Raw genomic sequence first — 72089 nt, 5'->3', positions numbered from 1 at the left:
TTCCCCATGTTAGGAAGGTTTCAGCCATCATTTCTTTAAATAAGTTTTCTGCTCCTTTCTCTCTCTTCTCCTCCTGGGACGCCTATAATGTGTATGTTAGCATGCTTGATGTTGTCCTACAGGTCCCTTATCTATCCTCATTTTTTAAAATTCTTGGTTCTTTTTGCTGTTCCATTTGTGCAATTTCTACTACCTTGTCTTCCCAGTCACTGATCCATTCTTCTATATCATCTAGTCTGCTATTGATTACCTCTAGTGTATTTTTCAGTTCAGCTATTGCATTCCCCAGCTCTGTGAGTTCTGACTGGTGCTTTCTTACATTTTCTCTTTGTTGAACTTCTCGCTGTGTTCATTCATTCTTCTCCTGAGTTCAGTGACTATTTTTGTGACCATTACTTTGAATTATTTATCAGGCAAATTACTTATCTCCATTTCATTAAGGTTTTTTTCTGAGGTTTTTCTTATTGCCACATTTGGAACATGTTTTTCTATTTCCTCACTTTGCTTGACTCCTTGAGTTTGTTTCTGTGTATTATGCCAAACAGCTATCTCTTCTATCCCAAAGGAGTGGTCCTATGTAAGAGATGAACCTTATCATTTGACCTTGCCGTAGTTCTTGGTTGTCTCTCAAACTGTCTCTTGGATTGTTTCCAACCTGTCCTGAAATGCAACCTCCATAGAGACCTGAGCCTAGCACTCAAGGGGCATCCACTGTATGGGCTGCACATGCCATTGGCTCTGTTAGAGCCATGCAAGTAGTGCAGTGGATTGGGAGGTTGCTCACCCTCCAAGTCCATTGGGGCCATGTACGCAATCTGGGGAGACAGGGGCCACACACTGGGTGTGTGGGGTTGTTTACTTGCCATTCTTAGTAGGTTAAAGTGGGAGTGCAAAAACGGCACTACCAGTGCCAGCAAGGTAGAGAGGGAGCCTATAAACATGGTATCTGACAGTGTTCCTTCCTTGGATTGAGTCCCAACACACTTCTGCTCTTTTGGAAGATGCTTTAAGTTTAGCAGATGTATCTGCTCCACAAATGGTCTAGTCTCTTTTAAAACTACTGTTTTTTGCACTGGGTCCTAGGGTGAGTGGGTCTATGTATGAGGCCTTTAAGAGGGGGATCTTCACTTCCTACAGCCCTATGGTTCTCCTGAATGTAACCTCTTTTGGTTTTCAAAGTCAGACATTTGGGGGCTCTTCTCTCCTATGCAGGACCCAAAGGTTGGGGTGCCTGGTGTGGGGAACAAACCCCTTATTCCTCAGGGAAAAGCTTCACTGATTAATTGATTGATTGATTGAGATTTCTCCCAATTGTGGGTTGCTGCATTGGGGTGGGGTTTTTGGTGAGAGAGTGTTTCTATCTCTCCTACCCATCCTGATGTGGCCCTTTTATCCTTTGTCGTGGAGCAGATGTTCAGCTAGTTCTCAGGTGGTTTTAGAGGGAATTGTTCCATACATAGCTACATATTTCTTGTGTCCACGAGAGGAGGTGAGTTTAAGATCTTCCTATGTCACTGTCTTGAACCACTTCCTAGCCCTAAACTTTTTCTGAAGATGGAGGTTTTTAAGAGGAGTCCTTTATTATTTGGTTGAAATAGAAGTAAATATTCCTCAGGCAATTACAAAGAAAGCTGAGTTGTTACTGCGCCACAAAAACAATTTCCCTGAGATGTTATAATTACAAGGCCCATTCTGTATCTTTTGATAAGATAAGCAAAAGTTTAAGTAATTACTGATAGGTAAGGACTTACTATTTCCATTTGTTAACTGTTTTCTAGGTCTATTGTTCCTTGTTTCTTATCCTACTGTCTTTTTGTGTGTTTTAATGACTTTTGATATCAGTATGCTTTGAACCTATTTGTCATGTTCTTTTGTGTGACTCCTACGGGTTTTTCCCTTGTCGTTACTATGAGGCTTACACAAAATATCTTAGAATTGTAGCACACTAGTTTAAACTAATAACAACTTAACTTCAATAGAATTCCTAAACTTTATACTTTTACTTCTCCCCCTCACCCCACATTTTAGGTTATTAGTGTTACAATTTACATGTTTGTAAATATTTTTAAATAATAACAGACTATTTCAGTTATGGTTATTTTCACTATGGTTATTTTTATGGTTAACTTTTAAACTAGAATTCTAAGTAATTATGCACCACCATTACTGTATTACAGAATCTAACTTTGGCTCTACAGTCATGCACCACATAATGTTTCAGTCTGTGATGAACCACATATACAATGGTGGTCTGATAAGATTAGTACCATGTAGCCTAGGTGTTCAGTAGGGTTTACCATTTAGCTTTGTGTAAGTACTGTAGAGAAGGAAGAAATTTTTCTCTACTCTTATAAGTTCTTCTGGCTGGCCTAAGAATTAAATTGACATGATGCAGATTAACAGGAGAGAAACAAACAAAAGTTTAATAACATGTATACACAGGAAAAACTCAGGAAAACTGAGTAACTCACAAAAATGGCCACAGCCCTCACCTTAAATACCATCCTCAGCTAAAGGCAAAATAAAATACTGGGGGTGGGGAGAGCCAGGGACTTCAATGGGAAGGAAGGCAATTCACAGGTTGGTGAAAAGGAGCAAACATTTAAAAAACAAGTCTTTGGCCACACATAAACCGAAGAACATATCTGGCAGCCCAACAAACAGGCTTTTCTAGGTTTCTCTCTGTCTACCACCTAATTTACGTTATGTTAAGGTAATAGCTTGCTTCATGAGACAAATTTTTTTATCTGAATTCTTTTAGGCAGTTAAGGGGTGGGTAACAAGAAAAGAATTGAGTCTTTTGTTTCTTAAAAATAAACAGGCTAAAATAATCCTCCTGTTGAAGAAATATGTCTTTGGGTGACAAATTCTGTTCCCCTTCAGTACACTCTATGATGTTCACACAAGGACGAAATTGCCTAGCAACATATTTCTCAGAATGTGCCCCTATTGTGAAGTGGCATCTACAACTAGCAGTGAGTTTTATGCTACCATTTAATGTTTTTATGATGTTAATTAGTGTCCTTTTAATTCCACTCAAAGAACTTCCTCTGGCATTTCTTGTAAGGTAGGTCTAGTGGAAATGAACTCCCTCAGCTTTTGTTTGTTTGGGAAAGTCTTTATCCTTCCTTCATTTCTTAAGTCTGCTTTGCCAGGTACAGAATTCTTGATTGAAAATTTTTTTTCTTTGAATATGTCACCCCATTCTCACCTGGCCTGAAAAGTTTCTGTTGAAAAATATACGAATTGTCTTATTGGGTTCTCTTGTATGTAACTTCTCTTTTTTCTCTTGCTGCTTTAAAAATTCTTTGTCTTTGACTTTTGACAATTTAATTTTGATGTGTCTTGGTGTACTCCTATTCAGGTTCAAAGCACTTGGGGTCCTTTGGACCTCAGGGATGTAGATGTCCATTTCTTTTCCCAGGTTCAAGAAGTTTTCAGCCATTGTTGCTTTAAATCTACTTCCTGTCCCTTTTTCTTTTCTTCCGGAATTCCCATAATGCAAATATTGTTTCTTTCCTTTGTGTTCCATAAGTCTCTTAGGCTTCTTTCACTCTTTTTCATTCTCTTTTCTTTTTGCTCCTCTGACTGGATAATTTCAAATGCCTTATCCTCCAGGTTGCTGATTCTTTCTTCTGCATGGTCAAGTCTGATTTTGAAACTCTCTATTGAATTCTTCAGCTCAGTTCTTGTATTTTCCAACTCTAGTATTTCTTTGTTTAGATTTTTTTGATGGTTTCCATTTATTATTGGAATTTCTTATTTTGTTCATGCATTGTCTTCTTAATTTTATTTGGTTGTCCGTCTGTGTGTTCTTGTAGTTCCCAAAACTTCCTTAAGAGGATTATTCTGAATATATTGTCTGACAGTTCATAGATCTCCATTTCTTTAGGGTCAGTTAATGGAGCTCTATTAGTTTCCTTTGGTGGTGTCATATTTACCTGATTTTTCATGATCTTTGATTCCTTATATTGGTATCTATGTATTTCTGTAAGTGATCACCTCTTTCAGACTTTGCAGGTTCGCTTTGACTGACAGTTCTTCACTCATCAGCTCAGTTTTGGTTTCTGGGTGTGTGTGCTGGTAGTGTGCTTGGATAGGTGGGGCTTGCCATTATGGTCTCTTTTTGGGTGAGGCAACTGTTTGGGCTCTGAGGTTGGGGATGTGGGTGTGTGCCATTCGCTGAGGACAGTTGTATAAGACCACTGGATTGGTTCCCTACCCAATTAAGACTGTGGGATGAGCTCCACCATTGCCTGGATTCTCTGGGCAGGCATACTAGGTGGTCAGGACTGAGTCTCTATTCAGTAGTAGATGTGGGTATGAATTAGCTTCCTTGCGCTGGCAGTGCAGTGGGACAGGACCCAGGGCCTGTAAGGTTTTTCGTGTGGGGACCCAAATTAGGCAAGATTGTGCTGAATGTCCTGGTCAGATGATTCCAGTGGTTTTGCTGTGCATACAGGAAAAGCCATAAGCTGTGCTCTCTGTTTAAGTGCCACTGTAAGCAGGGCCATTGGATGCGCTATGCAGCTTACCATGTGTTCAGTTAGGTTCCCCAGTTGGGCAGGCTGAAGGCTGTATTTAGCAATGAGCAGGGATAGGAGTTAATTTCCCTGCCTGCGTGCAGGGGGAGAAGCAACTCTTAAGCCAGTAAAGCACTTTGTTGTCTTAACTCAAGCTGAACCATGCACCAAGTTCCCTGGCCAAACAAGGCTACTGGCTTGGCTCTGCCTGCTTATTCTTTGGGTCTAGTGTTGCTGGCTTATGCAGCTTCCAGGTATTCTCACCAGACCTTCCAATCAGATGGGGTGGGGAGGCAATTGCCACAGTGGGTGGGGCTATGTCACAGTTTCTTTGCCTAGGTAGGATGGGGAGGGGCCGCTTCAGGCCTCCCCCAACTTCTTCCCAAGCAGGCTTCAGTGGGGAAGGTTCAGAGCTACCTTCAGCCTTAGCTATTAATTAATCCCCCTGCCTGGTTTTATCAGGGGAACCCTCCCTGACTGATACTGACTTTGCTCTGGAGGTGATTAGCTCCACCTGCCTGCCTCTTGGCTCAGGCTTTGCTTATTACACAGTTTTCAGGTGTTCTCACCAGCCCTTCTGGTCAGAAGGGGCCTGGGAGTCATAGTGAATGGGCTATATTTCAGCTTTCTTGGCTGGGTAGGATAGGGAGGGGCCACACCAGGCAATTTCCAATTTTTTTCAAGCAGGTTTTCTGATTGGAAGGGGCCAGGAGCTACCCTCAGCCTTAGCTATAAATTAATCCTCCTGCCTGGATATAGTAGGGGGACCCTCCAGGGTTTTGTCTGGGAGCAATCAGCTCTGCCTACCTACCTCTCAGCTCAAGCATTGCTGGTTACACATCTACCTGGTGCTCTCACCAGTGCCTCTGGCCAAGATAGAGCTGGGAGACAATCTCCCCAGTGGGTGCTGCTATGAATGAGCTCCTTGCCGGGGTATGGGAAACAGGCAAAACTCCTCATTTTAGGATCCCAATCAGACAGATCTCTACCCCAATGAGTTCTCTGGTCAGTGCGCACCAACCAACTTTGTTCCACAGATGAGCAAGCCACTAGTTGGGATTACTACTGGGCACTGCAGGTATGAACTTGGTCTGCCAAGATCCATGTACTGGTTGTTGCAAGCCTCTTCCACCTTTTCCATCACAGATTCCCAGCAGTTGAGCCCTTCAGATTCCTCTGCAATCCCTATGGGTTGAGATCGGAGCAAGGGCTCCCACAAAGTGACCCACAATGCTGGGGGGCTGATTGCTTCCCCCACCCCCATGTTCTCTTTTTCCACTGGAGGAACTGGAGGCTCATGGGAGGCCTCTCTGCATGGTGCTGTATTAGCCTAAGGGAGGGGCAATGTCGTCAGTGTGGCCGCTTCTCTTACCCTTCTAATACAGTCTGTCTTGGTCTCTGGAGTGCAGGTGGTGCTTCAGCTCACCTCCATGTTCTAGGATTCTCTCAGTGGTATCTTGTTTACGAATAGTTGTTAGATGTTCTTGTGAGGGAGAGAGGTCAGGAACAACTTATGTGGCCATTTGGGTGATGTCACTCCTACATAATATTTTTATTTAGAAGCTAGATCACTGGTTTATTATAATGAGGTATAACTTAGGAATAGCCAGATGGAAGAGATGCATATGGCAAAGAGCACAGAGCTTCCATGCTCTCTCCAATTGGGCCACTCTCCCGAAATTTCTGTGTGCCCACCAACCTGGAAGCTTTTATTGGGTAATTTTGATAAAGACAGCATATGGGGAATTCTGGAGTATATCCTTGCAAGGGACGAAAAAGCCTTCTAACTCTTTGAGTTGAGGTACAATCTGTGTCTGTGTTTGATTGCAGAATGATGCTCATCCTTCTACAAGAAAGGCTCCTGTCCCCCACAAATCATTTGTAGAGCTAGGAACTAGAGATGGGGTCTGTAATTTGTGGTTCCACATACATGGAAGGGCACATCATAATCAGAGGGCAAGAGGATACTTCCTTAGAGGACTACCTACCATTTAGCAAGATAAGACTTTCGCTATAGCTGGAGCTTCTCTGCTTGAAAAGCACCGTTGTATTCAATCCAGTGTTAAGATTGCATCTTGAGTGACTTCTCTGGACTCAGCCGTTAACCCTCATCGGAGCTCACCAACTCTAACCTTCTAATCCAAGGAGTTCACATTGTAGATAGCCATGATTATAATTAATGATGGAAAATCCATGCAATTTCAGGTATCAAGAGTGGCTGAACAAAGGAGGATTGACACTCCCATGTTGAGAAATCAATGCCTGTTCAGGAGAAACTAGAGTCTTCTGCCTCTGCACTGCTTCAAGCATAGGCAGCAGCCAGCTCTCAATTTCTGGCAGAAAGCATAGGAGGCCCAGGATTCTCAATCTTCTGAAGAGGTGACTATTTTTCCATAGTACCCTTGCTAGGTATAAGATATTAAAGGTAAAAGAGGCAAGAAAAGCAGTTAGGAGAGTATGGCCAACAAGATATATTTGGTTGTTTCTGACAACAAGCAATCTTGAACAAGTATGGGATAAGCCTGACATGATGATGTCATTGTGGTTTAGAAAGATGATTCATCTAATATCAATTGTTTACATAGGTTGAAGCCACGAGAGAAGACTAGAGACAAGAAAATGAGTTTCTAAAAATGGAAAGAAAACAAAGACATATAGAAGTCACTAAGGCAAAAAGAGAGAAAGAACATCCAACGTCATCTAGGCTCAAAATATCTACCGTCAAGAGACTTCACTCCTCTTCTGCAGTTAGCCCCAAAACAATATAAACTTTGGATAAGATGTATAACTTCTTTAACATTCCTTATGTTCATCCTTTTAAAAAATTTTCCACTGTTACCACTGTAATTCAGAAGTGAACTGTATTTTGCAGGAGGCGCCTAATTTTTCTAGTTTGCCTAGCCCAGTGATTCTCAAAGTGTGTTCTACTGTATGAAAGGATCAATGTCGCCCGAGAACTTAGTAGAATTGCAACATTTCTTCTAACTAAAGTTTTCTTTTTGGCTTTCTCTCTTTCAGAACGATTAATTTCTATTGTCTATAGTCAAATAAATAAGTTTAAATTATTGTTTAGATATTCCATACTTTTCACAATCTAGTTCCTTCCTACTTTTCTATTTATTGCACTTAAACACAAATTTGCAGTATTAGCTTCGATCATCTGTTCACTATCGCCTTCCTTTTGCTACCCCATAAACACTGCCCATGAAATGTCCCCTCTCATTTCATAGTGTCTTCCTTTTTTACTTTCTCTCTATCCACATATTTGTCTTCCAGAACAGAAGTAGCAACTCTCAGCATAAATGTCACCATTAGAGAGACTCCTGCTCTAGGAATGACCCCCGGGTATCCATAAAACATGTCTACACTGTTTGACTTTGCTCCCTTAGTCATTGCAAGTGGACCCAGAGACAGACATGTGGCCATCTCAAATTTTTTGGCAAATATATAACTATATCTTGTCAATAACACTGAAAAGGCTTCTAGTGATTGTATACTTGGCATCTATTCCATACAACATTCTTTTCATGAGATGTCATTATGATCAACAAGTTTCTTAATAATATGGTAATACATATGGGGGTGGGCGGGAGGGTGGTGTCAGTGTGCGAGGTTAAATGCTGGGAGGGGTACAACTAGAACTGGTTCTGGTTCTACATTACACTGTTACTTAGTATTTTGTCTGGAAAAATTACGGAAGTTTTGGATTTTAGTTTTATTTCTGTGTAAAGAAAGGAGATTAATCCTAGAGTTCATGATCACTGGTTCTACCTCTTGAATGGGGATTATTAAGCAACCTATACTTAACCAAATTGTATATACAAACATACCTTGTTTTATTGCGCTTTGCTTTATTGTGCTTCACAGATACTGCATTTGTTATAAGACTCTCCATCAGCAGAAAGATTAAAACTGGCTGAAGGCTCAGATGATGGTTAGCATTTTTTAGCAATAAAATATTTTTTAATTAAGGTATGGACATTGTTTGTTTAGACATACTGCTATTGCGTACTTAATAGACTACAATATAGTGTAAATGTAACTTTTATACACAGTGGGGAATCAGAAGATTCCTGTGGCTCACTTTATTGAGATATTCACTTTATTGTGGTGGTCTGGAACTGAACCGATAACATCTCTGAGGTATGCCTGTATATATGCATAAATTATACTGAGGTTTCAGCTTAATATAGTGCCTGTAATAAGGAGCACCATACGTTCTATTTCCTTTTCAGTTCATCGATTTCACAAAAGGAAAGGTGTATTATGATCCTAGCATCCACTCCTGTTAGAGACTTAGGAAGCTTCCCAGAATATGATCTGCTAGTTCTCCAGTTAGGAGAGAAAAAAACACTTCATCACCTCCTTGTGTTTAAGACCAAGCTGTTTCAAAATCACTTCTCTAGTTCCCATCATAGAAACAATTCCTTTAATTAGGGTTTGCCATGTCACAGCTTCTGCTTGTTAGTCCTTTATTTCCAGCCTAAGTTTCAGAGAGAGACTAATCCACTAGGTCTTTTAATGAGTTTCCAGAATTATCTCAGACAGAGGTAATTCTCTGAGGTTAAGTAACTGAAATAGTGATTGACCTTCGTCTTCTCCTCAAATTCCGGTATAATTAATTCCTCAGCTGCTTCCACCCAGGTTGTACTATGGAGATTCATACATTTCTGACCTTGGTCCAGACTTTCTCTCTTCTTCATTAATGGACTACGAAAGTTGTTCACTTAGGAAACACCAACACCCCAAGGGAGGTTAATAAGTATATGCTTACATTCAAACTTTCTAAAAGATAGATTGGAATAAATTCAAGGTTAGATGCATGAATGAAATTACCTTTGCTATCTGTGTACTCGATCATACAGTATATATTTCATTAACTTTTTGAATGCATAATTGTTTGAAACACTCCGCCAGTTTTTTGTTTATATTTTATCTACAGATACAATTTTAACGTGGTTTTTTTGGTGATTCTTTTGAAGTGGCTTGATTATGGCTCTGTGTACTAAAGAGTAAACATAAATCAGAGAAGTTTTTTACTGAAAATGAGATAATTATTTTACCATAATTTTCACAAATATAGAACTTAATTAAAATGGCTGGACATTAAACAGAAACTGTTAAAGAAAAATGTGTTGGAAGAAAATTGCATATGTTTACATTTAAATTATGATTTTAAAAAGAAAAAAATGAATATAATCACTGTACAAAAAATTTCGAAAGTAGTGACAAAGTAAAAATTATCCAAGCTCATCTGAATGTCTTGCCACCACTAACATTATCAGTTTAAAATTATTTTCCCCAGGTTTTTGTCATGTGTTTTATATGAATGGCAATAAGACCATAGTAAACATTTACCTCTTTTTTTAATTTCTAATGTAAAAATTGGATATTCTTGAATTATGTATCTTAATAGTTATAGTTTTAATTTCTATATTATGTCCCAATAGATGATGGTACCATAATTAATTATTCCCCCGTAATTAAACATTTATAGTTTTGAATTTTTCATTATTACAACACGGAAATCAAGTTTTCCAAAATGATATTTCTCTATATTTTGAATTATCTACTTAGAAGAGGGTCCAGAAGTTTTACCACAGGATTGGAAGATAAAAACATTTTTATACCAATTGCTATACATTGTCAAATTGCTTAAGAATAAAAGCTGTAGGCCGTTAAATTATAAATAAAAAGTCATTCCAATTTTCAATGATACCATAATTCCTATTTCATCACACACAGGCTAAGATTAACAATATTATCATTGTTATTTAATCTTTATTTAACAGAAAATATCTAATCGTTTTGATCTGTTCCTTTATCATTAGATTTTCTAATTTTTATTCAATGTTTTCCTAGTGACTAGTACTTACTTTTTAACACAGATATCTTTCACTAATTGAAAGCTTCATGTTTTTCTTATTAATATTACAAATATTTTACATAATATTTTTTGTTTGTCATATTTATAGTAATTATGTTTCAGTTAGATTTTGCCTGTTTATTGCCTTTGTGTGGGAAATTAAGGGAATTAGAAATACTTTCAACTTCTAAGAAGTCAAATGTGTCTATATATTTTTTAAATTTGTATATGGTTATTATAAATAGTCACCCCCATTTTCCCTTATATACCTGCTTCCTAAATTGTATATTTTTCAATGATGAAGTTCCTACTTTGGACTGATCTTTTTATATATATTTGAATTTCCATCTGTATTAGTCAGAGTTCTCCAGAGAAACAGAATCAACAGGATGTATATATCTATGTTTATATTTATATATATTTATATATGTGTAAACAAACACACATATAAAGAGGGAGAGAGACATTCTAAGCAATTGGCTCATGCACTTGTGGGTGATGGCAAGTTCAAAATCCTCAGGGCATCTGACCAGCAGGCTGGAAATTTTGGCAAGATTTGATATTGAAGGAGAGCAGAATATACCATACCTAAATATGCTTCTTTGGCATGAGGATTATTTTGAGCTGTTATTTTCAAGGAAGAGTAGACATAGGAAAAGCTCTGGAAACCAACTAGAAGGGACCATGTTGTAAGAGATATTTACGTTTATAAAGGAAATCTCCATTTTTAAGGGTGTCACCCTCTCTTCACCAGGAAGAGGAGGAAGACCAAATCTATAGGAACTCTTATCAATGGAGAAGGCAGTGACTTAAATCTGCATAACATTCATACCATCATTTACTGTGCTTTGTGCCTGATAACCTCCTATAACTGACTCCCCCACCAACATCTTCTTTTGTTTTTAGCTGAAGATAGTATTTAAGGTGGTAGCTTGGGCCATTTTGAGGAGTTACTCAGTTTTCCTGGGTATCTACCGTGTATATGGGAGGTATACAGGTTATTAAACTTTTGTTTGTTTTTCTCCTGTTAATCTTCTGTTTATTACAGAGAGGTCTCAGCCAAGAACATAGAAGGGTAGAGGGAAAATTATTTTTCCTCCCCTACAGTTTGGTGACCCATGATGGCACCTGCTGAGACCACAAACTCACTCTCTAACCTGCAGGTGGAATCATGGAAAACTGGCAGAAGCCAGTAAAGGGTAAGAAATCTTACCAAAATCAGCTCTTCAAATGTCTCACCCTGTAGTGTCCAGTCAAGAGAGGAAGGTAAAGTTTTAATTTTCCTCCTTTCTTTCCAAATTTAGATTAGCAGGAGAAAATATTTATGTGAAATCATTTCTTGGGTATAGCTACTCTGCTGAAGTCTGGTTCTGAGTACTTTTTCTGTTGATCTTTTTTTCTCCCAGAGATGTCCATTGTTTTCTTTTGTCTCTGTCTTTTGTGTCATTTGTCATAAGGAGAAGAATCATAGGAATGATGAGGTTTTCCTTTCATCTTGTTCTGTGTATTGAAAGCTTGGCTTTGTGACCATTGAGAACATTCTCTCTGGTCTCTGCCAGCTGGAACATGCATGTGTCAGCATGCACCTGGCAGACAGCCAAACAGGCTGTGGATCCAGGAAGCAGCATTCTCTTTGTCCCATCATGCCAGCTCTCAGGGAAGTTCATCATATGGAGTCACAGTTCATAAGGGTCCTCTGTGGTCTCTACCTTCATTGTCTTGTTAGTGCTGGAAAAGTCCCATTCCAGTAGTGCCTGCCCAGTGTCACAGATTAGTGGGTATGTGACTGGAGGCGTCTAATATTCTTGTGGGAAACTGGAGACACTGTTTTCACTATACCATTCCGACTGCCTGTGATGATGAAGGTCTTTACTTTTTTGTATTAACTCTGCGAGTGAACTTTCTGGATTTTGTGACGGCTGCATCTTTTGCACCCTCTTTTGGGGTGCCTCTTGTGTCCATGGTTAAGTCATAAAAAGGCTTATTTTATTGGTTTGAGTCACTACTGAGATTAATATAAGATCCTACTCATCAATGGCAAGATGGTAGATCCTTTGAGTTGGAAATACTTCTATATTTGAAAAAAATTTTTAGAGAGCTGTCATCCTAAACAACTTCTTTATGGGTACCTATAGAAAATATAATTTGAAAAATAGACACAGAGGAGTATGGAGGCTAGCCTTAGGGACTCCCTTAACAAGATGAAATTAGAAAGCCCTTTTTGCTGCTACTTAGAGAAAATCCTATCAAATTTAGAGAAGAGTTGGAAGATCAGTGGCTATTCACAACCCCACTCACAGGGACCTGGATTGGCTGCTAAGGAGTGTTCTTCGCACCCATGATCATACTGTAGTTATCACACAAGCCAGATGGCTCCCTGGGGAGAACTCCCTCACAAAGGAAACAGATGACTAGAATTTCTCCCAGGCCATCCTACAAATGACCAGGAAATGGAATGACTGGAGGCTAGTGTTCATTCAGGGGATGATAGAAGCAATAGTAGAGACTTTTTCTCCATAAGGTGAATGGGTCTTAGGTTGAATTGTGCACTCAAAAAAAGGAGAGCATTCAAAAGCCTCCTTTCAATTCAAAATACTCCATGGAACCATGCTGCATTAAATCTTGAAGCTCTAGAACACAGAAATCTTTTGACTTTCATTTTAGCTGGAAGTCTTCTCCTTGATACGAAGAAGCAAATTGAGGATAATGTAGTTGGATGGGCAAGTCAGTCCCTTGATATCATTCAGGCTACAATTCAATTATTTGAGGAATTCAAAGCAACTGTCTTTGTCTTACAAATCTTTACAAAATCAGAAATGTGACCCTAGAAGTAATTCAAAGCCCACCCATAATTTTACCGATCCTAAACCCTCCCTATTCCTCTCAATGCTTGTAGACATTGTAAAGGATCAGGACATTGGAAATAGAATTGTGCTGCACTTAAGAAAAAATTTAACTAGTAATTACTCTAGACCTCTAATAATAGGCAAATATACCCTGAAAACTCCTTGGAGAAAACTTGGATACTTTCTCTGTTCCTTTGTGGTATAAATTTTCTACCCTATCTTTCTAAGATCTAGGAGACATTTCTTTCAAATGCAAATTTTAGGGAAATGATTCTTATCAGAAAAAAAGAGCTATTTGGAAATTGAGCTAATGAAAAATCTTAAGTATCTTCACAAATATTAGAAAAAAGCTTTAGCCTTCTGAGTGGGGAAACTACCAGAGACACAATTTGGATTCAACTGTTACTTATAAACTAGTGAGTTTTATATTATTGTACCTGATTCATGGCTAAAATTTTAGAATGATCACGATAATGTCTCCATGTCTGTCTATATGTTTGTGTATTTCCATATATGTACGTTATGTATATGAGATAGTTTTCTACCTCCACATGGTATTGTCGAAACTAATTTGTAAAAGAGGTCTTTAATTGACTTAAAAATAAGCACTTATCAAATTAAGTATTTCTATGCTCAGAAATATAGAAACTGACCCAAATGTTTTTCCAGTTAACATGATCAGAGATAATCTTTGGTGAATAAACTTTGTTTAAGTTGGTTGGTTTAATTAAAACAGGCATATCTTCAGAGTTATTAGCAGTAAATATAATGTAGACATACAACTTTTATTCTATCTTTGTTTACTAGTCAAATAAGTTCATGCTATCTCTGTTAAAAAATTTGTCAGCAAGAAAAATAGCTCAGGGTGATGGCTGACTTTGTCTAATGTCTCATGAAGTTTTCATGAGTAGTCTAAACGTAATTGTCAGATATAAGTGATTTAGATAGATGAAAGTGGGATAAGAGTTTTTATGTAAACTTTTCTGCACTGCCTATGTTTTATGGTATATCTACTTAAAAATACTTTTCCAAATCTCCTTCGAAACGCGAAACTTTATTAAGTTAAATAATGGAAATTCATTGGCTATCTAGATAATATCAAAATAAAATAGTGAAAATTACTGAACATAGCTTTATCTACTTTTGGCTTTTTATTACAGAGGAACTAAAGATACTAGTGTCTATCAGTAATGTCCTGTGCAACACTGAAAGATTGTGCTATGAAGAAGCATATGTTTCTAGAAATTATGAAATGTATTCATAAATTTGCAAAGATAAAGAATGCTGGTGTAACAGCTCACAATTACTTACTTCTTAGTTTTCACTAGCAACTAAAAGTTTTTCAGGATTAATAATTCTAATTAATATATGTAATTAAAACTACTATAAATAATAAGGGAAACAATCCTGTATGCAAAGGAAGTGGGATGTGTTTGGAGTAAGAAAAGGTATGAAATACGGAAATGCATTTTCGTTACAGGAAATGAAATTAACTGGATATACAAAGTTGGGGAGAGGGGAGAGAAAGAATCTTAGCTTGTGTGATCAAGTTTGCTAAAATCAAATGCATTTATTATGAGCATCTTAAAAATAAACTTTAATATCAATAGTGAACTTACATAAAACCAAAGCTTAATTTTCTTTCATCTGCTAAAAGGATAAAATTTTCTTGGACTATTGGTCTGTTCTCTTAAAAGATTATGAAAGGTTTTTACCTTTTAAGTAATCTACCTAGAATGCCAATATTTTATTTTATCAAAATTATTTCCTGTGCCTTGTGTTGTCTTTACTATCAAGTCTTTGATTACTTAGGAAAACTGAGTCTCGGTATCAAGAGCTAAGTTTTGTTCACAACCATGTAACCTTTTGTATTTGCCTTTGAAATCTTTTATTGTCACTTTGGTTAAATGGGTAGTTAAGTATTGTTTAATAATGATCCATGATACTTTTTAGTCATGTCCAAAACTTTTGATATTTTTGACAAAATTCCCAAAATCAAATTCTAAATTGTCTTTTTGACCTCAAATTAACTTTGTGATTTTCCAGAGAGCCCCTAGAACATCTCAGAAGATTTGTTCTCTCTCCTTACAAAAAGAGAGATAGTAAACTAACTAGGCTTATTTGATATGTTAAATTACATGGGAAGTACTGTCAAATCAGAAGTAATACTAAGCCTTCTTTATATAGTATCTTTATAGGTATTTTATTATAAATGTTCCAGAAACTGTTTGAAATTCCTAAAATTCTGATATGACCTAGTATAATTTTATCAGTAATAATTCTAGTTACTATCTTGAAATGTTGTATGCCACAGAAATAACTAAATTTCCTTGTCAACTGAATTGTAATGAACTCTAATCAGATCTTTAACCATTGCCATTTTTAAGTGATTTTGTCATTTACAGACCATTATTATTTTATTCTAATGCTTTTGCAAAAATGTTTCATCTTCAGAGAGATTCATGGAAAAGATTCTGATACTCTAGAATACAGGTTTCTGATGACTTTAAGATCATAAATTGAACTGGGTAAGAACTTATAGAATTTTAATGGGAAAACTGGATTCATAAACCTGCTAACAAAAGATCAAGATCAACAAGAATTTATTACATGAGATTGAATAAACTGATAAGGGCGATTATAATTTTTATGACTTTTTGTTTAAAACATTGCTGGTTCTCTAATATTTTGTTCTTCAAGAAAACTTTCTCTTAAGCTATGACTTACAGCAATTGGTAAAGCATATCTTTGTGAACTAAGATGAAACAATTACTTTTTCCACAAGACCTCTCCAGAATTCAGAACCTTTTAGTGAGTATTCTTATTTTTATAGCAATATAGTTATTTGTGTAAGTTCAATAATGATCTGTTCTTCTTGTAACAAGGCACAATTGGAAACATTGGTTATATTATGATAGCTTTGACTGGGATGTCATATTTGAGAATGATGTGCCTGACTCAGATATGACCAGAGAGCTTTAAGTAACTAAGGTTGACTTTATGGAGCCAATAAAGTCCCTAGGAAAAACAACCTGGTGTCTTCTTACAGGGTTCTTGGCAACCTTACTAGGTAAGGCAGTTTGGGGGACCTCAAGAAGAGAGGAATTAGGAATTAACCCAAATCCGTAGGTATTGCAGGTAAAGTCTGATGGTGAGTCCTTGGCTTGGCTTCCTAGCCTTGAGAGGCTTTTAAATCTCAATCAGAGATCCCTTATGAAAAGTTCCAGCAAAGCAGATTTAAAAGAGCCTATATGGTCGATAGCTATTCTTGCTGCACTTGCAAATAATCAGGCCAAGGTTACTGAAACTAGACTGAATTTGCAAATAAGTTAGTTTTACTGTGATTATCTTTGGTGGAAACAGGGTTGATGGTAGAGAAAAATTATGTTTGTACCTTTGTAAATATTAGATTCTAGTGCTGTCAATTCTCTTTGTGGTTTTGTTTTCTATCTGCAAACTGGACTGGATCCTGAATTCTTTTAGTTTCCTCAAATATCTGGTTATGAATCTCCAAACTGACTTTTCCAATTTTCTCCCACCCTTTTGACTAGGAATCACTAAAAATAAAACCTGCCCTTTTTCCCCTAAAGCCTTCAAACTGAATGGGAATGACTTGATATAAACTTCAGAGAAATTGCCACAACAGCTCATGTTTAAACAATTCTCATGCCTGTTGCTGCTTGGGCCACTCAGAAAGCTTATCTGAATACCTGCTGATATCATCAGAGACATTCATACTGCAGAAGAGGTTTTGAGCCTGACATCTCAAAATCTGCTGGACTGGTTGCCCTTAGGACTCAAACTAGGTTTATAGTCTTCTCTGCTCTAACACTTAACCTTTGTTTCTCTTTTGTTTCCATAGAAATGCCTCTTATTAACTACCTGGTTGCTCACTCTGTACGGGCCTAAATTTGAAAGCCCACCTGCAACACTGCCTCCTGAAATGAGAGACACACCTGTTTAAATGGACTGAACTATTCTCAGGACCAAGAGACTGGTTCAATGAGATATGGAGCAATCTATCAATTCAGGTTCTGGATTATGAAACTTATTTAAAGTTTCAAAGGTGGAACTGAAGAGGAACAGAATATACCACCCCCAAAAATGCCTCTTTGGCATAAGGATTATTTTGAGTGGGTAATTTTTAAGAAACAGCAGACATAAGGAAAGCTCTGAAAACTGAGTATAAGTTACCCTTTTGTAAGACATTTACAAAGGAAGTCTCTATTTGTAAGGCTGTCTCCCTCTCTGTACCAGGAAGAGGAAGATGACCAAATCTCCAGAAATTCTTAACAATGGAGAAGACAGCAACTTAAATCTACATAGAATCATACTATCACTTACTGTGCTTTGTGCCTGATAACCTCCTATAACTGGCTCCCCCACCAACATCTTCTTTTGTTTTTAGCTGAAGATGGTATTTAAAGTGGTAGCTTGGGCCATTTTGGGGAGTTACCTGGCTATCTCCCATGTATACAGGAGGTATACATGTTATTAAACTTCTGATTATTTTTCTCCTGTTAATGTCTTTTATTACAGGAGGGGATCTCAGCCAAGAACTTACAAAGGTAGAGGCAAAATTATCTTTCCTCCCCTGCAATATTGCTGTCTTAAATCTGAAAGCTGGAAACTCAGGCAGAATTTCTAGGTTACAGTCTGAAGGCAGAATTCCTTCCTCTCTCAGGACCTCAAGCTTTGGTTTCAGGGCCTTTAACTCATTGTATGATGCCCACAGACATTATGGTAGATAATCTACTTTATTTAGTCTATTAATTTAAATGTTAATCACAAGAGTGACAACACCAAGATGGAAACAGAGGTCATTCCTGGCTTCACTGTCCCTCACAAGAACAACTAACAGCTATTCATGGACAAGATACCACTGATGGAATCCTGGGACATGGGGGTAAGGCTGAAGCACGCCCCTCCACCACACAGACCAAGACACACTAAATTAGAAGGGAAAGAGAAGCAGCTACAAGCTGACCCAATTGCCCCTTCCCCAGGCCAGCACAGCTCCATGTGGAAAGGTCTCCCTTGAGCCTCTGGTCCTTAGAGAGGAGAAAGAGAGCCAAAGGGGGACTACTAGCCCTACTCTGGTTTTGACCCAAAGGTGATCACTGGGGAATCTGAAGGGCTCAGCTGCTGGGAATCTGACTGTGATGGAGAAGTGAGGAGGGGCTTGCAAGAACCGGCATAGGGATCTTGGCAGACAAAGTTCATACCTGTAGGCCCATGTAGTAATCCCAACCACTAGCTTTGCTCATCTGTAGAGCCAAGTTGGTGGTACACTCTGACCAGGGAACTTATTGGGGTATAGATCTTCCTGACTCAGGTCCTTAAATGAGGAGTTTGCCAGACCTAGAGCTTGGTTTGCCCACACCCAGGCAGGAAGCTGAGTTATAGCCGCACCCACTGGGGAAACTATCTCCTGGCTCCACGAGGCTAGAGTACCTGAGAGCTGTGTAGCCCATTAATACTCAAGCTGATTGCATTCAGAGTAAAGCCAGTACTGGGTGTAGAGAGCTCCCCTGCTATGCTGAGGTATGTCAACTATTCTCATGAAACTGGAAAAGAAGAAAGAAAAGATGTTAATCACATGTTTAAAAAATACCTTTACAGCAATATCTAGACTGTTGTTTGACTAAACAACTGGGTGCCTAGCCTAGCCAAGCTGACACATAAAATTGACCATCAACTACCATAATATATTTTGATTTTAAGTGAGAGGTAAGGTTCAACATTTTTTTAAATTAAGTATTGCCCAACTATTTAGATAAAAGTCCTTTACTTCATAAAATTTAACAGCCTTCTAAAATATATTAATTTTTCCTATATATTAGATGATTTTTAAGCTATTTATTCAAAATCCTTGTTCTATTACTCTGCTAGTATCAAATAATTATTGTTGAATATGTGACAGAAAAGAGAACTAACACAGATTAAGGGTTATCTATGGCTAGATGACTAAAAACAATATTAATCCTCCTAAGAACACACTGAAGAAAACATTATCAGTATTATTGTACAAATGAAGAGCTGAGAATGTTGTAGTAATTTGTTGCTGATAAATCAACTAGTAAGTAGATGGGGGCTCTCAAAATGCCCAAAACCCTTGTTCTTTGCTCTAGTTTCTCACTTTATGCTCTTTCAGAACTATCTTTGTGAGTCTTCCCTATTTTATTTTGCAGAAACGTGGTTGTTGCTTACTTATATGAGTTTTTTTCAAAATTATTTTCGTAAGACTAAAATTTCTATTATAAACATGTTTATGGCAATAAACATCATACCTAAACTAAATATGTGCAAAAAGGGAATGAAAGTAAAATCTCCATAAACTTTACTTCAGTGAAACTAGGAGCAGATGTAAGATATGTGAGGGCTAAGAAAGGCAGCGTAGAAAGCAGTCAATTATACAGGAACAATAGATGAAGAGATTAAGCACAGTAGTGGCAAAAGGACCAAGCAACAATAGACCTCAGAAAGTACCAGAAAAAAAAATACATTTCCTTTTGAAGAGGGATTGCTTTGAAATACAAATGCCATACTTTTTATTTGCCAACGTGGATTCAGTGAATCACAGAGAAACCATATTTATAGGAAGCAGTCTGAATCCATGGCAGCAAAGTAAAAAAAAGGCTTTCAGTGGTGGTGTCAGCACAGCTATTCTGGCAGCCTCCCTGCCATCTCCTCACACTCCAGGAAACTCCAGTAAATAACTACTACCTGAAAATCAACCTAGTTTAGTAATTAGTAATTAAAAGAGAATTGGCACTGCATCAGCACAAAGATGCTTTTTAAAAATGTAGAGGGGCTGGCCACGTGACACAGTGGTCAAGTTTGCGCACCCTGCTTCAGCATCCCACATTCTGTGGGTTCAGATCCTGGGTGCAAACCTACGCAACACTTGTGAAGCCAAGCTGTGGTGGCGTCCCACATACAAAATAGAGGAGGATTGGCACAGATGTTAGCTCAGGGACAATCTACCTCAAGCAAAAGAAGAGGAAGATTGACAACAGGTGTTAGCTCAGGGCCAATCTTCTTCACCAAATAAAAAAAAATGCAGAAAAGACCATCACACTAACATAAATGAAGAATATTAACCAGAAAAAGACCACTATGGATCAATTAAAATTGAGACCAAACACCATAGGAAAGTCTAAAATAGTTTGGAAAAATCCAATTAATGCAAAGATTGGTAATGAAAAGGGTGCTGCCATAGTATCACACAAAATTCTTCAGAAAAGAGCAGTAACGCCTACACAAAATGAACATCCACCAGTACAATGTCACCATAGGCCAATTTTTTTAAAGAGGCCATTATGTCTTTGAAAAGGTAAAGTCTGTAACTCATGCTGTAGAAAGTGACATATTTCCCTAATATATAGAAAACTCCTAAAAATCTAAAAGAAAAAGAGCAATGAAACTATGGAGAATTAAGATTGGCTAAATACATATTAGACATTTGATACAACATAGAATAAAATGTGCAGCTAAATATGTGAAAAAAATGTTCAAATATTTCAAACCCATTAAAGGAATGCAAATTAAAACAATATTGAATTTGGTGCACTTACCACAATGGCCCTCTCAATGAATCACAACTCCAGGTGGTAATGCTCTTGTGAAGTTCCCTCCCTTTTGACTCTGAGCTGGGTCATGTGACTTACCTTGCAATTAGGACATCAGAAAATGTGATACATGTTTGGGATTACCTCCTGGAAGGGGGTTGCCACCCTTGAGAATGCCCAGTATGGCCTCCTTGAGGATGAAAGACCACATGGAGAGACATGACCAGCTTTCAGAGCTGTTCCAGTAGGCTCAGCCCCAGGTGAATGCAGCCGAATGAATACACCTGGGAAAAACCAGCAGGCCTGCCCAACCAACCAACAGAATGGTGAGAAATAATACATCACAGTTATTTTAAGTCAATATGTCAGTATTCTTTGGGGAGGGGTAATTACACAGCAATAAATAATTGATACACTGAGACACCATTTTCATTTACTGAATTGTGAGAAATCCAAAAGTTTCATAATTCACTTCGGTAGTGAGCTATGGGGAAAAAATACACTTACATGCTGCTGGTGGAAGCATAAATTGATAAATCCCCTACATAAATATGGGCAATATCTACTAACATTTCAAAAGCTTATTCTCTTCTACCTAACAATCACATTTCTCGAGAATTATTCTGCAGACATATTTACACAGGTGCAAAATTATGTATGTACAAGTTTATTTGTACAGCACTTTATGTAATGGCAAAAGATAAAAAATAAGCCAAATGTTTATTAATAAGAATCTGGTTAAATATACAATGGAATTATGATCTATGAAAAATAAAAAATAAAAAGTGAGAAATCTTTTCATGTGTTTATATGGAAACAACTTAAAGGTATATCATTAAGTAATAAAAGCACCATGTAAGATGATACAAACAGTAGGCCACATATTGTGTATAAAAAGGCAAAAAACAGAAGTCTATCCTTGTATGATTGAGTGGGCACTTTAAAAACTCTAGAACATAAACAAGTATATCTGTAGAGTTGACTGGGTGGGGCATTTGGGATTTGGGCTAATAGAGGATGGGATAAGTGGGAGACTTCACTGAATTATATTTTTACATTTGGGGGACTACATAAATATTAATATTCTGTAAATTAAAAATAAAAATAACTCTCTCAAAAAACTTAATGCTTGTGTAATAGGGTGAGACATTTATCTGAAGAAGTCCATACAGTAGCAAGTTAGGTTATTACCACTTTGTTGCTATTATAAACAATAATACGGTAAACATCTTTGTAGGGGGAAAAATACAAATTTTTTCTGTACTCTTCTTGTCTGGGAGAGCTGAATTTGATAAGAAGTCTTACCCTTCACTGGCTTCTGCCAATTTTCCAGGATTCCACCTTCAGGCTCTGGAGTGAGCATGGTGTCTCAGCAGGTCCCATCATGGGTCATCAAGCTGTAGGGATGGAAAAATAATTTCCCGTCTGCCCTTCTAGGTTCTTGGCCGAGATCAGCCCCTGTAATAAAAGGCAAATTAACAGAAGAAAAATAAATAGAAGTTTAATAACATGTATACCTCCCATATACATGGGAGATACTCAAGAAAACTGAGTAACTTCCCCAAATGGCCCAAGTCACCAGGTTAAATGCCATCCTTAGCTAAAGAAAAGAGAGGATGTTGAGTGGTGGGCAGGGGGGTGTGGGGGGGCAGTTATGAGAGGTTATCAGACAAAGCACAGTAAATGAGGGTATGGTTATTATGCAGATTTATTTATGTTTCCTCCTCTTCCTGGTACAGAGAGGGAGACAGCCTTACAAATGGAGATTTCCCTTACAAATGTAAATGTCTCTTACAAAAGGGTAATTTCTATCGGTTTTTAGAGCGTTTTCTATATCTGCTGTTTCTTAAAAATAGCTCAAAATAATCCTTATGCCAAAGAAGCGTATTTTGGGGTGGTATATTCTGCTCCCCTGCATCTTTATGCAGAAACTTTTCACTATATCTTTGATAACCTCCTTAAAACAAATTTCTAAACGTGGAATCACTGTGTCAGAGGATGCGAACATCTTAAGTATCTTTGTACAGATAAAAGCTTTTTTTGTAGAAGTAACATTAAACCTTCTTTGATTCAGACTATTTGAATATTTTTTATTTATCTGTTTAAAATTGGGTTGTTTTCCATTATGTTGATTTTCAACCCCTTTTAAAATAATATAGCAACCTTTTGTCAAATTTATGGCATAACATTTTCTAAATTTTATATTTGTAAATAACAGGAAAAATGCTATATTATAAAGTAACATTACATAACACAAGTACGCTGTAGAAAATTAGAGCATGTAGACAATCAAAAAATAAATAGAAACAATATATTTTCACAACCTGGGCTAACCATTGTTAAAATTGTGGTTTATATATTTCTGGATTTTTTTTCCATTTTATATGTGTGTTTAAATCTGCCTTTGTCAGCCAATCATCTCTACTCCTCCATTTCAGAAAATTTTAATCTCATTGAATAAAAAAACCTATTTTCCCTAAATATCCCCAATTATCCCCAAAATGCCCTTTACAGGTTGTTTGTCAAAACAAATATCTATGCAGGCCCACATATTACATCTGGCTTTTATACACTCTAATTCAATGCAATAAAAAATGATTAAATGTGTTAGATTCAAGGCAAATCTTTCATTTTCCCATCATTTTAAACCATTGTTAATTTGGTCTTCATTTTTTATCCGATCTTATATAAGAAAGAATCTAGACTTTGATATTTAGAACTGCGGTGCTGCTATAAGAGAGCTTAAAATAAATGGCTTTGGCTTGGGAACTGGTGGATAGACAGGGAGGATGCAAACATTGCAGACTGGAAAACTGCAACCTTGTGAATTCAGGACAAACCTTTTGGTTCAATTGTCATCTGTGATATCTTGGAACTCAGATGCATTTTGTAACCGTGGTGAAACAGGTTGGAAAACTAAAAATGTTGGTATCGGTTGCCTAATTCTTGTAGTTTTTTTTTTTAATCAATTTACTGCAAGAGACAAGAGTTTAACTCATCCTACTTATAAGAGGTGCCTCCGCAGAGGCAGTCCAAGTGGTATATGAGACCCATTTCCTCCCACTGAGTTAATTATCAGATTAAGGATTCTGCCTCCCCATCCCAAGCAGACACTGTCAGTACTCTACCAGTGTTAACTGTGATCCCTTTACCGTTTTAGTGCACACCAGCTCCTGGACCACTGCTTCTCCTACAGCCAACACCAGCATCTCTTTTTTGGCAGGCTGCCCTTCGCCTGCTGAAACTGCTTTGCCTCAAACTGGGAGAGCAAGCAGTGCCTGCAAATGTAAATTCCTCCATTTAACCTGGAAGGGCCCCAAAACCATGACAATGTTTTACAATGAGGTAAAAAAGTATAAATACTCCAGCTCCCTTATTACTTGATTAGAATAACATTAAAGGTATGACTTCCACTGTTATACCATATCCAGAGCTCCCCTGGGCAACTGAGGCCCTGTTACCCTCCCCTGGCATTGCTTGCCATCCTTAACATCCGGTCCCACTTTCCTACACCTTTACAGTAGCCCTCCTTTATCTGAGGAGATACGTTCCAAGACCCCCAGTGGATAACTAAGGGCACGGATAGTACCATATCCTACAAATACTATGTTTTACCCTATACTTACATATGATAAAGTTTAATTTATTAAATAGGTACAGTAAGAGATTAATAATAAAATAGAACAATTATAACAATATACTCTCATAAAAGTTACCATAGATCTTAGCAACCTCAGCATATGATTTTTTTCTTTCCTTATTAAGTCAAGAATTTTTGCATTTTCAATTAAAGAAACCACATTACAGCTTCTCTTTGGCACATCTGAAGTGCCAACATCATTATTCTTGTGCTTTGGGGCATTATTAAGTAAAATAAGGGTTACTTGAACACAGGCACTGTGATATTGTGACAATCGATCTGATAACTGAGATGGCTACTAAGAGACTAGTGGGTCAGCAGTGTATACATGTGGATATGCTGGACAAAAGGATGATTCACATCCCAGGAGGGACAAAGTGGGATGGCGTAAGATTTCATCACATTACTCAGAACTGCACAATTTTAAAACTTATGAATTGTTTATTTCTGGAATTTTCCATGGAATATTTTCAGACCACAGTTGAATGCTGGTAATGAAACCGCAGACAGTGAAACTGCAGATAAGGGGGGAAATACTGTATTGGCTTTCCTTGATCACACTTACTAATAAATCATTTTCACATGAATACTTGTCTCAGGTTCTACTAGGAATCTAGTGGAAGGCATCATCCAAGCTCATTATTTCAATAAGATTCCGCTGACCCTCGATTAAGTTGAAAAAGAGATGGGATTGAGGCTAGGAAATAAAAGAGCAAAATTTTCAAATGTAAAAAACATATGTACTTACATTATATCTTTTGCCATGTTTCTGGCACATAGAATTGACTGAAGGCAACCAGGCTAGAAGCCCATCAGGTTCTTGAGGGTATAAGCCTGAACTTGAAAGTCTGGCTGTTTGACGCCTACAGCAAACCCAGGGCTGCAGAGGCTTCAAGAAAGAAATTCTCTCTAATGCTCATTACAGTGGTGGGAACTGAGGATAAAATACAAGGGAAAATTTCCAGGAGGGAAGCCCTGAACCATTGAAAATTGATCCCAAAACAAACTAACAGCTACTAGATATGCTAAATGAGGAACTGAGTCTGTGGGCAAGACTGAGAATGTTCACAGTTGTTCCCCAGCAAGATTTAATAATCATTATAAAGAGCAACTGCTGTGTGTTCTCCATTCCAAACCTCCTCCGAACAGTAGTTTTTATTATAGATATTCTGTGCCCACTCCATCCTCCATCATTTTATGTCGGGCATGGTGGGGATAGAGATAGAAGTAAAATACTTATATTTTAGTTTTTAGGTGCAAGGCAATGAAGGAACACACTTAAAACTAAAGGACAGTACTTCATATAACCCAAAGACCTTGGACCTTGAACTGAAGGCAACAACTAGTAAAGGGGCTTTCGAGACAAGGGAGTGATTCTATCCACAAAGAAGCTGCAGTAGGCATAAGAAGGGTGGACTGTGGAAGATAGTACTAGTTGTCCAAACAAATCCATTCTTCTTCCATTCTTCTACCTTTAGTAAAAGAACCCCTAAATTTTACATGGGATGTGGTTTTAACATGGCCTCCTAGCTAAAGACATTTCCCAACTTCCTTTGCAGATAGGCCACGTAACTAAATTCTGACCAAAGGTATATGAACAGAAATGATGAGTTTGACTTTCAGTTTATGCCCTCAAGGACAATGGGTGTGTCTTCCCATGTCCTTTTCTCTTCTTCAGTTAGAATGTGCTTGTGATAATGAGAGCGAATAGCATGACCATGTCAGACCTGGAATTCTTATGATTGGAATGGTATAGGAGAGAGAAATGAATCTCTCTCTTTTTAAATCACTTTTATCTGGGCCTTTGATTTGGCTGTTTAGCTGGTGTCGTAAGGAAAGAGAAGAAGAAAAGATCTGCATATACTCCTGAGTTTGAACTTCTAGGAATATATACATTACCTGATTCACCTTTTTGTCTTTAACCAGGGAAATATTACTTGTAAACGGACTTCCAGTTCTCTAGGCTTCCCAGGTCCACCACTAATAGGGATCTGCTTCCTCCTAGCCTCTTTGATACTAGGAGGACAAAAACAATTGGCATCAATTACTTTAGGCTACTGTACCAGGCTGTGAAGAATAGACTTCTCACTTATCATAACAAACTCTCATAATAAATTTTACAATGATAAAATATCTAATGTTTCTAAGCTCTTTAGATTTTCTTTCTCAATCCTTGCAACATCCTATAAGGTGTGTACTATCATTGTTCCTGTTTTACAGATGAGGTAACTAAAGCAGAGCAGTGAATAACGGCTGGGATTAGAATCCAAGCAGTCTGAATCAATATTCTGGGCTTTTAACCACCACTCTCTACCCCTTTGCTATATCAAGTGTATTCCAAGGAGTTGCAAGAGATGCTTTATTTTCAGGAAATGAAAAGATTGATGTGCCAAGACTAAATAATTGATGTTAAGGAGGGTTATAAAGAGACATCTCATAATATCTCAGGCCCCATGCTTGGGGCCCATGGATGTAAATATCTACATTTATTTGGAAAACAACATGATTATAGGTGAATTAAAGGGGGGTGAGTATGGAAATGCATCAGTTTTTGTTTTTGTTAGGTTGAATTTGTGTCATTTTATCCTGGATTCTATTCCAACGAGGTGATAAACAGAATCAGACCTCAATAAAAAAAACCCAGTGTTTTGTTCTACCATTCCTTAGAAAGTAAATTATCCCTGTAATATGATTTTCTCTTAAAATTCTGATCTCCAGCTTCCTAGAGGGAATGACTCCCACCCCATGGCACGGCTGACCATTCCTAGTGTAGAGTGCCAGCTTAAGCTAGTCAGGGGAAAGTAAAAAGATGGATAAAATTGAGTGAGCCAGGGAGCCTCAGAAGCAAGTGATAATCTGGTTTAGAATCAATGAGAGCGTTGGGAAAGGAGACAAACAATTGTGAAAAAAGGTAAGTGAAGTACACGGAATTTGATTCAGCCTGGGAGAGGAAACATGATGATTATTCCAAAAAGCTGAAAAAAAATCCCAAGCAACACTGAGGATAGGAGTGTACATTAAAAGCAAATGTCTTTCAGTGCATAAACTCACTGAAATGTCAAATGTACATTAATTATCTAGGAATCACTCTGATGATGTCCTATTGTTAATTCATTTGTCAGACAGCAAAAGTTAGCAGCCCCCAGAAGGAAGCCTTCAAATGTGTAACAGACAGGGAGACTTGGCAGGCTAGCAGAGAGATTTGGGCCAAGCCAGTACTAAAGCACTTAAGGAAATGTAAAACTTAAGACTGTCCTGAGGAAGTCCCGGAACTCAAGACTTGGCAGATTCAGGCCCCAAGGACAAAAGTATATTTTCACTTACATATGCATGAATATGACTCTTTGGAAACTGACCTAATTTAATGCAGGTTTATATGCTTAACAGTTTTGCTCTTCCTCACATACAACCTTTCATTTAATAATAGGAAATGCTCTCTCTGGTTCTGGCTTGCAATATATATCACAAAGAATTCTACAAACGTGTATTTTTTCCTTCTTACTCAATACGTTATTTTAGCTACGAAGACCCTTACCTAAACAAAATGCACGTGCAAAAGATGACAATTTCCCAAGTGGCTTGGGAAAGTCGATGGAGACATGCAAATTTCAGGGGATGACATTTAGACAGTTCAGGGTCAGTCTTAGTTATATGATGCCAGGGGCTGACTTCCTTTTTCCGGGCCTCCGGAAAAACCCAGATACATCCAGCTTTAGCGTTGACATGTGAAATGGCAGTTGCACAATTGCCCATTTCGTAGGAGGCAGGGAAGGCTGAGTTCAGGCACACTCTGATTTGACAATTTTTAGTTAAGATAATGCTCTAGAAATGATTCTTAGGTAGATGTCTTGAATATACTTGAATATACAACAGAGAATAGCTGTTTAGAGGGGGACTTCAGGATACATGTGTTCTTCTGATGTTGTTTCTGTGGGTAATTGAGCTGTGTGACCCAGAAAGTGACATCAGCCCTCTGGACAACCCTCTTAGCTCAAAAATGAGTTAGAATCACTAGGGTCACTCAAGTTACTTTGGACAGTAATTGGTTGTTAGCACTGTAGAGTCGATTCTGCCTCCTAGGGTCTCTATGGACAGCAGAGCGGAACCCAGCCCAGACTTTCTGCTCCATCCTCTCACCTTCCGGCGCTATTATCAGACAATGCTCTGCTGCTCTTCATAGGGTTTTCATGGCTAGTATTTTCAGAATTGGGTGGCGAGGTCCTTCTTCCTCGTCTGTCTTAACATGTTAGTCTGGAAGCCCTGTTGATACCTGTCCACCTTGGGTGACGCTGCTGGTATTTGAAATATTGGTGGCATAGCTTTCAGCATCACAGCAACACACAGCTGCCACAGTATGACAACCAGCAGACCTGGTGTGGTTCCCCGACTGTGAAACAACCCCAGGGCACAGCGGTGAGAACGCTGAATCTTAACCACTAGACCACCAGGGCTGGTTTAGGAAACTAGTAATCTATAATTTCATACCTCAGTGTCCTAAAAGGAGGAGGACTTTGGAAAAGGACCTCCTAATTCCCAAAGGAAAATTTAAGGTACTGAATGCCTGTTAATCTCCATATGCACTCTTTCTCAAAGCGTTAAAACTATCCCCCACATCATTTTTTTCTCTTAGTTTGTTTTATTCTTGTGCAAGACATATTTAATCTCCATTTTTCAAATGGAAATTTTTTTCCCACTGCAGACTTTATTTCGTGTTTACTCAATAATCTTCAATAGGAAGTATCTTTAATAAATTTTCTGAATAAGTCTTCTGGAAAGTCCTCAGACCAGTGCTTTCCAGTAAACAGAGATGATGGAAATGTTTTATTTCCATGGGTGACTGTTTATCTCACATTTAGATTGAAAGAACCTATCCAAAATGGTGAAATAGATATTAGAACTAGAGATGTGTTCAAATGAGAAAGATTTGTGGGGATTAGAAGTAGAATTTCTGACCTAGCCCAGTCAAGGTGTTTGGCAGAAACTGACTCTGTATAAATCAAAGAGGGGGAATTTATGTGAAAGCTATAGGGAATCTTGAGAATCAAAGGAAAAGCTGAGTAACAAGACCTAAGAAAGAACAACATCCAGTGATGGTCCAGAGAAATGGGCAGTGGGAGTATACGGATAGTCTCTTCTGGGATGCCCCATTGGGATGAGACCCCTCCAACTATTTGCTTCCTGGAGCTTTCTTCATCAAATTCAGACTCCAGCTGTAGGTGGTCAAATTGCGCTGGCTTGGATCACAAAGCTCTCCTTGTTCGGGGAAAGTCAAGCACTTGGATTAAGAGTTCTACCATTGACTTTCTTGATAGAAAAACCCAGGGGCTGCTACCAGAAGAGAGTAGGACAACCAAGGATAGATGTCAGTTTTTGTGAACTAAGTATAATAAACGCCATGTTCTATAGTTACAGATTTGCCCCACCACAAAGATATCGTCATTCTCTTGGCCTTCATACTTAGTATATTCTAATTCTAAATTAAAAATATATATATTGAACATTTATCATGTTAGGTACTTTGATATACACTATCTCCTTTGAGTGAGAGGAAATTTTTCAGGGAGGTATTAAATGTTTCCATTTTCCATGCAAAAACTACGTCTCATCATGTTTAACACATTTGAATTTAGAAGAATGAAGCATCTAGCCCATGCTTGAAGTTATTGCATATAAGGCCATTTTATGCAAAAAAGCAGCACTACAGAATTATTCTTAGGCATGGATGAGATGGCATATTCAGCTCCTTTATTTTACAAATGAGGATGCTGAGAGTTATAAACTGTATTGTCCAGTGGCCATGAGCCACAAGTGGCTATTGAGCACTTGCAATGTGCTTAGTATGAATGCTATTGCATAAGTATAAAACACATACTAAATTTTGCAGATTTAGAATGAAAAAAGAATGTAAAATATTAGTAATTTTTAAATTGATTACATGTCAACATGATAACGTTTTGTATATATGGTTAAGTAAAATATAGGTTTAAAATTAACTTCACATATTCCTTTAAAAATTTTTTAATGTGGCCACTAGAACATCCAAAAGTACTTATGTGGCTTGCATTTGTTGCTTGAATTTTAACTGGACAGCGCTAATCTAGTAGGTTAAAGGACTTGCTCAAGTGCTCACAGCTAGGCAGTGGTAAGGTAGGAATCAAGCCTAGTTTCTTGTAATCTTCCCCAATTCCAGAGCAGTGTTTCAGCTGTGGCTGAACTGACTTGATTATTCCTTATTTTTTTCTATTGGTATTCTATATAACGTCTTTCTGTCCCTTTTTAAAATATTGTACCTCACGATTATGTAAATTCGCTTACCTGTCAATTACTATATTTAAGAAACCACAGTCCAATAAAAAGCACTGGGCGAAGAGATGTTATGTCAATCCATTCTTTTTTCAAATCTGAAGAGATAACCATGAAGGACATGTGACCCTGCAATATATGCAGACTGGTTTTAAGTGTCATCCCCCAGAACATCAGTGTTGCACCATTCCATTGCTTACCTTGAAGACTGCTTGAGTGTATCAGGGTCACAGCAGCTGTTTACATCTATTAATATTAATTTGTAAAGAAACCGCCTTCTTTTTCCCCCTTCTATTCCTCTGCATTGCCATTCAGGAATCTTTAGAAGTAATTTCCTTTTCTTGCACATGGCGGCAGATGGAGCCCTACTTCCGCCTGTGACCAGCTTTCCAGGTGGCCTCTCATAAGTAGTCAAGAGGTAGATCAATCTAAGAGCTGGTCATCCAGCTTCTATGAGAAGAAAAAGACAGCCAGCCTCATGGAGGTGATTATGGAGGATATGTATAACAAAACCACCTATCTCAGAATAATAATTTTAAACATGTAATATACATCTTTGGGTGAATATTTAACCTTATATACTTATGTTGTCAAGAAGACAGGAAACTCTTCTGAAACAAAGACAATTCTGCTGCAAAGACAAAATCTCTAGACATGAATGTCTAGCCTTAATCTCTGCCCAGAATCATCACAGGGAGTCAGTTATAGCCTCAGGCCACAGCAAAAGATAGGTCCTGGGGTAGAGGGTGTTCATCAATAGTGTCCATTTCCACCTGAATCCAGTCAGCCAGGTCTTGTAGATCTTTGGGTACTCACTCTATATATTTCTTAAGCTAATCCTAAGAGGGAAAAAAAACCCCAATCAGTTTCATTATTCTCATTATCAAAAATAAATAAATAAATAGGAAGTATACCAGATCTTGAAGGGAAGCAAAGCTTTTCTTAAAACTTTGTCTTGGAGCTTCTGTTTCTTCATTTATAAAGGAGCAATCACACACACTCTTGGAATTGGTATGGAAAGTAAATGAAATGATACATAGAAATTTTGAAAATATTGCTTGAAATAATGACATAGTAGCACTAGATTAAATGTCAATTTTTTTTAAAAAAAGTAACCACCTCCTTAATCCAAACTCTTTTTAAACTCGTCTCACCTGTGCATTATTCACGCCAGGATCAAACTGGAGGTCCCAGGGAAAGAAGGCTAATTGATAAAATTTATCACGTAAACTAATACTTTAAAAGATAGCTCATCATTTCAAGGCATTTTTCAGAAAATGTTTCAGAATATATTTATGAAGTTTTAAGTAATGTTCATTTGATAATTATGTGCCAGGCACTGTTCATGTTACTCTCATAAAATGCTTCCAACAACTCTGGACCAGGTTATTTTGATCTCTGTTTTGGATATAAAGACATTGAAACTCAGAGGAGAAAAGTATCTTCCGAGGCTGTGAAGCTGCTTAGCATTAGAACTGAGATTTTTAACTTTTGTTGTCTGACTCAAAGGTCTATCCAATTTCTTTCCACTCTACAAAAATGTTTCTCCAACTCCATGTACACATTGCTATATGTTATGTAGTGATGCATTTAACTCCTAAAGTATATCTAATTTGTTGATATCCTCACTATTTTATCTGTAATAGATGTGAAGTAATATTATTCATGTTGCCTATTTACTAACAACATCTTCCCTGTTCTGGATTCATTATTTCTAACATCAATAGAAGTTGAAAGAAACATAAGAGAGAAAGAAAGAGAGAGAGAATCTCTGAGGTTATTTATTCCATTTGGCTCTCACTTTCTCAAACAAGAAACCTATGCTCATAGTGTACAACATTGTGAGAATAAAGAAATCTGTTTTATAGTTAACTTGACTCTTTGAAAAGTCAAGTTGCTGAGTCAAGCTGAGTCTTTGACTTGGAGAAAGTGAACAGGCAGCAATGAGACACATCAGGGACAGACATAATAATCACCCACTTACACTATGAAAGGCAGAATAACCTCAAAGATATAGTTGTCTCAGGATGTATAGAGACTTTTTAGCTGGAGGCACATAAGCTAAGTGACCTTGCATAAGACAACACTCTAACCAAGTACATGTGCGAGAGCAAGTGTGATGTTTCTTCTAGCAATTTACTAGCAAAAGAATTTTAATATGGCCATTAAAGCTGAGGTTGGCAATTTAAGATCCAAGAATAAACTGGTAACTGGGACCAGTGCTTTGAAAAAGAATTTATTTGCAATTAGAGTAGGTTTTACTGAACTAATGGATGCATCACTTTTACGAATTATATTTGGAATTTTTAAATTTTTTGTTGCTCTTTTTGCTCTTTGTTCTGTTTGGATTTTGTAATAAAGATTTTTTTAAAGTTAAATTTCACAAATTTTTTTTCATCATTTGAAATATGAATATATTTAAAAAGCTGAAGACTAATTTCAAAGTGTATTTATTTTCCTTAATTTGCTTTCTTTAAGCTATCAGTGCATAAACTCCTCTGTTATACCAATTCGGGGCATCATCTAGTTAATGCTGATAATAAGTAATAAAAAAATTAGGAAGAGCTTCACAATCTACTCAAAACATCAATGGTAAAGATACATTGAGAAAATCAGTTGGTCATAATGTCCACCTCTCACATAAAACTCTAAGCTGAGGGACAGCAGAAGCAAGAGAGAGAAGGAGAGTGAAAAAGGAACGAAGCTCAATTCTACGCTGTTGGAAATAAGTACCCCCCACCCCAAACGCTGCACCCCCTGCATTCCAGGGCAATGTCCGCTCAAAGCAAGGAGGAATGTCCACTCATTCACAGGGAATGCCTGGCAGAGGGAGAGGTGCTCCCATCGGCATTTATTCACTATGGACACTTTGAGGCTCCAGTCACTCCTACTAGGACCTGCATAAGCATCATGACATGAGTAATAATGTAAAATGGTCCTGACAGAAAGCTCAGGTTAGGGTTCTATGGGGATCCATTCTTCTCTGACAAGCGGTTGCTGAAGGGGAGGCATGGGCATTTCAATAAGTAATTTACATTAATTCATGAGCATTACTCATTTGGCACAAATTTAAGTCAGTTGGGAGATATCAATATTCATTGCCAAGACTGCATCTTTGCTGCAGTTCCGTTATTTAAAACTTTTTCTCTCGTCTTGATTTTTTTAAAATGATAATATGTTGAAACCTGTTTTCAGAGAACAGCCCCTGCAATCATCTAAGCCGCTTTCTAAAATAAAGTTTGGTCTTTATATTTATTGTCACCCCTCAAAACCCATTGATAAAATCCAGCAGGTCAAAATTGACACTTCTTGATACCTTATTTTCTTCTTCTTTGATTAGCTGACATTCTACTAGCAATTGAATCTCACAGTTTTGAGTTGGGGTCTTAATTAAATCATCTCTAGACAAAGTAAAGCCACTTACCTGTTCCTTGGTGTCCATTAAAAACCTTGTTCAGATCTGTCCCTTTTATCTCAATAAGACAGCCAAGGCTGATCATTTCACATGATAGGAAATGAAACCCAAACATAAGCTTTGGCACTCAGCTTAATGGACCACTTTCAAATTCTACCCTTGCCAAACCTTGTTCCAGATCTGATGTCATGCAGCCTAAGGAGAGATCTGTTTGCTTTCTCCTTCCTTTGCATTTCTTATAAGAATGTAATTAGCAAACAGTGTAATTGAGGCCAAGGCAGGAAGGAGAAGGGGCTTGAGGCAGCTAGCGGAAGTCCTAAGTGGAAGGGTTGCTCTCTAAAAATCTGAAATTGTCAAAGCAAGAATACCAATAGCGTTGCACACATCCACAGACATCCTCAGTGTTTGAAGAGTCATAAGAATCAATGTAGTAGGAAGGCTTATTAGTGTATTTGGGCCATCTGAGCCTACTGCAGATTTAAAAAATTCTGTTGTTAATCTGTTTCTCAAAAATGGAAGTACTTACAATAGGTTAAAAAACAAAATAAGAGCAGGAATGTGATCCCAATTCAGATTTCACAAACCTTCTCTCAGCAGCATGAACAACTCTTCCATACTCTAAAAGTGACAACCTCAATCCCTTCTAAGCAGACAGCCATGCAGGTACTTTCTCACAATATCAGATACACCCAACTTACTGGGGCTAAGAAATGAGCAAAATATTTACCTTTGTGAAAAATCTGCAGTTTTAAGAAAGTTTTCAAAATTTCTAAGACGAAACACTGTATTGACTGAAATCTACAGGTTCATCACGTTTGCTCCCTCAAACAATCTTGAACATATTGCAATTTAATTTCTAACACTACTCACTTTTTAATTTCAATGGTTTTTTGAGGTGTCATAATTATGCATTAATGAATTTCCTAGTTCTCTTATTTATGACCTTAAGACCAGATAATCCAAACCCCAGTGACCTTCAGCTCCAACCTTCAATAAGGTCGGCAGACTTTGGAAATTCAAGCTGCAGTTTCAACCCTTCCTATCTCTTCAACAAAACAACACTTACGCTTCTCCCACTCTGCTTGTCTGATTAAATCTTAGGAATTTCCACCCTGGATGTCTTGACTTTTCTATATTCCTGCCAGGCTCTTTACCAACAGAGAAGGGCAAAGACCATTTCAATGATCTAGTAGATTCAGAGACTACGTCATTTAGTTCTCAAGTTGGACTTAATAGGCCTGTGATGATATATGCTATCTGGTCTCTGGTGTGCTCCTCTTGACTGTATCATTGTGTCTAATCAGAGCCCAGGTGAACTCTAAATGATTCAGCTCTCTCTCACTGGGAATAATGTATGGACTCGTCCTCTTTGAGATTCAGAGGGAGATTGTTGTCTGTGCACAAATGAGGAGTATCCTAGAGCGACACTCAATGCAGAAGATTATTTTTATTGATCCTTCTCAGAAAAAGAAAGGATGTGTTCTCAAGGTGTCAGAAGGAACGCTGGTTCCATTTAATCACGGAAGAGAAAATGCTTAAATATCTATCCTCAGAACAAATCCACTGCCTTGGAAACTCTAACCATCCCAAATTGATCCCAATGACTACATTGTTGATGGAGGGATGGGGGCAGGGAGGGAAGGAGAGGAGAACCAACAACAATTTTAAAAAGATACTAAACTTTAGTACACTGAGTTCCAGAATTCATGTATGGAGAAAGAGCTTTTACATTGAGCATCAGTGATTTTACTTCCAGATTTGTCTTTAATTCTCAGACCCAAGGTAAGGTAGCTGAAAAGAAGCACTGGTCTTTTTTTCCTTTCTTATGGAAGTAGCTTAGAAAGGTCAAATTGCAACAGGTCATGGTATCACTGCCTCCAAGTATCTCCAAGCCCTGTGGAAAATGTTTTCTGATCCTCCCTTGCTCTGACTTTCCAAATCCCTACAGCCTGGTAAGGCAGCAAGAGATGCTCAGGTGCAGAAACTGAGTCAAATTCTAATAATACCTAAATTCATAACCCCTCTTGTCCAGGCTGCCCAGCTGGCAATTGGTCGCGTACTGGTATGAACCTTTACACATTCTTCTGTTGATCTTTAAACTTTAAAGCTAGTTTACTATCTTTTTCATTTTTCACTTATCTTTCATATATTATGCATGCATGTAATTGTTCATTACATATTCAATCTCTTTTTATTATTTCTCTCCAATTCTTACAAAAACAAAGTTTTCCTTCCACACTGACTTTTACTTATCTCCCCTTTACTATATAGTCAGACTGTTTTGAAATGATAATGACAAAAAGTATTTGATTCTCACTGCCTTCTAATCTTCACTTTTCATCTCTCTTCAGCATCCAGAAATCTCAATTCTTTCTTCACCACATCATTCAAACTGCTTTTACAAAGGTAACCACTGACCTCCTAACTCCTTAGCCATCGGACTTACCACGGAAGGGTGGATATTATTTTGATGTTTCCACCTTATAAATTGTTTCTCCTCCTTTTTGAATCTATGATGACTTCCATCTGGTTTTCCTCTGGAACTTTTATTCAAACTTCGTACATTTTGTTCTCTGCTGATTTCTGTTTCTTATCTAGATTCGTCTCTTTGCTTTCAGATTTCTCATATTTTTACACTGTGAGCAAATCACATGTATGCCATTGGCCCCTCACTTGAGTTCTGGACATTTGCTGGAAATTGCTGTATACTTCACACTTACTTCACACTTAACATCTCCAAAATTTCACTCTCCTACTTCTCCTTAAACTTGCCACTCCTCGTGCATTTCCTTTTCCAGTTAAAGGCAAAGCTCTTCAGCCAGCTGTCTCAGATATAATTCTGAGTTCAGGTATAAATCCTTCTTCTCTTCCTTAATCTTTACACGCAATACCTCATCCAGCTTCTATGTTTCTAACATCCATCACCTCCACTTCTCAGTGCTTCATCATCTCTTGCCTGGACCCTGGATTATTAAAAAAGTTTCCTACTTACCTCAATGTTATTCTTTTACTCACAACTATTAACTTTATACTGCTTCTGGAGACATGGCTGCCATATAGATAATTCGCACAAAGAAGTGCCACACCTCAAAGCACCCTTTGCATGGCAGACATTATAGATTTTTACAGTTTATTATGGCAGATTTCCAGCAGACGATAAGGCGCTTTATTCTAACATCAGTATATTAAAACAACTTTTCCAGTGTATGGAAGGAAAGTGATTTAAGAGAGGAATGTCTTTCACTAATTTGCACAGAGGTGCCATATGGAATATTCGGCACTGAATAAAGTTAGCTTTCTAGAACGTAGGTTGAATTCTGGCATTTCTCTGGTTAAGTCTTCAATTCCTGTTGCTTGTGAGATAGAGTCTAAATTCCTTAACAAGTTGTACAAGGTCCTGGATACTCTGGCCCCACTTTACCTAAGTACATCTTTTATATTCCCCTTGTGCTTCAGCCCCACTGTGAAAATTTGGTGTCATAACTCTCTCTGTCTTATCTACTTGGATTCTCTCCATCTCCTTCCCTCTCTTCTCTATCTGCTCATCAAAATGTAAATCAAAATTCATCTTTCTGCTGAGATACTCCCAGGTAGCATGGATTAATTTCTTCACCTATGCATTTATATTTAACATTACAGTAAGTATACAATTGTTCAGAGTTTAATTATGTAGTAGGTTGGACTCAACACATAGGTTGGATCATAGGAAATTGCCATCACAGAATGGTCAACTCCTGGCAATTTCAGATGGCCTAAACAATTGTTTTTCCACTTGTGAAGCCACTTTTTATATATTATTTACTTATCCATTAAACCAAGGATCTGCTTTTGCATGATCCACGATCCTAGAATGTTTTTACACTTTAAATGGTTGTGAAACAATAAGAAAGAAGAACACGTGGCAGAGAATGTATGTGGCCAAAAAGGCCTAAAATATTTATATCTGGACTATATATAGAAAAGTTTGCAGACTCTTGATCTAAACCATTACCTATTTGGGGTAGATCTTTGAGTTACCAACATATAGCACAGTGCTTGGGACTCTCTGCATGCTCAATAAATACTTTTCAAACTGAACTAAATGACTGATGAATTTCCTGGAAAAGAAAAATAGGATGAAAAGGGTCCTAATTTTAATATGTTTTCTCAATGAAGCCTGTTTGAAAAATGGGAAACACAATTATTACAATTTTGAGTACACTTTGCAGCTCATCCAAACCCAAGAATCTATGATCAAGAACATTATGTCAAATGATCTAAAGCAAGCGTTTTCCTATGCTGCCAGCAACAAGACCACTGGGTCAGAGTTAAAGTCAGTAACCCAAATAAATCCTGGGAGAAGCCAGGGGTTGGTGGTGGGACAGAGTGTGTGTGACATAGGGCTGCTATTAGCTTTAAAATTGGTTGACACTGGAAGTCTTAAAAAAAAAAATCTCTTCCCGAACTGCATCATTGCAAAGTACTTAAGAACCTGGTCCAAGAGCCCAGGCACTTCATCACTGGCCACATTCCCGCTGAAGAAATGATCTAGAGAAGATTGTTCTTAAATCAAAAAATGTGAAATTGTACTTGGCAGCCATAATGCGGGGAAGAAAAATTCTGTTTGGAACAACAGGCTTTTCCTCTATTTTGTACACACTTTTTTCTTCTTTTCTCTTGCTTTTTACTTTTATGTTTGGGGTATCCTGACAGCTTAGAGAAAAGGAATTATTTTCAGCATCTTTTTGAAAATGGGGTCTTCTGAAATAGTTTGGTGAGTTAAACCCATTCCTTCACAGTTAATCTCAAAAGGTATTGTTGTTGGTATTTTCACCACGACATTTAAGAAGTGCTTTGGAAATGTAGAATTATCGAAACACTCATTTCCTGTTTTAGGTCTGTGCCATATCACAGCTGGGCTCAATTAAAGGCTTTTTGAAAAGCAGCAGACAGGAAGAAAACAATGCCTTTTTCCCTCTATTCTTTGTAATAAATAAATAAATAAACCCAACATTTGCAGTATGACCCCTCCTCTAGTGCTTTTAGAATTATAGACATATTAAAGGATCATTTCTAAGCAATAGAAAAACAATAGCACATTTCTAGCTAAACAACATAGTGTAAGGGAGCCTTTTATTTGCAACGATGTCTCAGACTTGCTAGTTTCTTATTGAACATCATTACTGCCAAACCAAGTCATTTCAAACTCATCATGAAAAAGTTTTTCATGCTGCAAATACAACAGTGTTTCAGGGACTATGTAAACAAGGTAGAATCTTCCTGAAGAAAGTAAAAACATGAGAAATTCAAAGCGTAGCTACAACTGTCAGTCCCAGTTCAGGAGCTCATCCAAAATATTGGACAATTTAGATCTCTTAGCTATTGTTTGTCCTCTATTCCTCCCCCATGCTGGTGCACAACCATCCAGAAATCTTTCTAAAACACGGATGTAACAACGTCACTGCCCTCACATGATCAGGGACTTCCCAGTGACTAAGAGCGATGACTGATTATGAACTTTGGATGGACATCAAAATCTCCTGCAGAGCTTTAGAAGTGTGTGTATGTTCCTCTCCACCCCAAGAGTTTCTAGGTCATTGGGTCTAGGTTGGGGATACTGGCATCTGCATATCTAAAAAGCATCCAGGGGATTCTGATGCACAAAACCCAGGCAATCAGCAGGCCATAGAACAAGAGCCAAGCCCTTCAGCATGACTTTTAAGACTTTCACAGTTGGGCACATTATGTTTCAAGCCCAATGAACACATTTTAGGACTGATTTTCACTGAATTCTGAGCAGAGTTTGATAGCATTGACTACTTCTTATGACTTAGAGTATGCTTTTCCCTTTGCATTATGATAATACAGACAATATTTTTCTCCCTTGAGCCCCTTATATTTTTTTAATTTTTTTTCTTTCAGTCTCTGAAATTTTAGTTCTATTGGAGAGCCCCAGGTCCTCTCTGAGGCCTCCTCTACTGTCACTCTACATATTTTCCTTGGCACATATATTAATCCTTTTATGGATTCAGTTACTTTGGTGGTTAAGATCATGGACTCTGGGGCCAGGTTGTCTGGAGTCAGTCCTTGCTCTGTCACTTACAACCTCTCCATGTCTTTGTTTTCTAATCTATAAAACGGAATAACAATAGTATCTACATCAAAGGGTTATTGTGAGGATTTAAGGAATTATATAAGTAACACACTTAAAACAGTAATTAGGACACAGTAGGTTCTAAATAAGCATTTAGTGTCCTTATCATTATTGCGTTTATGTTGATGACTCACTACTTTATTCCTTCAGCTCAAACCTCTTTCCTGAGTCCTACAACTACCACATCCAACTGCTTACTTGACATTTCTACTCAGAGGTCACACAAACTCTAAAGACTTAACCCATCTGAAACTGATTCCTATTCTCTTCTGCTGGTCCTCGTTTGCTCCTTTTTCTAGGATCCATATCACCCCTAAGTACCACCAATCCAGGTGCTTAAGATGGGAAATTGGGCATCAAACCTGAAAATTTTCTATTTCCCTCCACATCAAATCCATCAACCAAGTCCTGTTGATTCTACATCCTTTTATGACTCAAATTCTTTCACTTCTCTTGAAAGTCACTTGTCACAACCATACACTGAACCACTTCAATTAGTGATATTCCTTCCTTTCTAAATGTGTTGCCTCTGACTCTTTCAAGTCTTATTCCATTTCCATTCTATACTCTACACTTCAGCCACAGTAAACATTCTAAATGTCAATGTCCATCTAAAGAGGTCCGGTGGATTCTTATTGCCTTCAGAATGAAATTAGATGTCCTTATCATGGCTAACCATATGCTTCAGGGTCTTCCTTGTCAACATCTCCATCCTAAGTCTACATCACTCCCCACACTGTGCTCTATACTCAGCTTAGGCTGAAATCTATCCAGTTTCCCAGTATCATCTCTCTGGTCTCTGGACTTTTGTATGTTCTCCCCTTTGTCTGGAACACTTTGCTAACCATCAACTGCCTCAGCTAGGGCATAGCTTCTCCAGGCAGCTGTCTTAACATACCAGGTCCCAATTGGTTGTTCTCTCTCTGGGTACCCCACAATACCTGTTATACTTATCACATTATTTTATAATTGCTATATCTTCTCCTAAAATGTTATTATTGTGAAGGCAGAAACTTAATTATCTTTCCATTCATAGCAATTAGCACATTGCCTAGCTCACATAGTAAGCATTCAAAAAATTTGTGATGAGTAATGGAATGAACGTATATGTGAATACATAAGTCCCTTATCACACACCTAGTGTTTCATCTATATCAAAACTTGGTTCTACTTGCACGTATCTTGAGACCTCTTATGATTGTTCTCTAATATATGTAAATATAAATAAGATAAATTTTAAAATTCTAAAACAAGTAGTACTATACGTGTAGTACTAAAACAAGTAAAGTACTATATGTGATACAAATGCAGAGCGTTACCACTCTTTAATATAACAGATTTATTATGGAAAATTTATTTGGAATAATAGCAGGGATTCCAAATCCTGTAAATATTGGCCCCCTGTGTGTTCATCCAAAACTTTCCCTGATTGTGGGTAACCACAGGATCGTAGACATTAATCTGAGCATCTTAAGAGATTTTCAGCTCTTCCTGATTTCTGGCCCAATTAGCCTATAAAATCTGGATTTTGTTGATTCTGATACCAACAAGACAAGTACCTTATTTTAGAAGGAAAATGAATCAAAATACATGAAACGAACATATGGGAAAGATATTTCTTAAATTCCCAAGGAGTGTCAATGCTTATAAAAGATATAAGAGCTGGAAGAGATTTTAAATATCATGAAGTCCAACTCATTCATTCTGTAGATGAAGAGAGCTACCCCTTAGCCAGAGGTTAGGTAATTGACCACAAATCACCAAGATACTTATTAGCAGAGCTGAGTTTGAATCTGTTCAATCTTGAGCACTTTCTGCTCATTCATAGGACTTAGGAGAACTTTTACATCAAGCTTTAGAGGACCATAAATTTCTTTTCACCTAGGCTAGTGATTGATTACTAAGGAAGATTCACGGATAACACTGGCTGTGAAAGTGTTGAAGAAAATACCAGTATGATCATTCTTCATACATCCTGTCTACTTTTAAAGAATTTCTCAGACTTGAGGTCAATACATATTCTCTTGGCTCAGGTGGGAATGAAGAGGACAACTTAGTAGGTTAGACTATAGAAAGGAACAAAAATGTGACAAAGGTAAAGCAAAGTAACAAACAGTCAAATAGCAAACAAAGCCAATAATGTTTTGGAGAAATATTAAGTTTCCTTATGTAAATTGTATTGCTCAATTTTATCCAGTTCTTTTTGCAATTCTGATTCGCTATACTTCTAAGGCACAGAACCACCTCAACTAGTTATATCCCTTCCTTTCTAAATGTGTTGCCTCTGACTCTAAGTCTTATCCCATTTCCATTCTATACTCTACACTTCAGCCACAGTAAACATTCTAAATGTCAAAGTCCATCTAAAGAGGTCCAATGTATTCTCATTGCCTTCAGAATGAAATTAGACATCCTTATCATGGATAAACATATCCTTCAGGGTCTTCCTTGTCAACATCTCCATCCTAAGTCTACATCACTCCCCACACTGTACTCTATACGCAGTTTAGGCTGAAATCTGTCCAGTTTCCTAGCATCATCTCCCTGGTCTTTGGACTTGGTTACTATGGGTCAAAAGAAATATACTACTATTATTGCTTTCCTCATCTCATAAGATTCTCTGAGGACTGTAGTTGTCAGGGCAGGTTTAGAATCTTTATGCAGATTCCTGCTTATTCCATGTGTGTCTTTTCATTGATCTCCCATTCTCAGGTCTCTCTCTGATCCAGCACATTCTTCATCCTGCCACCAGTTTTCTTTCTAAACCAGTGGACTGGTCATAACAGCAGATTTTGATGGTCACAATGAATCACATTTCCCAGTGTTTATGATTGCTGTTTAAAGTTGATACATTTTATTGCTGTTGTTACCTAGCAATAGATAACTGAAACGTTGGTCATATAATTCCTCAGCATAAACTATCCTGGAAAAGCTCCATAGCCCGTTGCCTCACAGGCAAGTTCATTTGTTCTCTGGCCCCAGCCTATCTTTCCAGCCTCATTTTCTCTCAATATTTCACTCTCCCACTCCTCCTTCTCTACCCCACCTCAGTACAATTAAATTTTCACACTTATTTCCTCAATCATACCAACACCTTCTGAACATGTCTCACACTCTTCATCAACTCCTTCTGTCTGAAAATTATTGCCTCCTGGTCCAGCTCATCAAGAAAATCATCCAAGAGACCTCAAAGAATAGTTTTACTTTAATAAATTTTCATAAATTTTCCTAGTCTTTGAGAGCTTAAAATTCTCATTTATTGGCATTCCAAAATCGTTTCTACCTCTTAAGAACAGATTCATATTAAACAAATGTATGATACTAATGAATAAACTTTGAATGCCAAATCTTTATTTTTTTTCTTTGAAGGAAACTTTAAATTTAGTTTTCTAATCCAGCACCGATTATCCATATAGGCAGAATCCCTGGAAAGCCAGCTTACAATCAGAAGGTGGTCTAGGTAGTGTGAGAATAGAACATTTGTGAGTTTAATGTCTCATCACCTCAGCCAGATTCATCCTTCTCCACAATAGGAAGTCAGAGGGGAAATCCCAGTGTTCAACACTTCTTAAGCAGAGTTTTCAGGGGCTCAGCCAATGTCCTCTCTGAATTCTCATGTCTTTTACTTCCATAGCTGACCAACACATTCTCTCTTCAACTATGTTTATACCTTCATTCATATTGCAGTTTAGCATCACTGACCTGGGAGTCAATCTCTCTAAGGTGATTTTACAGACCTACGCATTAACACATAATATGTTTATTTTCCAGTTTGAAGAGGACAGTTTTGTTTTCCTGTCTTTCAATCTCTCTATGAAAATTTCTCTGCCCCATACACTGACCTCATTGCTTTAGTATATATTTATCCAACTGTATTATGGTTACTTCTCTATGTTTTCAGAGCAATAATACAACTTTATTTTGAGTACAAATATCATATTTTTATATAAAAGATACTCATATCTATTTGAGTGAATTAGTCAATGAGTGATGAGAGAGGAAATATCTTAAAAATAACTCCTCTACAAAGAATCTAAAATTTCCATCATTACACTTCTGTTTGATTAAATTTAAGCAGAGTAAAATGCTTTAAAATAGAGGGAAAAAATGAAAATTTATTGAAATTCTACTATGTATTGAATATATTATATTAGTTTTGTCTTTAGAATTCAAAACTAGCAATAGACAAAGAGAGAAGTTGAAAAGAGAATTAGCATTCCCTAGGAAACTTAAGATCAGAAAGAGTATAATAGCCCCATCACATAGCTAGTAAGGGTTATGACAGATTTTAAAATCAGGTTTTTGTACCAAGTTAAGGAGCATGCTGAAATATGAATAGGCCTACAAGATGCTGTAAAAAGGTTTGGGACTTTGCAAGGGAGAATAAAGAAGCTAAAAGGAGCCTTCTTCATGGGGCTACCAGAAAAGTGAAGCTCAAACTTGCCTATAACAGCTGTGATCGAGATCTGATTTTAACAGAAACTGGAGGAGCTGTCAGCCAGTCAGCACATCATTTTATAAAGAGCTTTATGAAGAAAGATGGTATTGAATTAGATTTTAAGAGAGATATATATTTTTGGAACTCTTTTCTTTTTCTTCTTATAAGAATGGAGTGACTTTCCATTAATGTTGTTCTGAGAAACTTCCTATTGTTGTTTATGCTCAGGAGTGACACCTTACCCATCATTTTAAAAAAACAAAAATTCACAAAGCACCTCAAGAAGAACTTCCTCAACTTGATAAAGAACATCTACAAAAAACCTAGAGCTAACTTTATATTTGATGATAAGAACTGGATCTTTTTCTCTTAAGATTGAGAATAAGGTAGTCACAACACCACTATTCAGCATTGTGCTAGAAGTCTTAGCTAGTGTGATAGAATAAGTAAAGGAAATAGAAGGTATATAGGTTGGGAAGGAAGAAATAAAACTATCTTTGTTCATAGAGGACATGATTATCTATGTGGAAAAGCCCAGAGGATCAAGAAACATATTCCCTGAACTAAAAAGCAATTAGTACAAGTTTGCAGGACACAAGATTAATAATCAGAAGTCAATTGCTTTCCTATAGGCCAGCAATTAACAACTGGAATTTGAAATTAAAAACACAGTACCATTTACAACGGCACCAAAAATAAAATAAGTGTGAACCTAACAAAGCATGCACCAAATCATCATGCAGAAACTGAAAAGATCTAATGAGAGAAATCAAAGAATATCTAAATAAAAAAGAGATATTCTGTGTTAATGGCTTGGAGGCTTAACATTTTTAACAGGTTTTTCTCAGCTCGATCTGTAGATTCAATGCAATCTCAATTATAACCCCAGCAAGCTATTTTGTAGATAACAACAAACTGATTCTAAAGTTTACGTGGAAAGTAAAAAGACTTAGAACGATCAATACGATACTGAAAAAAAGAATAAAGTTGGAGGACTGACACTAATTGACTTCAAGACTTGCTATAAAACTAGAGTAATCAAGGCCTTGTAGTATTGGTGAGAATATAGACATACAGATTGATGGAACAAAATAGAGAGCCTAGAAATATACCCCACAAATACAGTTAACCGGTCTTTTACAAAGGATTTAAGGTAATTCAGTGGATAAAGCATAGTCTTTTTCAACAAATGCAAAAGTATAAATCAAGATACAGACTTACATCTTTCACACAAATTAATTTACATTTGTAAACATAAATACAAAATGAAAAACTATAAAATTCTAGCAGAAAACATAGGAGAAAATCTAAGAGATCTTGTGTTCGGCAATGAGTTTTCAGACACAACACCTAAAGCACAATACATAACAGGACAGTTAATAAGTTGGACTTCATTAAAATTAAAAACTTATATCCTGCTAAAGACACTGTGAAGAGAATAAAAAGATAAGCCACAGACTTGGAGAAGATATTTGCAAAACACATATCTGCTAAAAGCCTTGTTTTCAAAATCTATGAAGAACTCTCAAAATGAAACAATAAAATAGAACGCAATTTAAAAATGGGCAAAAGATCTGAACGGAAAATCAACATATGGAAAACATGCATGTGAAAAGATGCTCACATCATTTGTCACTAGGAAATTGCAAATTAAAACAAATATGACATTCTGGGAAATGCAAAACTATGGAGATAGTATAAAGATCAGTGGTTGCCAGTAGGGGAAAGGGATGAAGAGTTAAATAGGTCAATCACGGGGAATTTTTTGAGCACTAAAACTACTCTATATGATGATGTAATGGTGGATACATGACATTATGCATTTGTCAAAACCCATAGAACTTTATAGCCTAAAATGTAAGCCTTAATGTATTCAATCTCTTAAAAAATCACTTAGGAGTTCAGGGGATCCAGGAAGGAATAAAAGACTGTGACAAGAGAATCTAACTGTATTGAAAATTATGAAGCGACCTCATGGAAGGGTATGGAGGAAATGGTGCTGACCTAAGCACTTTCGGAAATTATTGAAGTCTGTAAGACTAACGGCAAAAATTACTGGATATAAGCACTGCACTTTCATTAATACAGTTGTTTCCAACAGGTATATGGATCAACAATTCTGATGTATTCTATAATTGCACAGTAAATTGAATACATGGAGGATGATGGGGGCCACATGTCCTCTTATAGGAGTGTAAGATTACAAGTAAACAAGTGCAGGAGGCCAAAGTGATCCATGTAGTAACGGATTAGAGTTCAAGACATCAGTGTGAATTCACATTTAGCCTATATACAGATGGTTACATACAGAACTATTTGTAAATGTGTGCATATACACAGCTTACTATAGAGATATATGTTCTTGCTCTGTTAGATGGAAGGGCCTAAAAGCAACAACACCCCAGTAGCAATGAGCACATCTAACCAAGATCATGGTTTCTTCTAAAAGGAGCCAGGACTGCTCCTTGGAGAAATGACTGATTCTAGGACTGTGGCAGGAAATATATAAGATGACTATAAAGCAACTTGTAGTGCCAGAAAGTAAGGAAGTTCTAAAATAAAAACAAACAAATAACATTGAGGGAACATATCAAAGGGACACAAGAGCCAACTTTCAGTTTCATCTCTTTCTAAGCTCCTAACAGCCAAAGCCAAAACAGTTTGAGCATAATAAAGCAGCGTTGTAATATAACCCAAAATATAAAACAAATAGCCATGATTTTATAATGTTATAAATACTTGAATAAATAAATGGAGAAATGTAGACAAATCTCTCACACAGAATAATTCCAAATAGTTTTTGTAAATACTCTGCCCTCAAGAAGGAGAAATATAACTTTCCACTCCTTAAGTGTGCACTATGCATAGTGTCTTCCTTCCAAAAAGGGAAGTATGGAAAGGGAGGCAAAAAAAGTACATTTACAGTGGGGAAACCTGATAAACACTACCTCAGCCAGGTAATCAAGGTTAACGTCAACAGTGATAAATCATGTTGATGATATGTACTCTTGATACGATGTGATGAAAATGGCACTTCACTCTCCCCAAATCTCCTAACTACAGTTTAATTATGAGAAACACATCAGGCAAATTCCAGTAGAAGGGCAGCCTACAAAATATCTGATGTACTCCTTAAAAAATGCCAAGGTCATCAAACCCAAGGAAAATCTGAGAAACTACTATGGCCATGAGGAGCCTCAGATGACACAACAAATAAATGTAATATGATATCCTAAATGGGATCCTGATAAAAGGTACATTAGGTAAAAAACTAAAGAGATCTGATGTTGGTTAATGATAATGTATCAATATTGATTCATTAATTGTAACAAATGTACCATACTAATGTAGGATATTAGTAATAGGGGAATCTAGGGGTATATGAGAACTCCATGTACTGTCTTCTTAATTTTTCCATAAATCTTAGAGTATTCTATAGAATAAATTTTATTTAAAACAACAACAAAAATCAAAGTCCCTTACAGCTTTAGCTGGAAGAATTTTAGCCAGAATATAAACAATGATAGTATTGGATTATAATCCTGAGAATAAAATAAATATCCTTCAGTCCATACTGATAAAAACAAACGAACAAATAATCGTAGAAGCCAGGAGAGAAATAGAAAATTCTCACTAGAACACCGCACTAGTAGTTGCAGCAGACACAAAGCACTAACAGATGTTAAAATTAGTGGACGGACTTTAAGAGGAACAGGATATTTGCATAGTCCCAAAGCATCTACTCTAAATGAAATATTTATTAATTAAAAGGAAACAATCCTAACTTTTCAATGGAAAAACTCTGGCAGAAAACATTTTAACCAAAGATAAAGGTTAACATCACCCGTCACAAGACATTTTGACCTCACGTGAAACTGAGGATGAAGGAGTTAAAGTTTCCCTGGATTAGAATGAAACTGCGCCTGTACCCACAAGGTTAATGTGGGAAACAAAGTAACCAAGGTTTCTGAGTTTGCCTTGCGGAACAGCTGGAGGACTGCCAATAAGAGAGTAGCTTGCTGACAGCCCTCCGCCTAAATAAGCATCATGTGGGAACACTGAGAAGCTGAAATGACCAGTTGCAAGCTTTACATGGCACAGACTAAAGATCCACCACATGCAAAATGCGGAATCCGCCCGAAATTGCACAGGTGGCTCGTGAAGAAATAGGAAAGACAGTGCCACTGTGCAGAGGACTCTTAGACCTTCAGCTCCTGGGGGCCACATCTCCCCTCCCCGTCTTATTCTTACAGTACGCTTTGGAAAAATGCTCAGAACTGCATGTGGGCAAGCTAGTCTGTAACTGGTAGAAAGAATAACGTGTTAGCAGAAAATTTATGTCCTCTGCTCAAACTGTTCCTTCTGTCCCAGATAAGGAAGTAACTAAGGTTTGCTCAGAATCCTCAGGAATGTTGCATTCAGCACATCTGCCCCAGAGAGGCACCCCATGTTCTGTGGTCATCCATCACCTGACATTTCCGAGCCCACTTGCTTACACTATTTGCCTTATCTAAGTTATTTCCAAATCAGTACCCTTTAAGATGTTTTTATAGGATGATAGTCCACCATCTTCCGATTTGCTAGCTTATCACTTATTGAAGTTCTCTCTGTACCACTGCCAGCTTGGCCTTTTATCTTGCTGTGAGCAGATTGAACCCTTGCTTGGTATCACATGCATCCTTGATAGAATACACTGAGAAAAGCACATCACCTCTGTCATTCTCTTCCCAATAATTCATATCCCCAATATGGTCATGAGGAAACATAAACCTACAATGGACATGCTACAGAATAACCATTCAGCACTCTTCAAAAGCGTCAAGGTCATGAAACACAAGGCAAGACTGAGGGACTATCATGAGTGGAGGAGGGTAAGGTGACGTGAAAACTACATGCAACTTGCAGTTCTGGAACAGGATGAAATATGAAAAAGGTCTATAGTTTAATTAGTAATGGTATTGCAACAATGTTAATTTCTTAGTTTGGTTGTGGTACAGTTAATTACAATGTTAACATTAGGAGAACCAAGATAAAGGGAATAGGGGAATTCTCTGTACTATTTTTGCAACCCTTCTGCAATTCTAAAAATAAAGCAAAATAAAAAGTTAAAAAAAAACAGAGTGAAACAAAACTTCTTTATACCAAGAAGGGTTAGTCCTTTTTAGTGTGTTCCAAAATACCTTCAGTTTGGGAAGGAGATTTGGTTCAGGGTCAGTTGGATTTCAATTATTTGAGAAACCATATTTAACTATGACTCAAAGCCAGGTGCATAATAGACGCCAAGGGAAGAAATAACTCATCCAGTCAGCTCAGACTTCCAATGACTTTCTTCAGCCCAATATGCTATTATATCCAATGTGTATAACCATAGGCCCCTAATTTATCAAAAACTAAATCTCTTTATACACAATGTGACTTGGAGCATTTCATAAATTCATTTCAACAGTAATTTTATTGACAAAGTACCTTTATCTATATAATCTTATTTAGCTTTATAAACTAAATGCAAACTCTAGGGCTGTTTGTAGGTAGAAAAACCAAAGATTTTAAATTGATAATCCAGTAATATGGTGGCAGGACTAGATTTAGAACTCATGTCCTTTGATACTTTTCCCAAGGTTCTGTTCCTATTTTGAGGGTCAACTATAAGTGAACTGTCTGTGAGGCACTGAAAAGACAATGTTCTCCTTCATGGGATGTTCTCCTTCCCAACCAACCCCCAGGCCTTTTGCACCAACTCAAATATCACTTTCTCTATTCAGTTTCTTGAACTATATACCTTTATTCTTTTGTTAATTCATTTATGTGTTCAACAAATATTTATCAAGACCAACTTTGTGATAAACACTAAGGATAAAGACATGAAAAGAAATCATCATGTTCACAGATTAGTGGGGGTGATGTGCGTGTTGTGGTAGACACATCACAACTCCATTTGCAATGTGTATCCGTTGAAGCCCTGCAGGAGAACTGAGATGGCATCCATCTGAGATGGCAGTGGGGATGACGAACCATGGGGAGAGGGATGGAAGGCTTCCAGGAGGAAGTACGGAAGTTTTCTATAGTATAGTTCTCTATTGTCCTCACTAGACTGTGGTGTTCTTGAGGATTAGATTTTCCTCATGTTTCATTCCAAGTACTAAAACTTACTGATGATGAGGGAATGAATGAGCTTCACTTTGGCCTCTCCAATGGGAGTTCTAATGTAGATAATAGATGACATATTTACATTTGAACAGTACCCTTTTCTGGGCCATTGTAAAGGAGTGTTCCTACATAGGATTTTCTAATCAGTCATTTTAATTAAAGTGATTCTGAAGCTCTTACTTATGCTAATCTGTCACAAAACTCATGGGGAACTTGACCTGATAATGTACCTCACAATTAGGCTCAAATTACCCTACAACGACCAGTAAATTTTTGTTCTGTTTCAACTGTGGATAGTTAAAAAGTTCAGGGAAATAAAATTTTCATCAAGCATGTATGAAAGCATTTATAGAGTTTGGTTTTTTGCCAATATTTGCCTAACGATGTTATGTTTATTTGCCTTGAGCCGTTGTGCTATTCATTGTGATTAGTTATTGTATATATCCTCAGAATGCAAAGCTTTGAACCTGAAACTGAAGTAAATAGCAATACACAGAACTATTATGGGGATTTAGAAGAGAGAGGTATTACTTTGGTTGCAGATAGGGATCAACACATGTTTTATAGAGGAGATGGCACTTGAGATAGAACTTAACACCTTAAATTGATGAAGGAGGTATTCCCATTGGAGGATGGAGTGTTAGATTAGAAATCAGAATATATAGAGAGGAATAGGAAGCTGTTAGTCACCAGCCAAGTAGGATGAAAAAAATGAATGAGTGTGTGATTTAATTCTTTTCCTCACAGAACCCGTCGTCTAATGAGATATGCTTGGAAATTCACTATCCAGTGAGATATGCCTAGAAAGGTAAGTTAAGAATATGCTCTTGAGACCTTGCTGAGATTAGTCTTCAATTATCAAGATATAGGGAGCTACTGAAGGTTTTTAATTAGGAAAATTAGTGTACAGAACTATGCTTTATAAAATTTAAATCTGAAGCACTATTTAGGACAAATTGGAGTGTGATGGGGCAAGAGGTGGAGTGACAAGTCATATAACATGATTCTTATAAAGAGGTTATTTTATAAGATAGAGAAGTTTTTCAAATCACACTAGTTTATAAATTCCTGGGGCACAGATTTTATCTGTTTTCTTCGCTACTGTATTTTCAGTGTGTTATTTAGCGTCAGGCAAACAATAGGGCCTCAGTAAATATTTACTAGATTAATGAATGTTGTTCAAAATTACTCTTGTAAAAAAAGATTAAAAACTACTGCTTTAAAGATATTCATTCATAAATAAACAAGACACAATAAAATGTGTCTGTGTGTATACAAAAAAAGTGAGAGGAAGAGAAAAAGAGAGAGAGCTACATCATGTGTGCATACATACACATATATGAAGTGAGAAAAGGTAGAGAATATATAGCCAGAAGGAGAAGGCTATTATTCTCTGGAGCAAGTATAGAAATATTTCAATGAATAATTAAACACATCTCAAATAAAAGGTAGGATATCCTTTACTGAGGAGGAAGGAGACATACATTGGGACACAGTATGAGCAACAGACAGTACTCTGAGATACAGGTGGATGGCTAAGATAAAGCCTTATGAGCAATGATCTTGAATACACAACACAAAAGTGTTTAATTTCAGGGCCGGCTCCCTGGCCGAGTGGTTAAGTTCGCATGCTCCACTGCGGTGGCCCAGGGTTCGGATCCTGGGCGCTGACATGGTACTGCTGCTCGTCAGGCCACGTTGAGGCGGCTTCCCACATCCCACAACTAGAAGGACGTGCAACTAAGATATACAACTGTGTACAGGGGGGCGTTGGGGAGATAAAAGCAGAAAAGAGAGATTGGCAACAGTTAGCCCAGGTGCCAATCTTTGGGAAAAAAAAAAAAGGAAATTGGCAACAATTGTTAGCCCAGGTGCCAATCTTTAAAAAAAACAAAGTGTTTAATTTCATCTGATATCTGTTGTAATCCACTAAGGATGGATAGCAAATGACATAGACTTGTAGAAACATTAATTTGATCAAATGATTTAGACGGTAAGGTGAAAGCAGCCAGGGAGTACAGTTAGAAGAGTAATATACACATATAAACAAGAGATTAAAAGCCCTTGAACTGACTTCCAGTTTCTAGTCTGGCATACAAGAAGCTAGAAGTTCACATTCCATCCCAAATAACAAGTTAAAAGCTGAACAGACTGAAAAATCAATAATTCTTCTTAGGTCCATCAGAGAAGTGAGGTCACAGGACAAACTACTGCCCCCCAAATTGGAGAACAACAGACAAATACAGAGAATCATGACTTACCACAAGCACAAACTTCCTTAGTAATGAGCGCCAGGATAGGAAAATCTGAACTATACTGACCAATGGTTGGAGGCTTAGTTTGGACAAATCTGGGAGATAAAAGCTCCAGGGGGACCAAGTCATCAGGCGTCCCCAAACTTTGTGACTTTTACCTTCAGGAACTCAACCCGGTTCTCACAGGAAATATCAAGAGAAAAAATCTCCTCTGGCTTCCAGCAGAGAGAGGGGAAAAGAAACCATTTTGAAATAGATTAGAGCATTCGGTTTTTCTTAACAATGTCTGCCCTCAGGAGAAACTATGTAACCAAAGCCCAGTTTGTTGGGGTTTTATCAGAAACTAACTGACCTGGGGCAGGGAAATACCCAATTCCAGCCCATGCTAGCCATTTTATTGCACTGAAAGGGGTGGGGGAGAAGGGGCTGAGAAGCAGCTGTGAAGTTCACAGTCACCAGGCACAGGCTCACTGAAAGACTGTTGAGATGGCAGAGACCAACTCATAGAACTAGAATGCTTCTCCTCCCTACACACCTCACCACCACATTACTAAACATCTGTTTATAGCAGTTTCATTTACTGAATACATCATTTCCATATCAAGAGAAAATTTTAAGACACACTAAAAGACAAAGAAACACAGTTTAAAGAGACAGAGCAGGCAACAGAACCAGACTCAGATATGGCAGGGATGTTGGAATTATCAGACAAGGAATTTAAAACAACTATGCTGGGGCCAGCCCCATGGCTGAGTAAAGTTCACACGCTCTGCTTTGGTGGCCCAGAGTTTCGCTGGTTCGAATCCTGGGTGCGGACATGGCACCGCTCATCAAGCAATGCTGAGGTGGCATCCCACATGCCACAACTAGAAGGACCCACAACTAAAAATACACAACTGTGTACTGGGGGACTTTGGGGAGAAAAAGGAAAAAAAATAAAAATTAAAAAAAAATACTATGCCTAAGATGCTAAAGACTCTAATGGATAAAGAAGACAGCATTCAAAAGCAGATGGACAATGTAAGCAGACAGTCAGAAATTCTAAGAAAGAACCAAAAAGAAATTCTGGAGATCAAAAACACTGTAACAGAAATGCAGAATGTCTTTCTTGGGCTTATAGTAGACAGAACATGATTGAGAAAAGAATCTCTGAGCTTGGGGATATCTCATAGAAACTGCCAAAACTGCCAAGCATAAATAAAAACTGAAAATTAGAACAGAATATTTGATAACTGTGAGACAATTACAAAAGGCATAACATACATGTAATGGGAATTTCAGAAGGAGAAGAGAGAAAGGAACAGAAGAAATATTTGAAAAAATAATGACTGAGAATTTCCCTAAGTTAATGTCAGATACCAAACCACAGATCCAAGAAGCTCAGAGAGCACAAGAGCAGAATAAATGAGAAAAAGAAAAAACCAAAACTAAAAAAATAACAAACCTACACCTAAGGATATCATTTTTACACTACAGAAAATCAAAGATAAAGAAAAAATTCAGATAGAAGCCAGAGGGAAAAAATTACCTTACCTATAGAGGAGGAGAGATAAGAATTACATTCACCTTCTCTTCAAATCATGGAAGCAAGAACATAGTGTAGTAAAGTATTTAAAGTGTTGAGAGGAAAACACCCATCAACCTAGAATTCCGTGCACTGCAAAATTATCCTTCAAAAGTGAAGGAGATATAGGACTTTTTCACATAAACAAAAATTGAGGAAATCTGTTGCCAGTATACCTGCCTTGCAAGAAATGTTGAAATAAGTTTTTTAAAGAGAAGGAATGTGATAAGGGTTAGAAACTCAGATCTACATAAGGAAAGGAAAAGCATCAGAGAAGGAATAAGTGAAAATAAAAGAAAAACTTAAAGCTTTTCTTTTATTTTCACTTGATCTAACATAACAGTTTGTTCAAATGAATGATAGTAATAATACAAGGAATTGGAGTGAGGAATTAAAAATTATTTTGTTGTGGTCGGCCCTGTGGCTGAGTGGTTAAGTTTGCATGCTCCGCTTCAGTGGCCCAGTGTTACGCCACTTCAGATCCTGGACACAGACATGGCACTGCTCATCAGGCCATGCTGAGGTGATGTCCCACATAGCACAACCAGAGGCTCTCACAACTAGAATCTACAGCTATGTCCTGGGGGGCTTTGGGGGAAGGAATAAAAATATATATATATTGGCAACAGTTGTTAGCCCAGGTGCCAATCTTTAAAAAAAGAAAAATTATTTTGTTATTATATGGTACTCATACTCACTATGAAGTGATACAGTGTTATTTGAAAATGGACTTGGCTCAGTTATAAATGTATATTGCAAACTCTAGGGCAACCAGTAAAAAAAAGTAAAAAAAAAAAGTATAACTAATAAAGGAGAAAAAATGAAACACATAAAATGCTTAATTAAAACCACAAAAGGCAGGGCAAGCCCCAGTGGCCTAGTGGAAGTTTGATGTGCTCCACTTCAGCAGCCTGGGTTTAGTCCCTGGGCACGGACCTACAGCACTCATCTGCCAGTGGCCATGCTGTTGGGGCAGCTCACATACAAAAAGAGGAAGATTGGCAACAGATGTTAGCTCTGGGCAAATCTTCCTCAAGACAAAAAAAAGAAACCACAAAAGGCAAAAAAGGAGTGAAAGACAAAAATAGAAACAAAGAACAATGGCAACAAATAGAAAACAGTAGTAAATATGGTAGATATTAATCTAATTATGACAACGATCATTTTAAACATCATTTGTCTAAATGCACTAACTAAAAGACAGAGATTGCCAAAGTGAATCAAGAAATAAGACCCAACTATATGCTGACTAGAAGAAACCCAATTTAAATGGCGTATGTAGATCAAAAATAAATGGATAAAGGGGCCAACCCTGTGGGGTAGTGGTTAAGTGCACGTGCTCCACTTCAGCGGCCTGGAGTTCACAGGTTTGGATCCTGGGAGCAGATTTTTGATTAGCTAATGTTAATCAGAAGAAAACAGGAAAAACTATTCTAATTTCAGACAGAGAAGATTTCAGACCAAGGGAAGTTATGAGGGACAAACAGAGGCATTACATAATGATAAAAGGGTCAATTCTCCAAGAAGACATAGCAATCATTAATGTGCATGCACCTAACAACAGAGCACCAAAATAAATAAGACATAAACTGATAGAACTGCCAGGAGAAATAGATGAATCCACTATGAAAGTTGGAAACTTCAACACCCCTCCATCGTAAATGGACAGATCCAATAAGCAGAAAATCATTAAGGTGATAGTTGAACTTAAAAATATCATCAATCAACTGGATATTATGGGTATCTCTAGACTACTTTATTTAACGACAGCAGAATACATATTCTTCTCAAGTTCACATGGAATATTTACCAAGATAGACCACAATCTGGGTCATAAAACAGTTTCACAAATGAAAAAGAATAGAAATCATAAATTGTCTGCTCTCAGACCACAGTAGAATTCAATTAAAATCAGTAACAGAAAGAGCTGAAAAGTCCCAAAATACTTGCAGATAAAACATGACATTTCTAAATAACACATAGGTGAAAGAAGAACTCTGGAGAAGTTAAAAATATTTTGAATTAAATTAAAATGAAAACATAACATCAAAATTTGTGGGATGCAGTGATAGCAGTACTTGGAGGGAAATTTATAGCATTGAATGTACATAGTAGAAAATAAAAAAGACATGACATCAATCATCTAAGTTCCCACCTTAGAAAACTAGAGAAGGGCAAATTAAATCCAAAGTAAGCAGAAGAAAAGAAATAATAACAACTAGAGCTTAAATCAATGAAATTGAAAACAGGAAATCAATACAGAAAAATCAACAAACAAAAAGCTGGTTCTCTGAAAAGACCAATAAAGTCTATTATCCTCCAGCCAGACTAAGTAAGAGAAAAAGACAAAAGACACAAATTACTAATATTGGAAATGAAAGAGGGAACATCACTACAGATCTCATGGACATTAAAAGGATAATAAAAGAAAATTATTGATATGGACCCTAATATCAGTTTCCCTACATTAAACCCAGCATATATGGGGTTAAAACCAAAGTACTCTTTCCCTGCTTACTCCCTGGCTTCCTGGCTCCAGAATTCACTATCCTTCATGGAGACAGACACCATCAAGGACAAGCACCTGGATTCATTATCTCCTCCCCACCAAGAGATACAGGCTGGTGGGAAAGCTGCTGACCAGCAAGGTCACAGGCTCCCTCCTGTCTGCAAGTAGTCTCAAGGCCAAAGACAGGCTGGTGGGAAACCTCCAACCAGCAAGGCCATATGCTCCCCTTCCCCTACCTAAAACCCCAAATAAAAACCTTTTAGGTTTTCAGGGAGTTTGGGATTTTGGCATTAGCTGCCCTCTCTCCTTGCTCAGCGCTGTGCAATAACAAAATTCCTACTTTCTTCCACCACACCCAGTGTCAGAGATTGGCTTGCTGCGCAATGGGTGAGAGAACTCACTTCAGGTTTGACATCATTATGAACAACTCTATGCCCACAACTGGATAACCTATATGAAATGGACCAATACCTTGAAAGACACAATCTGCCAAAACTCACATTAAATGGACAATCTGAACAGGCCTATATCTACTAAAGAAATTGAATCAATAATAACCTTGCCAAACAGAAAGCACCAGGCCCAGATGAGTTCACTGGTGCTTTTTACCAAACATTTAAGAAAGAAATTATGCCAATTCTTCACAACCTCTTTCAGGAGAGAGAAGAGAGAATACTTCCTAACTCATTCTATGAGGCCCTCATTACCCTAATATCAAAACTGGACACAGACATTATAAGAAAAATAAACTACTGACCAATATCTCTTTTATTAACATAGATGCAAAAACCCTCAACAAAATATTAGCAAATTGAATCTAAAAATGTGTAAGAAGCATTAGACACCATAACCAAGTAGAATGTATTCCAGATATGCAAGGCTGGTTCAACATTCAAAAATCAATTTCTGTAATTCATCATATCAGCAGGCTAAAGAAGAAAAATCACATGATCATATCAATAGATGCAGAAAAAGCCTTTGACAAAATCCAGCCCCCCCTCATGAAAAAAACTTTCAGTAAAATAGGAATACAGGTGAACTTCCTTACTTGATCAAGCATATCTACCAAAAAACTACAGCTAACATCATACTTAATGGTGGGAAACTGGAAGCTTTCCCTCTAAGATCAGGAACCAGGCAAGGGTGTATTGTCTCTCCACTGCTTTTCAACATCATACTGGAAGTTCTAGCTAACGCAATAAGAAAAGGAAATAAAAGGTATACAGATTGGTAAGAAAGGTAAAACTGTCTTTGTTCGCAGATGACACAGCTGTCTATGTGTAAATCTGAAAGAATTGACAAAAAAAACCTCCTGCAACTAATAAGCAATAATAGTAGGGTTGCATAATACAAGGTTAATACACAAAAGTCAATAGTTCCTATATCAGGGCAATGAACAAGTAGAATTTGAAATTAAAACCACAATACCATTTACATTAGCATCCCCCTCAGGAAATACTTATGTATAAATCTAGTAAAATATGTACCAGATCTTTATGAGGAAAACTACAAGACTCTGATGAACAAAATCAAAGAACTAAATAAATAGATAGTCAATGTTGTTGGGAGGAAGACACTCAATATTGTCAGGATGTCAGTTCTTTCCAACTTGATCCATAGATTCAAAGAAATCCCAGTCAAAATCCCAGCAAGTTATTTTGTGGATATCAACAAACTGATTCTAAAGTTTATCTGAGAGGCAAAAGACTCAGAATACCCAACAGAATATTGAAGGAGAAGAACAAAGTTGGAGAACTGACACTACCAGACTTCGGGACATACCGTAAAGCTACAGTAATCAACACAGGGTGGTATTGGTGAAAGAACAGACAAACAGATCAATGGAAAAGAATAGAGAGCCTAGAAATAGATCCACATAAATATAGTCAACTCATCTTTGGCAAAGGAGCAAAAGCAATACAGTGGAGAAAAGATAATTTTTTCAACAAATGGTAGTGGAATAACTGGACATCAACATGCAAAAAAAATCAATCTAGACACACACCAAGTCCAAAAACCCCCAAACCAGGAGCACCAATGTCCAAGTACGGGAGAAGACGGATGTTCCAGCTCTAGGAGAAAGCAAACTTTCCCTTCTTCCACCTTCTGGTTCTGTTCAGGCCCTCAGTGGATTACACATTGGGGAGGGACATCTGCTTTATTCAGTCCACCAATTCAAATACTAATCTCCTGGAAATACCCTCACAGACATACTCAGAAATAGTGTTTTACCAGCTATCTTGATGTCCCTTAGCCCTGCCAAGTTAAAACATAAAATTAACCATCAAACTCACCCAGTTTATGGTACTTTGTTATAGCAGCCTGAACTAAGACGAAAGTACTTCTCAGCCTCTATAATTGTGTGAGCCAATCCCTCATAATAAATCTCTTTCTCTCTATCTTTATATATATATCCTGTTGGTTCTGTTTCTCTGGAGAACCCTTACTGATGAACTATAGAAGCCAGGTCCCCTCTCCATATCTCCTGCTCCGTAACTCCTATTAATATTCATATTGTTTATTCATCTGCTTCATATTATTTAATCATTTCCTTTAAGGAGTTCTGAGTCTTACTAATGATTTTTAAATCAATTATCAAGAACCATACATAAAAGTCACAAAAATCCAACCTAGGGACATTAAAAATATTTGAGAAAATGGAAAGGTCTTTCCTTGGCTTTTGTTAAGACTCAACATTACATATTATGGCAGTTCTTTTTAAATTAATAATGGAATTTAAGAATCCATTGCCAAAGCCAAGGTCACAAAGTTTTCCCACTATGTTTTCTGCCAAGAATTTTATAGTATTAATTCTTATATTTAGATCTTTGATTCATTTTGAGTTAATTTTTATGTATGATGTGAGGGGCAGGCACAATTTCCTTCTTTCACTCATGGCTGTGCTTTTCAACCATATGTTGAAAAGACTATTCTTTTTCCATTGAACAGTTTTGGCACCCTTGTTGAAAATCAACTGACCATAGACATATGGGTTTATTTCTGGACTCTCAATTCAATTTCATTGATCTATGTGTTTATCCTTAAGCCAGTACCACAGTCTTGATTACTGTAGCTTTGTAGTAAATTCTGAAGCCAGAAACTACGACTCTTCCAACTTTGTTCTGCCTTACCAAGATTGTTTTAGTTATTTGAGATCTGTATTAGTCAGAGTTCTCCAGAAAAGCAAAACCAATAGGATGTGTGTATGTTAGTCTGTCTGTGTGACTGTCTGTCTATCTGGAATTGGCTCACATAATTATGGAGCCTGAGAAGTCCCAAGATCTGCTGGGTAAATTGGCAAGCTGGAGACCCAGGAGAGCCAAGGAGGTAGTTTCAGTCTGAGCCTGAAGGGCTGAGTACCAGGAAAGCTGGTAGTGTTCTGTCAGTCTGAAGATTAGCTGGCTTGAGATGCAGGAAGAGATGCTTCAGTTTGACTCCAAAGACAGGAAGAAGCTGATGTGTCAGTTTAAGGCAGTCTTGCAGGAGGAATTTCCTCTTATTTGGGAAGGGTCAGCTTTTTGTTTTATTCAGGTCTGCAACTGATTAGATGAAGCCCACCCTCATTAGGGAAGGCAATCCACTTTACTCAGTCCACTAATTTAAATGTTAATCTCATGCAGAAACACCCTCACAGAAACACCCAGAAGAATGTTTGACCAAATGTCTGGGTACCTATGGCCCAGTCAAGTTGACATATAAAATAACCGTCACAGAAACCCTAATAATATTATATGAGTTTTAGGAAAATATGTTCCATTTCTGCAAAAAAGGCCAGTGGAAATTTGATACAGATTGCACAGAAGGTGTAGATCTCTTCAGGGAGTATTACCATCTTAGCAGTATTACGTCTTCCAATCCATGCCTAGATTTGTCTTTCCATTTATTTAGGTCTTTTAAAATTTCTTTCAGCAATATTTCTTACATTTTAGTATACAAGTCTTGCACCTCCATGGTTAAATTTATTCCTATGTATTTTATTCTTTTCAAAGCTATTGTAAATTGATTTTTCTTTTAGTTTTCTTTTCAGTTGTTTATTTCTTCCGTATAGAAATACAACTGGTTTTTGTGTGTTCATTTGTATCTTGCAACTTTGCTGAATTTATTTATCAGCTCTAATAGTTTCTGGGTTTTCTTTTTGTGGATTCTTTAGCATTTTCTATATACAAAGTTTTCAGCTGTGAATAGAGATAGTATTAATTCTTCATTTCCAATTTGGATGCCTTTTCTTTCTTTTGTTTCTACTTCCTCTCGCTAGGACTTCCAGTACAATCCTGACTAGGGTGGTAAAAACAGACATTCTTGTCTTTTTCCTGATCTTATAGGGAAAATTTTCAGTCTTTCACCATTGAGTACGGTGTTCGCTGTGAGTTTTTTAAATAAATGCTCTTCACCATGTTGAGAAATTCACCTTTTATTCCTAGTTTGCTGAATAATTTTTATCATGAAAGTGTGTTGAATTTTGTCAAATGCTTTTTATGTATCACCTGAGATGGTCATGTGGTTTTTTCTTCATTATACAAATGTGCCATATTACATTGATTTTCACATGTTGAACCGCCCTTGGAGTCCTAAGATAAGTTCTATTTGGTCATGATCTATAATCCTTTTAATATGCTTCTAGATTCGGTTTGCCAGTATTTTGTTGAGGATTTTTACATCTATATTCATAAGGGTGATTGGTCTATAGTTTTCTTTTCCTGTGGGGCCTTTGTCCGGCTTTGGTAACAGGATACCGCTGGCCTCATACAATGAGTTAGAAAGTGTTTTCTCCTTTTCTATCTTTTGGAAGAGTTTGGGAAGGATTAATGTTAATTCTTCTTTAAATTTTTGGTAGAATTCACCAGAAAAGCCATCTGGGTTTGGACTTTTCCTTATTGGCACGTTTTTGATTACCAATTCAATCTCTTTACTATTTATAGGTCTACTTACGTTCCCTATTTCTTATTGTCAATATTGATAGTTTTTGTGTTTCTGGAATTTGTCCATTTAATTTAGGTTACCTAATTTGACTGACCAACAATTTTCCATAGTTTTCTCTTAAAATTTTTTTTCCTGTAAAGTCACTTGTAACGTCCCCACATTAATTTCTGATTTTAGTAATTTTACTCTTCTTTTTTTACTCAGTGTACCTAAAGGTTTGTTAATTTTATTGATCATTTCAAAGAACAAACTTTTGGTCTCATTGATTCTTCTCATTATTTTTTTCTGTTGTTCATTGCATTTATCTCCAGTGTAACCTCTATTATTTCCCTCTTTCTGCTAACTTTGGGTTTAGTTTGCTCTATCCTTTCTAGTTTCTTAAGGTGGAAAGTTAGCTTATTGATATATTCCTTCTTTGTCTATGTAGGCAACTACAGCTATAAATTTCCATCTGAGCAGTACTTTCTCCACATTCTATAAGTTTTCATATGTTGTATTTTCATTTCATTTCAAAGCATTTTCTAATTTCTCTTGTGATTTCTTCTTTGACCTATTTGTTATTTGATAGTGGGTTAATTTCCACATATTTGTGAATTTTCCAGTTTTCCTTGTTACTGATTTTTAGTTTCATTCACTATGGTCAGAGAAGACACTTTGTATGACTTCATTCTTTTTAATTTTATTGAGACTTGTTCTGTGGCCTAACATTTGTTCTATCCTAGAGAATGTTCCATGTGCACTTGAAAAGAACATGCATTTTGCTTTATTTTGGGGTTTTCATATGGCCCCCTCCCCTGCAAACAGTTTCCCCTATATTAACAACCTTCTTTAATCTAATACATTCATAACAATTGATGCGCCAATATTGATACATTATTACTAAATCCCATAGTTTACATTAGGTTTCATTCTTTGTGTTGTATAGTTCTATGGGTTTTAACAAATGAAAAATTTCATGTATCCACCATTATAGTATCATACAGAACAATTTTATTGCCTTAAAAATCCCCTGTTTTCTACCTATTCATCCCTGGGCCTCTCTCTATGAACTTCTGGCAACCACTAATCCTTTTACTCTTCCTAGCGTTTGTCTTTTCCAGGATGTCATCTTGTTGAAATCATACAGTATGCAGCCTTTTCAGACTGGCTGCTTTCAGTTAGCAACATGCATTTAAGGTTCTTCCATGTTATTTCATAGGCTTATTTATTTTTTAATCACCAATATTTAGAAAATTTTCAAGTGCCTTTCTGTTTCTGTTGATGTTTCAATGATTTTTTTAAAATTTAGTCTATTTGACATCAATCACATTGCTTGATTTTTGAAAGCACAAACCTCATTGCATTTCTAAATCAAACCTTTCTTAATCATGATGAATTATTTTCATATATTATTTTATTCAATCAGCTAATATTCACCTGGAAGTTTTAAATCCATAGACATAAACGCCCATAACTTAAATTATATTTATCTGAATTTGTTTGCATGTTTGTACTAGGTCTTTAACATTGGTTGGGCAGCTTTCCCTGTTATTCTATTCTTTTAACAAAATTTAAATAAAATGAAAGTTACATGCTATTGCAAATTTGGTAGAACGTGAAATATTGGGGTGGGGTAGGTATGGACTATGAAGAAGTTTCTGAGTAGCATTTCAATTTTGTGTTATTTTTCTATTCTAATTTCCATTCTTCAGCATAATTTTAGCATTTCATATTTTTACAGAAATATATTTAATTCAACCAGATTTTTAATATTCTGTAACTTTTTATACCATTAATTTGTAGCTGTACTTACTTCTACCTGCTCACTGTACTTTTTTTCATCTTTGATTTTTCTGAAGTAATGTTGTCAAAGGTTTCAATGATGTATTAGGCTCTTCAAAAAACCAGCTTTTAGAACCAGCCCTGATGGCCCAGTGGTTAAAGCTTGGCACTCTCCAGGCTTTAGTGGCCCAGGTTCGGTTCCTGGTCATGGAACAACACTACTTGTCTGTCAGTTGCCATGCTGTGGTGGTGGCTCACAGAGAAGAACCAGAAGGACTTACAGCTAGAATATACAGCTGTGTACTGGGGCTTTGAGGAGGGGAAAAAAAAAAGCAGAAGACAGGCAACAGATGTTAGGTCAGAGTGAATCTTCCCAGCAAAAAAAATAAAAAAATTCTACCTATTATTAAAAAAAAATCTTTTAGGTTTTTAAAGTCATTGCTGTTAGGTTTTAAATAATTGTGTGTTTTTAATATTTTCTTTTTTTCTAAAGATTTTTTGATTTTTTTATTTTTTCTCCCCAAAGCCCCCTGGTACATAGTTGTATATTCTTAGCTGTGGATCTTTAATATTTTTTTTATTTCTGTCCTTATCTTTATCGTATCTTCTGTTTTTGTTTGTATTGTAACTTTTATAAATTCTAGAGCTAAATAATCACCTTATTTATTTAAACTCTTTCATCTTTTTCTTATAAACATATTTACAGCTGAAAATGTTTATCTTATTGACAAAGTTATGAAGCTGCATCTCACCATTAACGACACTCAATGTCTTCATGATTACCCAGCTCTAGGTATTTCATAGTTTGTCTTCTGATGTGTCTTTAAACCTAGAAGTGTTTTGTTTTGTTTTAGTATTTTACTACAGGGGTTTTGCTAGAATATACTTAATATTTTTTAAATCTTATCAATTTTTTATTACTAACTTTCCTATATTGTGTGTTCAGTCTTCATAGTGTATAGCATATTATTTTTAGTACACTCATGCTGTGCTACAAACATAATGACATTTTGGTCACAACAGATCGCATATGCGACAGTGGTCCCATAAGATTAGTACCATATAGCCTAGGTGTGCAGTAGGCTGTATCGTTTAGGTTTGTGTTAGTACACTCTATGATGGTCACACAATAATGAACTCACCTAACGACACATTTCTCAGAACATATCTCCATCATTAAGTAACACATAACTGCATTAACACATTTGTACAGTTTAATTTTCCTGTTTCATAAGTACTAGAAAAACAATTTGTATTCTGGATTTGTAGAGCCTAATGTTGGATAAATAAATACAGACACATATATATAAGAAATGAAGTTTAATCATTGCCTAATTCAAATCTTCTATATATTAGCTTATTTTTGGATTACTTGATCTGTTACTTTACCAAAAATTCATGTATCCTAGAGGGGCATATTAAAAAATACAAGTTCAATAGTTATTTTTAAATTTTTTTTTTGTAGTTTATGGGTTGTTGCTTTATATATTCTCATACTATGTTACAGAGAAGTTATGTTTTTATGCCCTAAATTCTATTTTGTCTGATATTTTTAAAAATGTTGCTTCATATTTACCTGGTGAAACTTTTCTTATGTTTTGATTTCCAATATTTTAGTATCACTTTCTTTTAAATATGTCCATTATAAATATCATATTAGAGGATATTATTTTTTATTCTAATCTATAATTTTCTGTATTTTTATCATGAACATAATGCATTTATATTTATTGTAATTATTTTAGACTTGAAGTTATTTCTGCTTTTGCTTTCTATTTTTCTACTTTCAAATGGTTTGCTTTTTTTGTCCTACTATCCTGTCTTCTACTATCTAAACTAATTTTTAAAATAATTTTCTATGTAAAAATTGAAAATAATTTCACAGAGTTACGTTTAACTCTGGTGGTTACATCTTATTATTTTCAAACTCATTATCTTTATTATGAATGTCTAAATCTTATAAATGTCTTTGTTTTCCCATAACTTCAATAAGATAAGAGCCTTAGAATTATCTCACTTCCTTGTGCTTTTGCCTTCTTCCTTGTCACCTGAAACTATCACACATTAAATCCAGGTTTTGGTCATAACTTATAAAGAAAATACAGTCTTTACCAAGTTCTTTAATTTATCAATCCTCATATATCCTCAAAAATTTTTTTGTTTTTATAACAGCTTTATTTGGTTAGAGTTCATATAACATATTCACATATTTAAAGTATACAATTTAATGATTTTTATTATATTCACAGACTTGTGCAGCTATCACCACAGCCAGTTTAGGAACATTTTTATCCTCCCCCAAAGAACACCCATATCCTTTAACAATCACTCCTTATTTCTCCCCAACTCTTCCTTCCAAGCCTACGCAACCACTAATCTACTTTCTTTCTCTGTGGATTTACATATGCTGTGTATTTCATATAAGTAGAATTAAATATGTGTTCTTCTGACTGATGTTTCATTTAGCATAATGTTTTAAAGGTTCATCCATATCCTATCATGTATCAGTATTTCATTGTTTATGGCCAAATAAGATTCCATTGTGTGGATATCTCATGTTTTATTTATCTATTCATCTGATGAAGGACACTTGGACTATTTCCACTTTTTGGCTATTATAAATAATGTCACTATAAAGATTTGCATACAAGTTTTTGTGTGGAAGTATGTTTTCATTTCTCTTGGATGTGTATCTCGGAGTGGAATTGCTGGGTTATACGGTAACTTTATGTTAACCTTTTGAGGAGTAATTAAACTGTTTTCCAAGGCACCTGCACCATTTTACATTCTCATCAGCAATACATGAAGGTTTCAATTCCTCAACATCTTCACAAACCCTTGTGATTATCTGTATTTTTATTATTGCCATCTTAGCGTGTATCAAGTGGTATCTCATTGAGTTTTGATTTGTATTCCTCTAATAACTTGTGATGTTGAGCATCTTTTCAGGTATTTATTGGCCACTTATCTATGTTATTCAGAGAAATGTCTATTTAAATCCTTTGCCTATTTTTCAATTAAGTTGTCTTTTTATTACTGAATTGTAAGTGTTATTTATATATTCTAGACACAAGTCTTTTATCATATACATAATTTGCAAATATTTTCTCCCATTTTATTAATTGTATTCTTACTCTATTGATGGCATCCTTGGAAGTATAAACATTTTTAATTTTAATGAAGTCAAGTTTATATATTTTGCCCATTGTGATTTGTGCTTTTGAAATTGAATCTAAGAAACCAGTGCCTATTGCAAAGTCACGACTATTTCTCCCTGTTTTCTTTAAGAGCTTTAGAGTTTCAGCTCATACATTTACGTATTGATCTATTTTGAGTTAAATATGATGTGGGTTAGGAGTTCAATTTCATTCTTTTGCATGTGGCTCTCCAGTTACCACAGTTACAAGTTGAAAAGACTACTTTTTCCCATTGCATAATCTTGGCACACTATTTAAAATCAACTGACCGTAGATATATGGGTTTATTTCTGGACTCTCAATTCTATTCTATCGATCTATATGCCTATACTAATGCCACATAATAATACCACATAATCTTGATTGCTGTAGTTTTGTAGTAAGTTTTGAAATAAGGAAATGAGCCCTACAACTTTTTCTTTTTTTTCAAGATAGTTTTGGCTATTTTTTTTTAATTAGAATTTCTATATGAATGTCAGGACTAACCGATTTCTTCAAAGAATCCTGATGAGTTGTTGACAGAGATTGTTTTGAATCCATAGATCAACATGTGGAGTGTTGATATTTTATCAATATTAGGTTTTCCATTTCATGCACAAAGAATGTATTTTCATTTATGTAGGTCTTCTTTAAATTTTCCAATAATGCTTTGTAGCTTTCAGAGTATAAAGTTTCACCATTTTTTCCCTATTTAATCCAAGATATTTCATTTTTTTATCTATTGTAAATGCAATTGTTTTCTCAATTTCATTTTCATATTGGTTATTGAAAGTGTATTGAAATATTATTACTATTTGTATACTGATCTTATAAACTGAAAATTTGCTGTGCTCATTAGTTTTAATAATTTTTCTAGTGTATTCTTTAGGATTTCCCATTCACTAGACCATGTAATCTACAAATAGAGATAGAACTACTTCTCTCTTTCTAGTATGGATGGATTTTATTTCAATTTCTTGCCTAATTGCCCTGGCTAAAACCTCAAGTACAATGTTGAAAAGAAGTGGTAAGAGCAGACATTCTAGTCTTGTTTCTGATCATAGAGGGACAGTATTCTGTCTTTCACAAGCAAGTGTAATGTTAACTGAAGATTCTTCATAGGTGCCATTTCTGAGGTTGAGGAATTTTCCTTTTGTTTGAAATTTGAAAATTTCTTGGTTTTTGAAAGTTTTCACCATGTAAAGTTGTTGATTTGTCAAATGGGGTTTTTTTCCTGCATCTATTGAGATGATCATGTGGTTTTTGCCCTTTATTCTATTGCTCAGGTTTATGATATTAGTTAATTTTCAGATGTTAAACAAATCTTGCATGCATGGGAAAATTCCACTTGGTCATGGTATATAATCCTTTTTGTATGTTGCTGTTTGTTTAGTAGTATTTTGTTGAGGTTTTCTTTTAGTCCTATATTCATAAAGATATCAGTCTGTAATTTTGTTGTCTAGTGATGTCTTTGCCTCATTTTTGTATCAGGGAATACTGGCCTCATTAGATGAGTTGCTAAGCATCCCCTCCCATCCTACTTTTAGGAAAAGTTTTTGAAAGAATTGATATTAACTCATTAAATGCTCAGTAGAATTCACCAGTGAAGCTATCTTGGCCCGTGTTTTTCTTTATGGACAGTTTTAAAAAATTATTATTAATCAAATTTCTTACTTCTTATAATCTATTCAGGTTTATATTTCTTCTTGAGTTTCTGCAGTTTGTATCTTTCTAGGAATTTGTCCATTATGCCTAAGTTACCTAATTTATTACCATACACTTGATCATAGTATTCCTTTATAGTTATTTGATATTTGTAAGTTCGGTAGTAATGTCTCCTCTTCCTTTTCTGATTTTAGTGATTTTAATTTTCTTTCTTTTGTGCTTGGTCAGTCTATCTAAAATCTGTCAGTTGTGTTGGCCATTATGAAGAATTAGTTTTTGAGTTTATTTTCTCTATTGTTTTTCTATTTTAGATTTTGTGAATTTTTATTTCATTTTTAAATTTCATTTCTCTGAAGCTCTGCTAAATTTTCTCCATTCTTTTTTCTTTTTGTTTAGTGACTTGGCTGGATCATTTTATTGAAGTCTATTTTTCCCACAGTTGTTCCTCAGATTGTGCAGTTTTAGGCATGTGAACAGTTGCCCTAGATGGCAGTGTTTCTAGCAGGGCTCTTGTTGTCTCTTTCCCTGATCTTTGTTAAGCTATCTGCTTGATTTGATATCACACCGAGTTATGAGGTTCTACTAATCGCCAGATGATTGATCGATTGATAGATTTTTGACAATACCAGGAATCTTCCATAATCTGATCCAGTATTTAACTGGATCCAATTATAAATCCAGTATTTGCAGGGGTAATATTTCAGGCCCATCTTTAAGGTTTGTTCTGACTCTAGGAGGGTTCTTTTCAGGTATTTCTTTCCTTGATTCTCTCTGGTAAACTACTTGACATACGGTTTAGTTTGTTGCTCTCATAGAGCTATCAGTCTTTTTTTTTTTTCTAAATTGCTTACACCACAATCTCGCTTGTTTTCGAGAGTGCTCTTAGGTTTGAACTTCCCCACACTCTGTTTCAAATGTTATCAATTTCTTTTTGGAGAATTTGGAGCTCTCTGTGGTTAGAATTTCCTCTTCCCCTCCCCAAATCTCTGAGCCATTACTTCAGAGCTGGGGGTGGGAGTGATACTCCTGCTTTAAAAGCATGGTACAGGTTGTGGGTAGTAGCCTATTGTCTCCTCAGCTTGGTTCTTCTAGCATGGAACCCCTGTTCTACAAGCTAGAGTGAGGGTGGTCAGGGCCTTAGTATTTTCAGCTGTCCATGACCAAGGTAAAGCCTCCACCTCGTGAATGGTGTTTGGGTGGAGGAAGTGAACTCTCAAATTCTTGTCTGCACTCACCAGAAATATGGCTCATATAATTCAGAGCTAGCGGGAATGAGAATTGCTGGTGGCCTGCCCCTCCCAGTGAGGTACCATATTCCTTGACTGGGAGCTGATAGCAAAGGGAGTTCTGATCTTGGTTACAGGGCTCAGAGTGGAGCTCCCATCACACTGATTTGGGAAGAAAGGAAGTTTATGGTGGCTCAAGTGCCACAGATTCATTGTTCTTGCTGAGATTTAGTAGATTTTCATAAACACTTCTTCATTTGTTGTATGCCTTTAAGACAATTTCCAGAGACTTAAAATTTTTTTTAATAATTTTCAACAGTTATGATTGTTTTACTGGGGAATGTATCTGTAGAGTTCCTCTAGAGGGTGCAGGTACATAGAGTGGTATGTGGGAGTGAGGAAAGGAAATTAATCCTTCATATTGCTAGAATTGTTCAGATATTTCTACAATGTACGTGTCAATGTGTGGGTTGGTGTCTATGTGTTTAGAAAGAAAAGAAAAATCTTAAATATTACTCATTTTGATGTGTCTCTATAGAATGCTGAGATGAAATATAAAAATAAAGCTGCAATAAAGCAAATCTTCCCCAGAGAGTGATAAACAATAACTGTTTTGACTAATATATGAATGTTACCTCCCTTTTTCCAATCTCTCATGCCAGAAACTGGGAGATAATTGAGGACACATTCCTTCTCACTTTCACCCCCGTCATACACATACCGTGTCCATGTACAAGTATTAGTCATTGCAACATCCAAAAAAATCTTCAGACTTTCATTAATTTCTTTTTTTTTTTCCCATATATCACTCTAGTACAAGCCACCATTATCTCCCACCTGGATTTATACAATGCCTTTTAACTGCTCTTCATATCCCATCATTTCTAATCCTGCTCTTCAACAAACTGTTCACCATGCAGAAGACAGTGTGAGATTGCTGAATCACAAATCTGATAAGAATCACCTGATTAAATCCTTCAGTGGCATTTTATTGGGAACAAAATGTCTTATCTTCATCCTGCTCTACAAGTGTCTGTATGATTTGGCCCCTATGTTTCTCCAGCTTCATCTTCTCCCCTTCTCTCACTAAGATATTTACCACCTAGGGGTTCTTATCCATGACTGGCTGGATGCCAATAGAGCTGTTTTCTTCATTCTTTACCTAACTTCTTCTCCTCATTCAATTTAGATTACATGCTCCCTCCTCAAAAAACTTCTCTGACTCTGCTAATCTAAATGTGACACTCCTCTTTGATGATCTCACTGTATTTCTTACCTTCAGAGCACTTGTAATAACTTCTAATAGCATGTTTGTGTGATTAAAACATTATAGATATTCAATATCACAGCTCAGGAATCTCAAGCTTGTTTAACTCTTCTCTCCAACCCCAAAACTTGCAAAACACACCCACACCAATCTAAGTGCAAGTTTCCAGGGGCTCACATTTGGGTTTACAGAAGTCCTAAATTGTTAGGGAAAGATATGCACATACAATAGATGGAAAGTAACAGAGGGAAGTCTTGGGGCCCAAATGGCCATCTCCCGTGGACTGGGTAGTTAACCCCAAATGTACTGATCTAGATAGAGTCAAGCTTCCTCCCTCTCATAGAAGAAAGACTGAAGGATCACCTCATCATATCACTCAGTACAGGTGATAGGAAATAATCACTTGTAAGAAAGATGTGAGGACATTGATCCAGCAAGGATCTATGGTCCAATCTCCTGGCACTTCCTTGGTGCTTTTCTCATCTTGGACATCTGTTCCTAAGATCAGATACCTAGGGTGACGTCACCAGGATGGTGGCAAAAGTCATGCCTGATTTCACTCTCCCTCACAAGAAGAATAACTAACTATTCAGGAACAAGACACCACTCACGGAATCCTAGAACATGTGGGTGAGGCTGAAGCACCTCCTGCACAACACAGACCAGACAGACTGCATTAGAAAAGTAAGAGAAGTGGCCACACTGACCAAATTGTCCCTCCCCCAGGCAAGCACAGCACCATGTGAAGAGGTCTCCCCTGAGCCTCAGGTTCCTCTGGTGGGAAAAGAGAACTCAGAGGGGACAACCAGATCCCCTCGGCATTGTGGGTAGCTTTGTGGGAGCCCCTACTCTGCTTTCGTTCCA

Source organism: Equus quagga, chromosome 1, assembly GCF_021613505.1.
Source record: "Equus quagga isolate Etosha38 chromosome 1, UCLA_HA_Equagga_1.0, whole genome shotgun sequence".
NCBI lineage: Eukaryota > Metazoa > Chordata > Mammalia > Perissodactyla > Equidae > Equus > Equus quagga.
The sequence above is the reverse complement of the archived record's forward strand: the minus strand, read 5'-3'. Positions refer to the sequence as shown.